This window comes from Apium graveolens, chromosome 3, assembly GCF_009905375.1.
Source record: "Apium graveolens cultivar Ventura chromosome 3, ASM990537v1, whole genome shotgun sequence".
In the NCBI taxonomy this organism is placed as follows: Eukaryota; Viridiplantae; Streptophyta; class Magnoliopsida; order Apiales; family Apiaceae; genus Apium; species Apium graveolens.
This window is the reverse complement of record NC_133649.1, coordinates 3630778-3702013: the sequence shown is the minus strand read 5'-3', so window position 1 is coordinate 3702013 and position 71236 is coordinate 3630778. Positions and strand designations below refer to the sequence as shown.

Sequence of the window (71236 nt, the reverse complement as noted above, 5' to 3'; positions counted from 1 at the left end):
CATTTTTTTAAATCTCTTTTCATAATTTATCCCTATGGATTCATAAAATTGCATTTGCGTCCATTCGGGGTCGTCCGGAAGTCAATCGGAGCTGAAACGAATGGAACTCGATTTCCGAATAATCCTCGTAAGGGGATAGTACATGAGGTATGGAGCAAAAATTGAGGCGGCCCATTTTTTGGATATCTTTTCATAAGTTGTCCATATGGATTTATGAAATTGCATTTGCGTCCATTCGGGGTCGTCCGGAAGTAAATCGAAGTTGAAACGGATGGAACTCGGTTTCCGAATAATCCTCGTAGGGGGTAATACACAAGGTATGGAACAAAAATTGAGGCGTCCCGTTTTTTGGACTTCTTTTCATAATTTGTCCTTATGGATTTATGAAATGGCATTCGCGTCCATTCGGGGTCGTCCGACAGTGAATCGGAGCTGAAACGGATGAAACTCAGTTTCCGAATAATCCTCGTAGTGGGTAATACACGAGGTATGGAGCAAAAATTAAGGCACCCCATTTTTTGGAACTCTTTTCATATTTTTTTCCTAGGAATTTATGAAATTGCATTCGCGTCCATTCGGGGTCGTCGTGAAGTCAATCGGAGCTGAAACGAATGGAACTCGGTTTTCGAATAATTCTCGTAGGGGGTAGTACACGAGGTATGGAGCAAAAATTGAGGTGGCCCGTTTCTTGGATCTCTTTTCATAATTTGTCCCTATGGATTTATGAAATTGCATTCGCGTCCATTCGGTGCGTCTGGAAGTGAATCGGAGCTGAAACAGATGGAACTCTTTTTCCGAATAATCCTCGTAGAGGGTAATACACGAGGTATGGAGCAAAAATTGAGGTGGCCCATTTTTTGGATCTCTTTTCATAATTTGTCCCTATGGATTTATGAAATTGCATTCGCGTCCATTTAGGGCGTCTGGAAGTGAATCGGAGCTGAAACGGATGGAACTCAGTTTCCGAATAATCCTCGTAGGGGGTAGTATATGAGGTATGGAGCAAAAATTGAGGCGGCCCGTTTTTTGGATATCTTTTCATAATTTGTCCCTATGAATTTATGAAATTGCATTCGCGTCCATTCGGGGTCGTCCGGAAGTCAATCGAGGCTGAAACGAATGGAACTCTGTTTCCGAATAATCCTCGTAGGGGGTACACGAGGTATGGAGCAGAAATTGAGGCGGACCATTTTTTTGATCTCTTTTCATTATTTGTCCTTATGGATTTATGAAATTGCATTCTCGTCCATTCGGGGTCGTCTGGAAGTCAATCGGAGCTGAAACGAATGGAACTCGATTTCCGAATAATCCTCGTACATGAGGTGTGGAGGAAAAATTGAGGCAGCCCCTTTTTGGATATCTTTTTATAAGTTGTCCATATGGATTTATGAAATTGCATTTGCGTCCATTCAGGGTCTTCTGGAAGTGAATCGGAGCTGAAACGGATGGAACTCGGTTTCCGAATAATCCTGGTAGGGGGTAATACACGAGGTATGGAGCAAAAATTGAGGCCGCCCGTTTCATAGATTTCTTTTCATAATTTGTCCCTATGGATTTATGCAATTGCATTCGCGTCCATTCGGGGTCGTCCGGAAGTGAATCAGAGCTGAAACGGATGGAACTCGGCTTCCGAATAATCCTCGTAGGGGGTAATACACGAGGTATGGAGCAAAAATTGAGGCGGCCCATTTTTTGGATTTCTTTTCATAATTTATCCCTAAGGATTTATGAAATTGCATTCGCGTCCATTAGGGGTCGTCCGGAAGTGAATCGGAGCTGAAATGGATGGAACTCTGTTTCCGAATAATCCTCGTAGGGGGTAATACACGAGGTATGGAGCAAAAATTGAGGTAGCCCATTTTTTGGATCTCTCTCCATAATTTGTCCCTATGGATTTATGAAATTGCATTCGCGTCCATTCGGGGCGTCCGGAAGTGAATCGGAGCTGAAATGGATGGAACTCGGTTTCCGAATAATCCTCGTAGGGGGTAGTGCACGAGGTTTGGAGCAAAAATTGAGGCGGCCCATTTTTTGGATTTCTTTTAATAATTTGTCCCTATGTATTTATGAAATTGCATTCGCGTCAATTTGTAGTCGTCCGGAAGTGAATCGGAGCTGAAACAAATGGAACTTGGTTTCCGAAAAATCCTCATAGGGGGTAGTACACAAGGTATGAAGCAAAAATTGAGGCGGCCCATTTTTTGGATATCTATTCATAATTTATCCCTATGGATTTATGAAATTGCATTCACGTCCATTCGGGGTCGTCCGAAAGTCAATCGGGGCTGAAACGAATGGAACTCTGTTTCCGAATAATCCTCGTAGGGGTACACGAGGTATAGAGCAGAAATTGAGGCGGACTATTTTTTGGATCTCTTTTCATTATTTGTCCCTATGGATTTATGAAATTGCATTCGCGTCCATTCGGGGTCATCCGGAAGTGAATCGGAGCTGAAACGAATGGAACTCGATTTCCGAATAATCCTCGTACACGAGTTATGGAGGAAAAATTGAGGCGGCCCGTTTTTTGGATATCTTTTCATAAGTTGTCCATATGGATCTATGAAATTGCTTTGTGTCCATTCAGGGTGTTCCGGAAGTGAATCGGAGCTGAAACGGATGGAACTCGGTTTCCGAATAATCCTCGTAGGGGGTAATACACGAGGTATGGAGTAAAAATTGAGGCCACCCATTTTTTAGATTTCTTTTCATAATTTGTCCCTATGGATTTATGAAATTGCATTCCCGTCCATACGGGTTCGTCCGGAAGTGAATCGGAGCTGAAACGGATGGAACTCGGTTTCCGAATAATCCTCGTAGGGGGTAATACACGAAGTATGGAGCAAAAATTGAGGCAGCCCGTTTTTTGGATTTATTTTCATAATTTGTCCCTATGGATTTATGAAATTGCATTCGCGTCCATTCGGGGTCATCCGGAAGTGAATCGGAGCTGAAATTGATGGAACTCGGTTTCCGAATAATCCTCGTAGGGGGTAATACACGAGGTATGGAGCAAAAATTGAGGTTGGCCGTTTTTTGGATCTATTTTCAAAATTTGTCCCTATGGATTTATGAAATTACATTCACGTCCATTCGGGGCGTCCGGAAGTGAATCGGAGCTGAAACGGATGGAACTCGGTTTTGAATATTCCTCGTATGGGGTAATACACGAGGTATGGAGCAAAAATTGAGGCGGCCCATTTTTTGGATATCTTTTCATAATTTATCTCTATGGATTTATGAAATTGCATTCGCGTCCATTCAGGGTCGTCCGGAAGTGAATCGGAGCTAAAACGGATGGAACTCGGTTTCCGAATAATCCTCGTAGGGGGTAGTACATGAGGTTTGGAGCAAAAATTGAGGAGGCCCATTTTTTGGATTTCTTTTCATAATTTGTCCCTATGGATTTATGAAATTGCATTCGCGTCCATCCGTAGTCGTCCGGAAGTGAATCAGAGCTGAAACAAATGGAACTTGGTTACAGAATAATTCTCGTAGGGGGTAGTACATGAGGTATTAAGCAAAAATTGAGGCGCCCCATTTTTTGGATATCTATTCATAATTTATCCTTATGGATTTATGAAATTGCATTCGCGTCCATTCGGGGTCGTCCGGAAGTCAATCGGAGCTGAAACAAATGGAATTCGGTTTCCGAATAATCCTCGTAGGGGGTAGTACACGAGGTATGAAGCAAAAATTGAGGCGGCCCATTTTTTGGATATCTATTCATAATTTATCCTTATGGATTTATGAAATTGCATTCGCGTCAATTTGTAGTCGTCCGGAAGTGAATCGGAGCTGAAACAAATGGAACTTGGTTTCCGAAAAATCCTCGTTGGGGGTAGTACACGAGGTATGAAGCAAAAATTGAGGCGGCCCATTTTTTGGATATCTATTCATAATTTATCCCTATGGATTTATGAAATTGCATTCGCGTCCATTCGGGGTCGTCCGGAAGTCAATCGGGGCTGAAACGAATGGAACTCTGTTTCCGAATAATCCTCGTAGGGGGTACACGAGGTATGGAGCAGAAATTGAGGCGGACCAATTTTTAAATCTCTTTTCATTATTTGTCCCTATGGATTTATGAAATTGCATTCGCGTCCATTCGGGGTCGTCCGGAAGTCAATCGGAGCTGAAACGAATGGAACTCGATTTCCGAATAATCCTCGTACACGAGGTATGGAGGAAAAATTGAGGCGGCCCATTTTTTGGATATCTTTTCATAATTTGTCCATATGGATTTATGAAATTGCATTTGCGTCCATTCCGGGTTTTCCGGAAGTGAATCGGAGCTGAAACATATGGAACTCGGTTTCCGAATAATCCTCGTAGGGGGTAATACACGAGGTATGGAGCAAAAATTGAGGCCGCCTGTTTTTTGGATTTCTTTTCATAATTTGTCCCTATGGATTTATGAAATTGCTTTCGCGTCCATTCGGGGTAGTCCGGAAGTGAATCGGAGCTGAAACGGATGGAACTCGGTTTCCGAATAATCCTCATAGGGGGTAATACACGAAGTATGGAGCAAAAATTGAGGCGGCCCGTTTTTTGGATTTCTTTTCATAATTTGTCCCTATGGATTTATGAAATTGCATTCGCGTCCATTCGGGGTCGTCCGGAAGTGAATCGGAGCTGAAATGGATGGAACTCGTTTTCCGAATAATCCTCGTAGGGGGTAATACACGAGGTATGGAGGAAAAATTGAGGTGACCCGTTTTTTGGATTTATTTTCATAATTTGTCCCTATGGATTTATGAAATTGCATTCACGTCCATTCGGGGCGTCCGGAAGTGAATCGGATCTGAAACGGATGGAACTCGGTTTCGAATATTCCTCGTATGGGGTAATACACGAGGTATGGAGCAAAAATTGAGGCTGCCCATTTTTTGGATATCTTTTCATAATTTGTCCCTATGGATTTATGAAATTGCATTCGCGTCCATTCGGGGTCGTCCGGAAGTGAATCGGAGCTGAAACGGATGGAACTCGGTTTCCGAATAATCCTCGTAGGGGGTAGTACATGAGGTTTGGAGCAAAAATTGAGGCGGCCCATTTTTTGGATTTCTTCTCATAATTTGTCCCTATGGATTTATGAAATTGCTTTCGCGTCCATTCGTAGTCGTCCAGAAGTGAATCGGAGCTGAAACAAATGGAACTTGGTTTCCGAATAATCCTCGTAGGGGGTAGTACACGAGGTATTAAGCAAAAATTGAGGCGGCCCATTTTTTGGATATCTATTCATAATTTATCCTTATGGATTTATGAAATTGTATTCTCGTCCATTCGGGGTCGTCCAGAAGTCAATCGGAGCTGAAACAAATGGAACTCGGTTTCCGAATAATCCTCGTAGGGGGTTGTACACGAGGTATGGAGCGTAAATTGAGGCGGCCCATTTTTTGGATCTCTTTTCATAATTTTTTCCTATGGATTTATGAAATTGCATTCGCGTCCATTCGGTGTCGTCCGGAAGTCAATCGAAGCTGAAACGAATGGAACTCGGTTTCCGAATAATCCTCGTATGGGGTAGTACACGAGGTATGGAGCAAAAATTGAGGCGGTCCATTTTTTGGATCTCTTTTCATAATTTTTTCCTATGGATTTATGAAATTGCATTCGCGTCCATTCGGGGTCGTCTGGAAGTCAATCGGAGCTGAAACGAATGGAACTCGATTTCCGAATAATCCTCGTAGAGGGTAGTACACGAGGTATGAAGCAAAAATTGAGGTGGCCCGTTTTTTGGATATCTTGTCATAATTTGTCCCAATGAATTTATGAAATTGCAATCGCGTCCATTCGGGGTCGTCCGGATGTGAATCGGAGCTGAAACGAATGGAACTCGATTTCCGAATAATCCTCGTAGGGGGTAGTAAACGAGGTTTGGAATAATCCTCGTAGGGGGTCGTCCGGAAGTGGCCCACTTTTTGGATTTCTTTTCATAATTTGTATTTCTATTTTTCTTCTTATTTAGTGCATCTTCAATCTTAATTTCTTTGACAGGAGTCTTGGTGCTTTGATTGTCCATGAGATTTTCTTCAGTCTTAAAAGATTGAGTTGAGTTTGCACTTTTCCTTTCACCATCCTCATCTGTAATTTCTTGCTTGATAATCAACTCTTCTTCACTGAAGTTTACTTCACAAGCCTTGAACACAGGTGACCCAACCTTTTTCAGCATTGCTGGAACATTTTCATTCTCTGTTGTTTTTCTTTTGTCACTTATGTTTTTCTTTTTGCTGTTCAAGGCATCATAATCAGGACCAATAGCAATGTTTGCACAAAGTTTGTTTTTCTCATGGTACTGACCAACCAATACAGATGCATTCCTAAAGGACTTCAACTTCACTTCATTCTTTTCCAGCTTCTCCCTTATCACTTCTTCAATTTCATTTGCACATTTGAGCTTGTTCTTTAGATATGCATTTTCTTGTTTTAAAGCTTCAAGCTCCACCAACAACAATTCAGTTTCTTGTTTTTCACTTTCAAGCTTCTCATTCAACTTTATTAATCTGCTAACTTCTTCATTAGCAGCAACCATGCTTGTGTGGATGTGAAACATTTCTGTGCTCATCTTCTCAACAGTTTCCTTATATTGATTCACAGTTAAATCAATTATGGTAAGAGTTGGTACCTGTTATTTAGATGAGGATGATTCTCCTTGCTCCAAGTCCATGAGTGCATAATTACCAAATTCTTCATCTTCATCATTCTTAGAGTCATCCCAACTTTTACCCTCTGCAATATAAGCTTTACTTTGTTGTTTCTTTAAAAAAGCTTTATACTTTGCTTCAAGTTCAAGATAAGCTTTGTCTTTATTTGCCTTCTTTGGTTTCCTGCATTCTGTATCAAAGTCGCCTAGTTCATCACAATTGAAGCATCTTATATTTGATCTGTCAACAGACCCAGTTTTGTAGCCATTCTTGCTATTAGAATTGTACTTCCCTCTTTCTTTTGAGCTGCTGTCTTTGTTGAAAGACTATCCTTTACTCTTGAAGTATCTTGGCTTCTTTACTCAAATATTAGAGAATTTTCTAGCCAAGTAGGCCATTGACTGATCAAGCTCATCCAATTCTTCAAGAGTGTAGAACTCATCTTTTTCCAATTCCAGAATGACTTGTTCCTGTGAATCATTTGTTCTTTGCTCACTCGTTGAGGCAACTAAAATTTGAGATCTTGGTTCATCATTAGATGTTTGTCTTTCATTTACAATTAAAGCACTTGAGCCATCTACAACATATCCTAGGCCAAATCTCAATGATTTTCTCTGAATCATTTCAAGTTCATATGTTTTAAGAATTCCATATAGAACTTCCAGTGTTATCCTACTCAAGTCTCTCCCTTCCTTGATTGCTGAGATTTTCTGTTCCAAATGATCGGGGAGAGTAAGCAAGAACTTTGGATTCACTTCTTCAGCTTCATAGTATTTGTCATGGAACCCTCATACTGTGAAATCAGTATCCTTCTTTGATTTGATCTAACTTCCTCAGTTCCCTCACAGAGTATCTCAATTTTTTTCCATATTTGCTTGGCAGTGTCACAGTTGACAATGTTGTTGTACATCACATTGTCAAGTGACTCAATCAATATCAATTGCAAGCCACTGTCCAGAGAGACTTTCTCTTTTTTAAACTCTGTATACTCAGAAGGATCTTTTGGAGCATAATGAGCCGGGATAACCATGTCTCCATCTGTAGATTCCTCAACTCTAACCATAGGAATGAAGGGTCCATTCTTGAGGGTCTGAATATAGAGTGGATTGGCCATCCTGATAAACAGCATCATTTTCTTTTTCCAAAGAGTGTAGTTAGCTTTGTCAAAGGTAGGAATTTTGATGCTACTGATTTTCTGTGTATTTATTCTTCCAAGATCTTGAATCTGTTTTCTTTCAGATTTTGCTCTGATACCACTTGTCAGGAAATAAATAACACACAGATGGGGGGGTGAATGTATTTTACTGTTTTTGGGCTTTTCTTGAATGTTTATGGTTGAACAAAGTAAATTAAATCTTGTAGTAAAATGTGTTCATGCAGAAATTAAGCTTGCAGAAAATAAAGAACACAAATCTTCAAAACTCACTTAATTTTATATTAAAATTAAGACTGTTTTACTATAAAATTTCTAGGCTCTTTGTTGATAAAGAGCTTAGCTTCTTTATTGAAAGTGTTACAATATTTCTATCTAATTGTTACAACTGACTAAAGGACCAGTGTTAACTTTATAAATTAGTTAACTGCTGGTTTACACTGTGTGCAATAAGACATGCTATTAGGTTTTCTAAACTGTCACTTGTCATTTCTATTTATAGAAAAGTAGATCTTCCATTTCTGGCTTAGCATATCTTTAGCATCCTGTGATAATTTTAATCTTCCTCTGTCAGTTAATCTTCACCATTGATCTTGCACATACTTCAAGCTGCTTTTTATAGACTTGTCAATCCAGCTGTTTGGATTGTTTGTTGATTGTTTATCTTGAATATTGAACTGGTATGTGATTTTGTACTTTGAGAATTTTACTCGATATCTCCAGTTAGACATGTGGAGATCTTGACATCTCGATAAGTATGATGACTTCTCGAGATCTCTAATGCACCAATGAATCTAACTGATAGAGGTCTTTGAGTTCTCGAATGAAACTTTAGCTTGTCGAGATCTCTCAGTATCATGTCTTCACTTTGTCTTGTCGACAACTTAGAGTTCTCTAGTGAATTTTGACTTATCGATAACTCTGAGTTCTCTAGTGGACTTTGACTTATCGATAACTCAGAGTTCTTTAATGAAGAGTTCTCTAATGAATGTAGACTTGTCGGTAACTCTGAGTTCTCTAGTGAAGAAATGACTTGTCGATATCTCCAACCTTCATGTATTCTTGACTTGTCGATATCTCTCTGAGTAGCTTTCCTGACTTCTCTATAAGCCATTCTGGAGTTCTCGAATGACTTCTCAATAACAGTAAATATGTGACTTGTAGAGATCTAAACTTAGAGTATTTTTCCTAAAATAGATTTATTCAACTCCAAGCTTCTTCATAATTCTTCTGAGGCATGATCTTATTGATCTTCTTCCAGATAGAATTCTTAGGCTTGATACTTTTATATAAAAAGGCTCCAGTCTGCTCCTTTAACATTTTTACAGACTTTAAATGTTACAAATACAAAATACAAATTAAGATAACAATGCAACTTACTTATGGGTATTGGGTTCCCACTGTTGATGAATTATGATGGGTTGACAATCCCATCCCCAACCTTGACTTAAGGACCACTGCAGGTTCTAGTCCTTTAGTAAGAGGATCAGCTATATTATTCTGAGTTCCTATGAACTCTATAGCTATGATCCTATCAGTCACTAAACCCCTTATAGACTTGAGTCTAACTTGGATGTGTCTCTTAGTTTTAGCATTATGCTTTTTACTGCTAATCTTGTCGATAGTTGTTCGACTATCACAGTGAATAGCAATAGCAGGAAGCGGTCTGCTTACTACAGGTATTGCAGACATAAGTCCATGTAACCATTCAGCCTCCGTCCCTGTGGCATCAAGTGCACACAACTCAGCCTCAAAAGTAGACCGAGTAACAATAGTCTGTCTGCTTGACTTCCAGGATATTGCTCCACCAACCAAGGTGAACACGTATCCAGTCACTCCATTGGAACCAGACTTCTTAGCTATCCAACTTGCATCACTATACCCTTCAAGCACACCAGGAAATCTCCTGTAGTGTAAACTAAGGTACATTGTGCCTTTTAGATATCTAAGTACTCTATCAAGAGCATCCCAATGAGTTCTGTTTGGACAGCTTGTATATCTAGCCAATTTAGACACAGAATATGAAATATCTGGTCTAGTACAGTTAGCAAGATACTGCAAGCTCCCAATAATCTGAGAATACCTTAACTGAGACACAGGCACTCCTGAAATATTCTTGACAAGGACAACTTTCGAATCATAAGGTGTACTAGCGATTCTACACTGTGAATAACCATATTTCTCAAGTATAGATTTCTCTATATAATGAGATTGAGTCAAGGTTATTCCTTCAGTGGACTGAACCAGTTTGATTCCAAGAATCACACTTGCCTCACCCATATCCTTCATTTCAAAATGCCTTTTCAAGAATTCTTTAGTCTCGTTAATAATCTCAATATTGGTTCCAAACAATAAAATGTCATCCACATATAGGCACAAAATAACACACTCATTACCTTTAACTTTAGTGTAGACACACTTATCACTTTCATTAATCTTATAACTGAAAGGCAATATAGTTTCATCAAACTTTTTATGCCAATCTCTGGGAGCTTGTTTCAAGCCATAGATGGACTTGATCAACTTACATACTTTCCTTTCATTGCCTGATGCAACAAATCCATCAGGCTGATCCATATAAATCTCTTCCTCAAGTTCACCATGAAGAAAAGCCGTCTTTACATCCATTTGATGGATGATAAGACCATGGACCGAAGCCAATGCTATAAGCATTCGGATTGTTACCATTCTTGCAACCGGAGAGTATGTATCAAAATAATCAATTCCTTCCTTTTGCTTAAAACCCTTAGCTACCAGTCTAGCTTTGTACTTATCTATTGAGCCGTCAGGGTTCAACTTCCTTTTAAAGACCCATTTGCACCCAATAGTAGAACACCCAGGAGGGAGATCAACCAACTCCCATGTTCCATTAGAAACAATAGAGTCAATTTCACTCTTGACAGCGCCCTTCCAGTGCCTTGACTCAGAAGAATCCATAGCTTGCCGGAAAGTTAAAGGTTCGTCCTCGATATTGTAAGTGATGAAATCACCTCCAAAATCCTTGACTACCTTTGCACGCTTACTTCTCCTTGGTTCCTCTAGTTCCTTAGGACTAGAGCTACTACTAGGTTCCGCCCCCACATTTGTCATCTTTTCCACATGATCAGGAATAGAACTTGATGTGTGAGTAGGATCTTCCTTAGAAGTCGTTCCAGGTATTCCAGTCTTCATAGGGTAGACATCCTCAAAGAATGTCGCATCTCGAAATTCAACTATCGTGTTTGCCACTATACCATCTATGTCAGATTTTAATACTAAAAATCTCATAGCTGTAGTGGTTTCAAGATAGCCCAGAAAGATACAGTCAACAGTCTTTGGACCTAGTTTCTTTCTCTTGTGTTCAGGAACTAGCACCTTAGCAAGGCACCCCCACACACGAAGATACTTAAGACTAGTCATCCTGCCTTTCCATAACTCCAAGGGTGTTTTATCCATGTGTTTCAGAGGGACTCTATTCAAAATATGGCAAGCCGTATTTAGAGCCTCTCCCCACATGTATTTAGGCAACCCAGAGTTAATAAGCATACTATTAATCATATCTTTAAATGTTCTGTTCTTTCGCTCAGCAACCCCATTAGACTCTGGTGTGTATGGTGGAGTAACTTCATGAACTATACCATTGTTTGCACAAAATTCATTAAAAGCATTACTCGTATACTCACCACCTCTATCAGATCTCAACCTTTTAAGTAACTTACTAGTTTGTTTTTCTACTTCAGTTTTATATATAATGAATTTACTAAGTGCTTCATCCTTATGTCTAAGTAAATAAACATAACAGTATCTACTACTATCATCTATAAAAGTAATGAAGTATCTAAACTGGTCCTTGGTCAACACACCACTAAATTCACAAATATCAGTGTGTACTAAATCTAACAAGTCTGAATCCCTAACAATGTTATGAAAAGGTTTCCTTATCTGTTTAGCAGACACACATACTTGACATTTAGAATTCTTTTCTATGGTATATTTTGGAATCAACTCTAAGTTCATCATGTTCTTAAGAGCACAAAAGTTTAAATGACCTAGTCTAGCATGCCATATATTTGAGGATTCAATACAGTTAACAGTAGGAATAACATTATTATTTAAATTTCCCAAAACGGGATCCGTATTAATAACAAATAAACCATTTGACAAGTAACCCTTGCCAAAGAATGTACCAGTGTGAATAAGAACTACTTTATTACACTTGAACGAAATTTCAAAACCACTAGAAACTAAACAGCTTCCACTTATTATATTTCTACGCATGTTGGGAACATGATGCACTCTCGTCAGAGATAGAATACGTCCTGAAGGGAACTTCAGATCCACGTTTCCAACTCCATGTACTTGAGCAACACTAGCATTCCCCATCTTCACAGTCAGGCTATGACTCTGTTGATAAGATACAAATAAACTAATATCAGCACAAATATGTACATTAGCTCCAGTATCTATCAACCATTCATTTGACAGATAGGTAGAAAATATCACAGGGTTGTAGGATACATACCGGTCAACGTCGGTTTCAGAATCCGTAGCCTCACCAACAACCATGTTCACTACAGGCCCACTTGCGGTTCCAAGCACAACATTTGCTTGCGCTACCTCGGTTTTCTTCGCTTTCTTCGTAGGGCAGTCCTTACTCCAGTGCCCAACCTGCCCACAAGACCAGCATGGTTTGTTTGCCTTGGGTTTCTTGGCCTTGTCCTTGTCACTCTTAGGTTTATTACTATTAGCTTTCTTAGCAAAAGCCTTCCTCTTTTGTCCTACAGTTGCTATGTTTACCTTTGAGGTACCGTGTTCAGTTGGCATCACATGTCCCTGTTTGGACTTGTGTTGTTCTTGCACCGAGATGTCCAGCATAAGGTTGGTCCAGGTGATCTCTCATTTCTGTCTTTTCAGGGAGAGAGAGAACTCTTCCCAAGACTTCGGGAGTTTTTCAATCACACTCATCACCTTGAACTTCTCCGGGAGATTCATTCCAGACTCCTTCAAAGCATGCACTATCATCTCGAATTCATGCACCTGCTCAGTCATAGACTTATTGTCCACCAGCTTGAACTCGAGGAACCTTGCCACAGAATACTTTTCTAGACCTTGTGAGTCAGTATTATGTGTCTGGTCCAGCTTCTCCCATAAGAGTTTTGCAGAGTAGGCATCAGAAGAATAGACATCAAACAAAGTGTTTGTTAGTGCCGCCAGAATGGCCGCCCTAGCCACTCCATCCTTCTCAGCCCACTTCGCAAAAGCCTTAACTGTGTCAGCCTTCTCTTGATCCACTACTGGTTTCTCATATTCCACAACCGGCCACAGACCCTTTATAGTCAACCACAACTTCATCCTTTTCTGCCAGCGAGAAAAGCCAATGCCACCGTTGAATTTCTCCGGTAAACCGGTTAGTTCAACAGCCTGTGGGAAACTATAGGTGGTCCAATCAATGGCCCCAGCAGTTGCACCCGAACTGCTACCACCACCAACGATAACCTCACTTTCGTTAACCATTATGCTAAATTCTATATAACTAATATTCTCTTCAAGAATGTTGGAAATCTCACTAACAAATATAGCAACATAGAAGCAAGTGTATAAAGAATTTAGCAAGTTTAGGCCAAGACCACAGTTAACAAAACAAAATATGCAGGTAAACAAAATCAGTAACTGAAATAACGAAGAGAGAAAGAAAGATGTACCCGAAACCATAGCTTTTAACAGTGACTGAAATAAAGGTTCACAGATACAAAATGCCAAGAAAATGATCACAGCTGAGTCACCAGGCCTTGCTCGAAGTCCTGGCTGCTCTTGAAGAGAATATTGCCCCTACCTGCTGCGTTTGGGATGCGCACAATATCTCCACCAGGATAAAACAGCTCGGAGTTTATGTTAACAGCAGCAACAAAAGCTCCACTTCGACCAGCACCTCAGTCACCAGAAAATATCAGCACTTCAGGACTTGTGGAAGAGAAATGCAGAGAGGTTGAAGAGAAGAGAAGAGAATGTAGTGTATATCTTATTCATTCAGTTTAGCCTCTATTTATAGGAGAGGAAAAATGAAACTGTCAACACACTTAATGTCTGAATTAAACTGCTACATTAATGAAAAAAAAAACAAAACTGATCAGATTTTGAATTCATTAATGAAAAAATCAAAACTGATCAGCTTTTGAATTTAAATTATTTGTAACAGCTTTTCACATTAACACCCACATTATTATCAGAACTTAAGTTAAGTTCTGATGTGATTCATCAGTACTTAAGTTCTGATTCTGATATCAGAACAAGTTCTGATTTTATTCATCAGTTCTTAAGTTCTGATTCTAATATCAGAATTTGTTACAGATCAGATTATTTGCAGGTTCAATATATTTAGACTACTTAACCTATTTCAGAACCCAGCCCAATAATCCGGTCACCGATAAATAAATTCGAATTAAAATAATTCTCAAATAAATAAAATCCTCGTCCAGGTCGCCTCGCGTACGCCGATCTCATTTCATATGGATTTCATTAAGAAAATTCTTAAAACCATACATGAAAATTTAAGTTCAAATATCATTGAACAATTTTCAATCATTAGATTTTAGGATTAACATCAAGAACATAATTAAATTAAGCTCTAAAATCCTAATTTTCTAACAGAAATCACTGATGAACAACTTGACTCAATGTTCCCGCAGGATGGATATACAATCTTAGATACTCCGGCTTCTTATGTGCCTATCAGAACACCTGCTAGGAAACTACTTGCTACCCCCACTCCCATGGGAACTCCGCTTTATGCAATCCCTGAAGAAAATAGGGGTCAGCAATTCGATGTTCCAAAAGAATTGCCAGGTGGTTTGCCATCCATGAAGCCCGAAGATTACCAGTACTTCGGAGCTTTGCTGAATGAGGAAGATGAAGAAGAAATGTCTCCTGATGAGCACACAATGCGAAAAATCATGAAACTGTTGCTTAAGGTGAAGAATGGAACACCAACTCAGCGTAAAATGGCTTTGAGACAGCTCACTGATAAGGCTCGGGAGTTTGGTGCCGCCCAATTGTTTAGTCAAATCCTCCCTCTTCTCATGCAACCCACCTTAGAAGATCAGGAGAGACATCTTTTGGTGAAGGTCATTAACAGAGTATTATATAAACTGGATGAGTTGGTACGTCCTTATGTACACAAAATCCTTGTGGTAATTGAGCCTTTATTAATTGATGAGGATTATTATGCCCGTTTAGAGGGATGAGAAATTATATCCAATCTCAGCAAAGCAGCTGGTCTGGCTACAATGATTTCTGCAATGCGTCCTGATATTGATAACATTGATGAGTATGTGAGGAACACCACTGCAAGAGCCTTCAGTGTTGTTGCTTCTACACTTGGGATACCTGCCATTTTGCCATTCTTAAAAGCTGTATGTCAAAGTAAGAAGTCATGGCAAGCTCGTCACAGGTATTAAGATTGTTCAGCAAATTGCTATACTGATAGGCTGTGCAGTTCTTCCTCACTTGCCCTTTCTTGTAGAAACTATTGAACATGGTCTAAATGATGAGAGTCAGAAGATCAGAACTATCACTGCTCTATCTTTAGCAGCTCTTGCAGAGGCCTCTGCTCCTTATGGTATTGAGAGCTTTGACTCAGTTTTGAAGCCCTTATGGAAGGGTATTAGGTCACACCGTGGGAAAGTCTTGGCTGCTTTTTTGAAGGCGATTGGTTTCATTATACCACTAATGGATGCGGTATATGCAAGTTACTATACAAAAGAAGTCATGATAATTTTAATAAGTGAGTTTCAGACACCCGATGAAGAAATGAAGAAGATTGTGTTAAAAGTGGTCAAGCAGTGTGTGAGCACTGAAGGTGTAGAGGCTGACTACATTCGAAGTGAAATATTGCCTGAATTTTTCCGCAATTTTTGGGTTCGAAGGATGGCTTTGGATCGTAGAAATTATAAACAGCTTGTAGAGACTACTGTCGAAGTGGGAAACAAAGTTGGAGTTGCTGATATTGTTGGAAGAATAATGGAGGACCTTAAAGATGATAGTGAACTGTATAGGGGAATGGTTATGGAGACGATTGAGAAGGTCGTATCTGATTTGGGTGCATCTGATATTGATGCTCGCTTGGAAGAGCTTTTGATTGATGGTATACTTTATGCATTCCAAGCGCAGACCAGCGGTGATGCTAATGTGATCCTTAATGGGTTCAGTGCAGTTGTAAATTCTTTAGGGAAGAGGGTGAAGCCTTACCTTCCCCAGATATGTGGTACAATTAAGTGGCTTCTGAACAACAAGAATGCAAAGGTTAGACAGCAGGCAGCAGATCTCATTTCCCGGGTTGCAGTGGTCATGAAACAGTGCCAAGAAGAGCAACTTATGGGACATCTTGCGGCTGTTTTATGAGTATTTGGGAGAAGAATATCCTGAAGTCTTGGGATCAATACTGGGAGCACTTAAAGCAATTGTGAATGTTATTGGTATGTCTAAAATGACTCCTCCAATCAAAGATTTGCTTCCTCGGTTGACCCCAATTTTGAAGAATCGGCATGAGAAGGTTCAGGAGAACTGTATTGATCTTGTTGGTCGAATTGCTGATCGTGGAGCTGAGTTTATTCCTGCAAGGGAGTGGATGAGGATATGCTTTGAGCTTCTTGAGATGCTTAAAGCCCACAAAAAGGGAATTCGTCGGGCTACAGTGAACACTTTTGGGTACATCGCAAAAGTTATTGGACCACAAGACGTTCTGGCAACCTTGTTGAACAATCTCAAGGTTCAGGAGCGCCAGAATCGCGTGTGCACAACTTTGGCAATTGCTATAGTTGCAGAAACTTGTTCTCCTTTTACAGTTTTACCTGCCTTGATGAATGAATATCGTGTTCCTGAGCTAAATGTGCAGAATGGTGTTCTGAAATCCCTTTCCTTTATTTTCGAGTATATTGGTGAAATGGGTAAAGATTACATATATGTTGTGACTCCATTACTTGTAGACGCTCTGATGGACAGGGATCTGGTTCACAGGCAGACCGCTGCATCAGCCGTCAAGCACATGGCTTTGGGTGTGGCTGGTCTGGGATCTGAGGATGCTTTGGTTCATTTGATGAACTACGTCTGGCCCAACATATTTGAGACTTCACCGCATGTTGTAAATGCTGTCATGGAAGCCATAGAAGGGATGAGGGTTGCATTAGGCGCAGCTATTGTACTTAACTACTGTGTTCAGGGGTTGTTTCATCCAGCAAGAAAGGTTAGAGAAATATACTGGAAGTTATACAACTCACTCTACATTGGCGCTCAAGATGCAATCGTGGCTGCTTATCCTACACTTGATGATGAGGATCGGAACATGTGTAGCCGGCCTGAATTGACTATGTTTGTGTAATTCCAGAAATGACTGTGCTTCTAGTTTTTCCTTTGGTCTTTGGGAACCTTTTTTTTCTTGTTGACAGGGAAACTTATTACGTCATCGAACTTATGTTATTAGTTGATGAATGGTTTTACTTTTATTAGCCAACAACAGGTTTTGGGCCTATTTATATCCCTGTAAGAATATTATTATTATTATTTCGAGACCATTAACTATATAACAATCAATAATAATTTCATACATTCGTCTTGCATCATTGGTGATGTAGGTTAACAAATTATGAATTTCCTCTGCTGGAATTAATTGCCGCTGCTTCTTCTCTACATATTGCTGCAGATATTATCAATATCTGGGGGAAGAATGATGTTATATTTACGGATGTTTTGTCTTATTTATACAGTGATTATGTTAGTTCTCTCCGTAAATGTTGTCAGTCTTGAAGAACTGGTCTTACCAAACAAATAACCAAACCAGTGATACTTGTAAGAGAGCATCTCCAAATAAGTAAAATTATTAGGTAAATTGGATAGGTATAATAAATATGTAAAAATTTACATAAGGGAAGCGTGTGTACTCCAAGGGATTATCTATAATCATATTATATATAATTATACATAAAAGGTTTATGGGTTCAACAAATCTAGCAAATCAAATAAATTTATCTATATTTTTTACTAATGAGAAGAATGGTTGGAGTGCATCAATTTTTACCTATTATATAAAAGTGTGTAGAGCATAGTAAATTTATAATATCCCGGAGGAGATCGCTCTCAGGTACTATTGTTTAGTTGTCATTGATAATATCTTCTTAAATTGGTAAAGCACTATATTTCGCTTTCACCTTTTATGTGCACACAAGACAATCAAAGCCAAATGTTTAGAAAAAGTTTAGGTAAATATATCACTAATTAAAGGGAGAAACTAGCAACAGCACCAGGAAACGGAGATCTTACTTTTTTTAGACTCCCGTCGTAAAACTCTTCAAATTGATTATTAAATCTTAAAAATTTAAAAGATACCCAAATGGTAATATGTCCTACTAAGAGCATATCCAGGGGTGCAACTTGTTAACTAAATAATTAATATGTGATTCAAGTGCTGCAGATCACTTATGCTCTACAGTACGAAGCACCGTACTGAAGTAAACAATCAGTAAATCCTCCAGTTGATAAACCGGAATCAAGAGCTACTTTCCCAGCTACATCAATACCAAGTTTCTCAATGGCAGCCTCCAATCATGTCCAGCTCTAGAAATACAAACCAATTATGTAGAAAAATCAAACGAAAGACCTGCTAGATCGTAGCTGCGGGAAAGTCAATATAATGATGAAAAAAGAATCATCACCTACATACATATTTAGGAATTTCAGCACCGGGGTCTGACTATAGGCGAGCAAGACTTGCACCTAGAGCCCCCGACATTCAAGGACCCCAAAAATTTCTAACTTTTTCAAGTAAATATATATGAATTTTCATGATATATGTATATTAGGGTCCCATAAACTGATTTCGATTAGGGCCCCTCGAATCTAAGGGCCGGTCTGACACTGATCTCCACAACAGATTTATTGGGCATAGGAGTTCCAACTTTATTTTATCACCTTACCATCAACAATGACTTTGCCTAAAGAGACAGAGACAACTTAAAGCCAGAAAGTAACCTCGTGTCTAAGAAGTGAAAAGCATACACAAATTTAAGACACAAAAGTGTAATTTCATCACGAGTCCATACAAAAGTTTATAGTTGATCTGTGAGTAGTTGAGCCTTTAGAAAATTTCCGCACCAAGTCAACAAAAAAATAAGTCACAAAAGCCTATAATATGTTTAAAATCCAGCATTATAGGGATTAAAGAGGGGAGCGTTTCCTCTTGCAACATTTAAAAACTTGTGTAGCATCCAACTTAAGTGTTTTTATATATGTACTGGTCAATGTGCCCTACGCTTAGGCATCATTAAAATATAATAAACTTTGAAAGTAGAATTAATAGTTATACAAAATTAGTTAATAGTTTAAAAAATATTAAACTTTTGTAGTATCACAAGATACATAGTTAAGGGATGCAAAATGTATATAGTTATATTATGAGGTGCGAAGTGCAATAAGCTAAAACCAAGGGGATGTAAAGTACAAATTACTCAAAACATATCTTAGATTGTGCTTACATTTCTCATGGATGCAGCAATATCAGTTATATACATGTTTAGTAACATATGATATAATAGGTTCTCCATATATTAGCTTAACGCATCAGAAGACCTTCAATGTACATATTAACCTAAATGAAGAAACAGCAATTTCTTCACAAAAGAAAAGTATAGCTAATTATAGGATCAGTTGCGATTATAACTTCCATCACATGACTTCAGTGCACGCTATCTTTAGTAATTGAAACCTTGTGCTCTTTCCGAATCAAAAGGCTTTCAAGAGCTGCTTTATACACTTCTTAAACTGTTCATCTGTACAACCAGCTCGAGATACAATCTGCAGCTTTGAACAAAGAACCAACACCTCGAAAGGTTCTAAGTTTCTAAACATCTTAGGATCTCGATCATAATCCTGAACATGTAAAGTTTGGAAACAGACATAAAGGTCAGAACAATGATGTGCACAAAGTAATACATTTGTACATATTCTATATTACAAGGTTATAATACTTGCCCTGCATGGGTTTTTGGTTTATATCTTTAATTTAAAATTTATAAAAAATATTTAGGCATTATACTTGCGTTAATAGGGTTAATATGTTATTAGTTAATCAACATCATTACCTTCAAAAACTACGATTAGAGCTTTGTTTTATTTTTTTGTAATATTAATGAATCGGAAACAGTAATACATCCAGTCCATTGAAGATAATGACAGACGAAAGCAGTGAAAAGAAAAGGTTTGACCGGAGGTTGACACATGAACAAAGATTGGAAGGAGGAGAACTAGGAGGGAAAACTGTCCAGGAAATTAAGATAAAGTTGCAATTTGACCCCTTAAGCAGCATTTAGGTCAAATTTGGTCAACTTTAAGGTTAATTATGGTAAATTTTTATTGAAGTTTAGAACAAATGCTAAACTCTGCTGGACTGAAATTATACTTTACCATTTTTGAATATCAACTGACCTTTTCCGTTACAATTACAATAGGCTCAGAACCGAACTTCACTAGAAGTTCTTGGAGTCTCAGCATGATCTTCTCAACATCCTACATAGATATGCAACAAAGAGAATCTGCTTTACAAATTAGATTGCATTAAATTAAGTTACAAAAAAATAACTAGGAGTATAGATATACAAAAAATGATATAAATTCTCTTGTTTCTGATCAGGCTGAACTCGATATCAGAACTCTGAATCATCTTTTGTTCATTGCAATAAAATTCAAGCACCCAGATTAAAATAATACAAATTTCAGTCTTCGTTTTGATGATAAAGAAAGTCAAAATATACAACTCGGACCTAGTATATGAAATTGAATTAAGTTTAAGGTAATTGCGATAGAGTTTGGTGATGTACCTCGCTTCGAAATACATGATGGTCGTTAAAATCCATTCTATCAACACATCTTGGTCTTAACTGCCATAGAATAATTTATATCCATACATCAAATCAAATTAAAGAATACATAACTGCTCTTATCTATATTTTCAATCACATATGCAATAAAATAGTACCTGCTCAATACTCCGGGCAAATGAATCAGCACAACCAATAGCAGATAAGCAGAAAATAGTCCGGTTATGTATAGCCGCCAAAGGTAATTCACAAGAAACTTTTCCCACGGAAAATAAGTGTGAGGGAGTCATTTTAGCATAGTATATTGGAGCAGCTTTATTGTTTTCACGAATTGTTAATTCGAGGACTTCAATTTCCTGCTCTAACATCTGCAAGTATACATGATACTAATATAAGGTTCATTGTCTCCTTTAGTGTTATCTGCTAATGCACATATACAATTGACTGTTATAAGCCAAGGCACGTTCATTTAATATAATTTTAGGCAAATCTCATCAATTGACAAAAGCAGCAAAACATACCAAGTCTGCATGATGAACTACAACAATATTAGCTCGCGTCAGCGCAGTCAACGGCTCCCGTAAAGGACCAAGGGGAAGTAACTTACGGTTACCCCATGGCATCATCCCATTTACCATTACAATATCCACATCACGGCCCAAATGTAGATGCTGCTTAAAAGTATATACAAGTCCATAAGTACGAATGTATGAATTATGATTTGAATCATTTCCACAACTTGTGGGTGAATTATTATAGTGAAAATAATGTTCAAAGGCATAGATAGCAGTTAAAATCATGTTATATGAATGTGCATTACATGAATCAATTATATGAATATTGATTAAAAACATATCTGGTAGATTATCATGCTACAAGAATCTAAATATGGAAGAACTAGAGAGGAGACGAAATATGATGGAAGCATAGGGCTTGCAAAGAATTTGAACCTGCATTCCATCGTCAAGAATCACAACCCCTATGGTGCTTGAATTGGGAACACTTGGTACGATGTGTTGAGAAGAGAGTCTGTGGTGTGTGTAAGAATAATTTTGAAGAAAAGAGGTAGCAATAGCTGCCCGATTCGCACCTACACCTATCCTTGCAGAGGTAGCATGAAAATGTCTTTGAAGCATTTTAGCTTCATCGGCGCAACCATAACCCTGGAAAACATAGAAATACGAAACAAATCATGGAAAGGCACAGGGGGGTGGTGAATGAAAAGGGGGGGAAAGGAGGGTAAGGAAGAAGAAAAGGAAAAGAACCCTAGTGAGAATGAGAGGGGAAATTCCGGAATGAAGAAAGCAATGAGCTATGAACTCGACCATTGGAGTCTTTCCATTACCTCCCCAACTTAGATTCCCAACACTAATAACCGGGACAGGCAACCTTGGGAGTCAATAGGATATACATAGTATTCATTAAACAAAGATAAGTAGGTGATATAAGAAACATTACATTGTTAATATTAAGGACTATAAATGATAATTAAGTACCTGTGAGTGGGGAGCAGACGAAAGCGGTAGAGGTGGTGGCGGAGGGAGAGGATGATTTTGTAGAGAAAGGAAGTTAAGGAGAGGAGGGGGATGAGAGAGAGTTGAATTGTGGAGAGTTCTGAAAGTCCTCCTCCTCCTTCTACTCTACTGCTCCATATCAATGGCGTGTATGCTATCTCATTCACCATCTTTCGCACTCTCCCCATTTTACAATCCCCCAATTTTCAGTTGCTCCTTTTCACATTTAAATTTGGGTCTTTCTCCCTAGGAAAATCGGGTCTTTTTAGCCCACAGTGTTTAGTACATTTTCATCCATATTTATTATATTATTAGAAGATAAATTAAAATATATTATTCAACTTATAAAATTTCACGCTTATTATAATATCATTTGATGCACATTAAAAATTAAGTAAATATTTATTTAAGTAAACTAAGTAAATTATTACCTTTTCTTAAAATAAAGTAATACAACCCATTTGTATGCCCCAATTTCTTGCATTATTAATTTTGAATCAAAAATAAAAATATAATATAATTTATTTATCCAAAAATTGTATAACAAAGATGAATATTACTATAGCTAAAAACAACAATTGAAAAGTTAACGAACTCCCATGCTATCTAATTTGATCTTACACGGAACCATAAAATTATAATTAATGAAATATACAGCCCAGCAAATAAATTCATCAATTTAATTAGTAGGGTCAAGTAAAATGAATACATATAAGATAATAGGATATATAATACAGTACGGTCGATAAAGATAAACAAAATAAATACTTTCTATACACTTAAAATATTCTTATTCGATACTACAATACAAAAATCACATAAACAATAATAATTTGAAATTCATGATTCATACCAAAATTACTACAATCCGGTGATAACAATCTAAATTTTCAGAATATTGTTACTATAACCGGTGACCCGATCCTATATTTTTATCCTTATTTCCCCAAATCATAACATAAATCATATATTTAAGCTATTATCTAGACACCAAGTGCAATAGTATATATTACTTTAAAATATATCATCACGCGACTCAAATTTTGATAATCAACATACATACATAATACACAATTTTGAAAAATGTTAGATAGATCGATCGAAAACTTATATTAATTATAATCAAATATATTTTTAGCTCTTTTAACCATCTAAACAATATTTACTTGAAAAACATAAAATACAAAAATTGTGAAGAACGAATATTTTTCTAAAAAAATAATAGAGTTCTTATAACACTGTTCACAAGGATCATGGCGTTTTTTTGACTACGACCAGGTTAATGACACGTGGTAATATTAAACTGGAAAAACTTGAATTCTTTGAAAATAAATATTAATAATTTTAAAATTATAAAATATATGTTAAAATTATTATATAAGTATTTAATGAAATTTGGTTAACAATGAAAAAAATTACAGTTTTTCATAAAATAATTTCACACTTCACATTACATAAAATTAAAATAATATATATGTGTGTGATGAATAAGTATATACATCTAAATGCCTTGGGTTAAAGCGGGAGAATTTTTCATTTTAGAGGAAAATAAAGCTCGGGATAGAGTTTTTTTAGAGGAAAATTACATGGAGTGAATATAAATAATGGGGATTCAATCAACAAATCTAGGCGTGCTAAAATATACTCCCTCCGTCCCGACCAATTGTTTACATTTGGTTTGGGCACGGAGGTTAAGAAATATGTATAAAATAATGAAAAAGAGAAAGAAAAGTGAGTGAAGTAGTGGGACTCATTGATTTTTAATGTATAAAAAGGAGATAGTGGAGTAAAAGTAGTGTGAAAAGGGGAAAAAAGTAGGGAAGTGGTGGGACCCATTTACTATTTTTGGTAAGTTTTAAAATATAAAGAATTGGATGGGACATCCTAAAAGGAAAGTGTAAATAATTGGTTGGGACTGAGGGAGTACCTAATTGTTGATTTGCAGATTTCTGATGATGACCTAATTCAAGATGTACGTAGACAATACAGATTATGGGACTTAGTTGTTGTAAGTGATAGAGGTTTGGTATAATTCTATTTGACTGGGTAAACAAGTTTATCTCCAAAACAAACTCTATCTTGATAAACCTATTTGAATTATTCTAATCTTATCATTTCTAAAGTTTATCTTTTACAAAATAAATAGATTATCCAATCTTATCTCTTATTTGTTTTGAAAATCAAACTCGTTAGATTTGTGTGTATAAATACACATCTTGTTTTTCAGATTCAACAAAAGAGTGCTTATTCCACGTTCTATCTTTATTCTCTGAAAAACTCTTCTTATATCCAATCTTATCTCTTCTTTATTTTGAAAATCAAAACCGTTAGATTTGTGTATATAAATACACATCTTATTTTCCAGATTCAACAAAAGAGTGCTTATTCCACGTTCTATCTTTATTCTCTGAAAAACTCTTCTTATTTTATTCTCTTGAATATTCTATCAAAGAAGAAGACACATCTCATGTTTCAGATTACACCTAATGATTCCATGTTTTAACTTTATAATCTGAAACACCATTCTTGTTTTATATCTCTTGAATATCCAGTCAAACAAGAAGCCTAATTTGAGTTGTAATCAATCTGTTTTTACTTGTACTCGTGTATTTATATCAACTGTGTGCCGGGTTGTGGCAATCTTGATTCCAAAGTATAGCAAGGTAGCTAGAAGGCTAAGGAATAGCAGTGGGCTAGGTAGCAAGGTAGCTTGGGAAAGGGTTTCTTTCAGGTGCTATATTTGTAATCAAGAAAAGACTGTAAGTTCTTTTATTAAAGTTGATATAATACATTCTCTATGCTAGTTGGCATGGGGACTTGGATGTAGGCCATAGACTAGGTAGGGGCCGAACCAAGTGAAAACTTCTGGTGTTTTTTACTTTTCAGTTTTCAGCATTCTGCATTTTAATTTCTGTTATTTACATTCTGCAGTTAATTGAGACTGTCTCATTCATTGTCTCATTTGTAAAGGGACTGTCCCATTTGCATAAGAGACTGTCTCATTTGCTTTGACAGTTAGAATATAATATTATCTATCGAGCCATCGAATTTCATTTGGTATCAGAGCAGGTGCATTTAATTCTCTTTTTAGTATTTATTTTGCTAGCGATCCATGGCTCAACCAGATAGGTATTCAAATAATTATCCACCACTGCTTCATGGTGCTGAAAACTATAATGACTGGAAGTTTCGGATGAAGATCTTTCTCCAGCGTGATGCATTCGAATGGGATGCTGTAGAAAATGGTTTTACAATTCCCATGAAAGAAGGGAAGCCAAAATCTCTCAAGGATCTTTCTCCTGAAGAAGTGAATGCAATGAACTCCAATGCTAAAGCTATGAATTCACTTCTCAATGGCATGGTAGCTACAGAATTAAGAAAAGTATCAGCATGTACTACTGCCAAACAGATCTGGGATACGATCAAAGTCAACCACGAAGGCACGTCTAAGGTACGTGAAGTAAAATTAAGTATGCTCATGAGTGACTATGAAGGTTTCAGGTTGGAAAGAGATGAAAGCGTGCGAGATGCTCAAGGGAGGTTTCTAACATTGATGAACTCTATCTCACTTCTGGAAAGGATCATTCCTCAATCTGAGATCAATAGGAAAATCCTCAGAGCAATGCCAAAGAAGTTTGCTCCAAAGGTTACCATTCTGCAGGATTCAACACTACTTTCGACTATGGACACTCTAACACTGTTCAGTGAATTGGAAGAATTCGAAAATCAGCTACGCAGATATGATGAAGAAGATGAAGCTCCTCGGAAGAAAACTCTTGCACTTAATGCAGATGCAGACGAGTCTCCTGATGATTCTGATGAAGAGATTGTTCTTCTAACAAAGAAGTTTCATAAATTTCTTGCCAAACGGAATGCTTCCAAACGACCTATGAAGTCACAGTTTCCAAAAAAAGACTTCAAATCTAATCCGAGCAAGGAGAGTAAAACAAATCAAAGCAAGGACACTTGTTTTGAGTGTGGGAAGAAAGGGCACTTTAAAAAAGACTGCTACAAGTTGAAGAACAAAAAGAAGGCATTAATTACTTGGAGTGATGATGAATCTGACGTGGAGATCGATTCAGACGATGAAGTTGCTCAACTTTGCTTTGCAGGACTCGAGGACGACTCCAGTGACAATGATGAGGTACATAATATTAAGTATAATTCAAATATATCTTCATCTATTTTAAACTTGCAGGTCCAAGTTAAGAAGTTAAAAGAAAAGAATGCTTATTTAAAGCAAGAATTAAGTGAAGTTCTTAGTGAAATAGATGATCCCATGAAGGAAGAAGCCTTAGTTGCTGAGAACAAATCCTTGCTTGAAAGAGTTTCAAAACTTACTGAAGAAAATCAATATCTCAAAAATGAAATTGAGATGAAAGATGTATGTCTTGAAGCTTTGAAGAAAGAGTCAATCTATGTTGATCCAGAAACCGTTAAAGAAGACAGTGCTCCTGATCCCTTGGTTCCTGAATTAAAGCAGAAGGTTAAACAGCTTGAAAAGGATTTAGCTAAATATTTCCATGGAGAAGGAACTTTGAATGCTCTTCTTGGAGAACAAAAATCTTCTCTTGATAAAGGAGGTTTAGGATGTGAATCAATCAAGAAACGTGCATTTCAAGGAGGGTATAAGCGAGCTCTCATGAAGTATAAGATGCCTTATGAGAAATGTCGAGATTGTGGCAAAGTTGGCCACCCTACATCTGAATCTAGATTATGTGGTAATAAGGGCCACTCCTCTAACTCATCTTATAAATCGTCTGCTAGATATAAATCTGCTAATACTTCTGTTAATATCGTTCAGATGTGGATTAAGAAATCAGATAGACATTTATATAAAATTTGTGATACTAACCAACCAGGACCCAAGGTTAAGTGGATACCTAAGAGATAAAACAATTCTTGCAGGTTTGTTTGAAGGTCCATGTTCCGCGAAATAAATGGATCATCGACGGTGGTTGTTCACGTCACATGACAGGTGATAAATCCAAGTTTCTATCTCTAGTTGCCAAGGAAGGTGGCTTAGTTACTCTTGGAGATTCAAACACCGTCAGAATTATTGGAAAAGACACCATTGGTAATGACAGGTTTGCTATTTCTAATGTTCGTTTAGTTGATGGTTTGAAATATAATCTTATTAGTGTAAGTCAACTTACTGATGCTGGTCATAAGGTTAAGTTTGATAAGGATGTATGTTATATTGGTACTAAGACTAACGAGTTTGCTTTAGTTGCCAAAAGAAAAGGAAACATTTTCGTGTTAGATTTTGATGAACAGCAAGAGGAAATTTGTCTTGATATTGTTCAAGATCAGTAGAATCTTTAGCATCGACGTCTAGGCCATGTTCACATGGATCTTCTTCGGAAGATATCTTCTTATGATCTGGTTCGAGGTCTACCAAAGCTGAAGTACAAGAAAATAGAACCTTGTTCAGCTTGCCAACTTGGAAAACAGGTGAAAACTTCCTTTACTGCTAAGAATAAAGTATCAACTTCTGTTCCTTTGCAGCTTCTTCATCTAGATCTTTTTGGTCCAGAAAGGTATGTAAGTTTGGGAGGTAAGAATTATGCTTTTGTTATAGTTGATGATTATTCTCGCTTTACTTGGGTATTATTTTTACGAACTAAGGATGAAGCTTTTGTTGAGTTTAAGGATCTTATTACTAACCTTGAGAGTAAGTATTCATTTAAGCTCAAGACTATTCATAGTGACCATGGAGGTAAATTCGAGAAGGATTTCATAACCTTCTGCAAATCAAGAGGAATCACTCATGAATTCTCAGCTCCTCGAACTCCTCAGCAGAACGGAGTAGTAGAACGCAAGAACAGGACTTTACAGGAAACTGCCAGAACTCTACTGCATGAGAGTAAGCTTCCAAGAAAATTTTGGGCTGAAGCGGTACACACTTCCTGTTATGTTTTAAATATAGTACTTATTCGTCCTATTTTGCTTAAAACTCCGTATGAATTGCTTAAGAAAAGGACTCCTAACATTAGTTATTTTCGAGTATTTGGTTCCAAGTGTTTTATTTTAGATACTCAAAATAATCGAGGCAAGTTCGATGCGAAATCTACGGAAGGAATCTTCTTGGGATATTCTACAACAAGCAAAGCTTATCGTGTTTATAATTCTGTCAAGAACAAAGTAGAAGAATCCATCAATATTGCGTTCAATGAATCCTCAAGGAATATATCTCAAATTGATGAAGACACTGCGGATCTATCGTCTCATTCCCAAATGAGACAGTCTCATTCTGAAAAGAGTCAGTCTCATTCTGACAAATCAAGCAGTCAAGACTCTCCAGGTCCATCTCAGTCTTCTGATAATTCTTCAGGATCTACTCAAGCTTCAGATGAATCTTCTGGCTCTCCAAAGACTCCCGATAGTGTTTCAAATGTGAATTCCGTTACTCCTCCAGATAAATCTTCACAAGCGGAAATGAGGCAGTCTCTTTTGAATGAGACAACTCCTATTCATTTCCAAGCAGATAATTCTAATGAGGAAGAGATGAGCAATATTCATCTTTCTAAATCTTCTAGGACTGTGAAGAATCATCCACCAGATAATCTTCTCACTGATTTAGATCAAGGGATTTCTACTCGAAGCAGACTTCATAATCTATGTGCATTTGGTGCTTTTGTTGTTGAGTTCGAACCAAAAAACGCTCAAGAAGCAGTTGCAGACGAACACTGGTTTGTTGCCATACAGGAGGAATTGAACCAGTTCGAGCGTTGTGAAGTTTGGGAACTCGTCCCACCTCCTCAGGATGCCAAGATCATTGGTACTCGTTGGGTTTTCAAGAATAAGAAGGATGAAGATGGAAATATCATTCGAAATAAAGCTCGTTTGGTTGCTCAGGGATACAACCAACAGGAAGGAATCGATTACAACGAGACATATGCTCCGGTAGCTCGTTTAGAAGCTATTCGAATCTTAATGGCTTTTGCAGCTCACAAGAAGTTCAAGCTCTATCAGATGGACGTCAAAAGCGCATTTCTAAATGGCTATCTTAAGGAAGAAGTCTACGTGAAGCAGCCTCCAGGTTTTATTCATGAGAAGTACCCTAACTATGTTTACAAGCTCAAGAAATCTGTCTATGGATTGAGACAGTCCCCTCGTTGTTGGTACGAACGTCTCAATCAGTTTCTTGTGAACAATGATTTCATTCGTGGTACACTCGATCCAACTCTTTTTATTTTTCATAAACGTGATAACTTTCTTTTAGTTCAAGTTTATGTTGATGATATAGTATTTGGATCTTCTGACGAATCTTTGTGTAAGTGGTTTTCTGATTGCATGCATAAGGAATTCGATATGAGTTTGCTGAGTGAATTGCAGTACTTTCTAGGGTTGCAAATTAATCAGTCTAATACAGGAATTTTTATTCACCAAGGCAAGTACATAAAGGATTTACTCAAAAGGTTTGTACTTGATCATGTCACACCTAAATCAACTCCGATGGGTACTTCAGTTAAGCTTACAAAGGATGAACAAGGTACACCTGTAGATGTCACTAAATTTCGAGGTATGACTGGCTCATTATTATATTTAACTGCCTCACGACCTGACATTATGTATAGTGTATGCTTGTGTGCTCGTTTTCAATCTCAACCTAAAGAATCTCATTTGAATGTCGTTAAACATATTTTTAAATATTTGAAAGGTACGAGTGACTTGGGATTATTTTATCCAAGCTCCTCTTCCTTTGACTTAATCGGTTTTTCAGATGCTGACTATGCAGGGTCACAGGTTGATAGAAAAAGCACAAGTGGTGCTTGTGAATTTTTAGGAGATTGTTTAGTTGCATGGCATAGTAAAAAAGCAAACTTCAGTAGCTCTTTCTACAGCTGAAGGAGAGTACATTGTAGCTGGAAGTTGTTGTGCTCAAATTTTATGGATGCAACAAACATTGCAGGATTTTGGTATTTCTTACTCAAATGTTCCTATTTATTGTGATAATACTTCTGCAATTAATATCTCTAAAAATTCTGTCATGCATTCTCGTACTAAGCATATTGATGTTCGTCACCATTTTCTGCGAGATAATGTTTCTAAAGGTAATATTGAGCTTATCTATATTTCTACTGAGAAACAACGTGCAGATATTTTCACTAAACCTTTAGCTGAAGATAGATTTTGTTTGATGCGTCGAGAACTTGGTATGTGCTCCTTGTGTGATTAATTCTTTTATCCCTTTTATGATGTTGAGGGGGAGAAAGAGTTGTTATTCATTTGATTCTATACTTATTGTTATATCCGTTGCATAACGATATAATCTGCATATGCTATTTTCTTGTTACTAACATCTTGAACAGAGCTTAAAGTGTTTTTGATAGGGAGAGCAATTGTTCTCTTTGTCATCATCATAAAAGGGGGAGAATGTTGATTTGCAGATTTCTGATGATGACCTAATTCAAGATGTACGTAGAGAATACAGATTATGGGACTTAGTTGTTCTAAGTGATAGAGTTTGGTGTAATTCTATTTGACTGGGTAAACAAGTTTATCTCCAAAATAAACTCTATCTTGATAAACATATTTGAACTATTCTAATCTTATCCTTTCTAAGGTTTATCTTTTATAACCAACTAACGGGTTGCTTTACAAAGACTTATTCAAATATTTTCAAACAAATAGATTATCCAATCTTATCTCTTCTTTGTTTTGAAAATCAAACTCGTTAGATTTGTGTGTATAAATACACATCTTGTTTTTCAGATTCAACAAAAGAGTGCTTATACCACGTTCTATCTTTATTCTCTGAAAAACTCTTCTTATTCTATTCTCTTGAATATTCTATCAAGGAAGAAGACACATCTCATGTTTTCAGATTACACCTAATGATTCCATGTTTTATCTTTATAATCTGAAACACCATTCTTATTTTATATCTCTTGAATATCCAGTCAAACAAGAAGCCTAGTTTGAGTTGTAATCAATCTGTTTTTACTTGTAATCGTGTATTTATATCAAATTTGTGTCGGGTTGTGGCAATCTTGATTCCAAAGTATAGCAAGGTAGCTAGAAGGCTAAGGAATAACAGTGGGCTAGGTAGCAAGGTAGCTTGGGAAAGGGTTTCTTTCAGGCGCTATATTTGTAATCAAGAAAAGACCGTAAGTTCTTTTATTAAAGTTGATATAATACATTCTCTATGCTAGTTGGCATGGGGACTTGGATGTAGGTCATAGACTAGGTGTAGGGGCCGAACCAAATGAAAACTTCTGGTGTTTTTTAATTTTCAGTTTTCAGCATTCTGCATTTTAATTTCTGTTATTTACATTCTGCAGTTAATTGAGACTGTCTCATTCATTGTCTCATTTGTAAAGGGACTGTCCCATTTGCATAAGAGATTGTCCCATTTGCTTTGACAGTTAGAATATAATATTATCTATCGAGCCATCGAATTTCACTAATAAGTGTCAATGTTGGAGTTGTAATTTTTTTACATATCATCTATATTTTTAAAATTATAGCTGCCATTTTATTGCTAACACAATGCTCTCAGGGACGTAGAACCAACTGATATTATCAAACATTCTCCAAGAGAAGTGCTACAAAAGAAAATTGCTGATAAAAACAACTTTATGGTTGTTGAATTGTACTCGACTTTGTTTATTTTTGCAAAAAAATAAAAAATTGGCCTTACTTATTTCCAGTTACATTTGATAGCATATCGCGGAGAAATTTGACTGACTTTGTAACAGGGGAATTGATAGCCATGAAATTATACAAAACATTCTCAACTTGAGCAAGGGAAGGCCTTGCCTTAAATGTTGAAACCAATTTGAAATCTCCTTCCTCTACCCAAACACTCCATTCCTCACCACTTGTAAAGATCACCCCTTGTCTCCTACTTAATATCCCTTTTACTTCCAAACCGGTGAATGAATACACAACCTCAAATGAAGCCACAAATTCACCCAATGAAGCCACAAATTCACAAGTGGTGCTTGTGAATTTTTAGGAGATTGTTTAGTTGCATGGCATAGTAAAAAAGCAAACTTCAGTAGCTCTTTCTACAGCTGAAGGAGAGTACATTGTAGCTGAAAGTTGTTGTGCTCAAATTTTGTGGATGCAACAAACATTGCAGGATTTTGGTATTTCTTACTCAAATGTTCCTATTTATTGTGATAATACTTCTGCAATTAATATCTCTAAAAATTCTGTCATGCATTCTCGTACTAAGCATATTGATGTTCGTCACCATTTTTTACGAGATAATGTTTCTAAAGGTAATATTGAGCTTATCTATATTTCTACTGAGAAACAACGTGCAGATATTTTCACTAAGCCTTTAGCTGAAGATAGATTTTGTTTGATGCGTCGAGAACTTGGTATGTGCTCCTTGTGTGATTAATTCTTTTATCTCATTTATGATGTTGAGGGGGAGAAAGAGTTGTTATTCATTTGATTATATACTTATTGTTATATCTGTTGCATAACGATATAATGTGCATATGCTATTTTCTTGTTACTAACATCTTGAACAGAGCTTAAAGTGTTTTTGATAGGGAGAGCAATTGTTCTCTTTGTCATCATCATAAAAGGGGGAGAATGTTGATTTGCAGATTTCTGATGATGACCTAATTCAAGATGTACGTAGAGAATACAGATTATGGGACTTAGTTGTTGTAAGTGATAGAGTTTGGTGTAATTCTATTTGACTGGGTAAACAAGTTCATCTCCAAAATAAACTCTATCTTGATAAACCTATTTGAACTATTCTAATCTTATCATTTCTAAGGTTTATCTTTTATAACCAACTAACGGGTTGCTTTACAAAGACTTATTCAAATATTTTCAAACAAATAGATTATCCAATCTTATCTCTTCTTTGTTTTGAAAATCAAACTCGTTAGATTTGTGTGTATAAATACACATCTTGTTTTTCAGATTCAACAAAAGAGTGCTTATTCCACGTTCTATCTTTATTCTCTGAAAAACTCTTCTTATTCTATTCTCTTGAATATTCTATCAAGGAAGAAGACACATCTCATGTTTTCAGATTACACCTAATGATTTCATGTTTTATCTTTATAATCTGAAACACCATTCTTGTTTTATATCTCTTGAATATCCAGTCAAACAAGAAGCCTAGTTTGAGTTGTAATCAATCTGTTTTTACTTGTAATCGTGTATTTATATCAACTTTGTGTCGGGTTGTGGCAATCTTGATTCCAAAGTATAGCAAGGTAGCTAGAAGGTTAAGGAATAGCAGTGGGCTAGGTAGCAAGGTAGCTTGGGAAAGGGTTTCTTTCAGGCGCTATATTTGTAATCAAGAAAAGACCGTAAGTTCTTTTATTAAAGTTGATATAATACATTCTCTATGCTAGTTGGCATGGGGACTTGGATGTAGGTCATAGACTAGGTGTAGGGGCCGAACCAAATGAAAACTTCTGGTGTTTTCAGTTTTCAGTTTTCAGCATTCTGCATTTTAATTTCTGTTATTTACATTCTGCAGTTAATTGGACTGTCTCATTTATTGTCTCATTTGTAAAGGGGTTGTCCCATTTGCATAAGAGACTGTCACATTTGTTTTGACAGTTAGAATATAATATTATCTATCCAGTTATCGAATTTCACTAATAAATGTCAATATTGGAGTTGTAATTTTTTTACATATCATCTATATTTTTAAAATTATAGCTGCCATTTTATTGCTAACACAATGCTCTCAGAGACGTAGAACCAACTGATATTATCAAACATTCTCCAAGAGAAGTGCTACAAAAGAAAATTGCTGATAAAAACAACTTTATGGTTGTTGAATTGTACTTGACTTTGTTTATTTTTGCAAAAAAATAAAAAATTGGCCTTACTTATTTCCAGTTACATTTGATAGCATATCGCGGAGAAATTTGACTGACTTTGTAACAGGGGAATTGATAGCCATGAAATTATACAAAACATTCTCAACTTGAGCAAGGGAAGGCCTTGCCTTAAATGTTGAAACCAGTTTGAAATCTCCTTCCTCTACCCAAACACTCCATTCCTCACCACTTGTAAAGATCACCCCTTGTCTCCTACTTAATATCCCTTTTACTTCCAAACCGGTGAATGAATACACAACCTCAAATGAAGCCACAAATTCACCCAATGTAGCCTCTTCATCCAACCCCCATCTCGGATTCAAAATTGCGACTGGCCTAGGATAAAAACTCTCACTAACTGCTTTTATCACTGATATTTGTGAAGTTTCTGGCGCCACAAATACTGCAATGTCATTAGACCCCCCTACTTTTCTGTTATTCGCTGATAAAATATCCATGTGCTCCACCGTGTTTTTTGAGTATGATTCAAAGGACTTGATACCAGCTTCCTTGAGATTAAGATTAGGCCAAACAAATAAAACCTTGATAGCACCAGTGCCTTTTATTTTAACTGGCGTGTCTCCGAATATTTGGAGAGCCAGTTGGCAGAGGCGATCCGGAGATTCATCGTCCACTACTGGAATCTCAACCCGGAGTTTAGTTTGCTTCAGTTTCTTGAATTTTCCAGTCAGTTTTGCATTGTTTAGAGGCTTATCTAAGGCGGTACAAAGGGATGTTTTGGCTTGGAGAATGGCTTCTTCTTTAGATCTTGGTGGAGATAGTGAAGAGGAAACATGTAGTGGATAAATTTTAGATTTGTAAGAAATAGGTTTTGATGGAAAGGTAGAAAGATAAGATAGTTGTTGTTGATGATGATACTGATGTTTGAGGAATGGAAAAAATATGGAGGGAGATGTTAAATGGGATTGAATTGTGTGGCTAGAGGTTTTAATTGTTTGGAAATGCAGAGCATGGAAATCACAAGCCATTGTTGAGCAAATGAATCAAAGTGAGTCGAAAGAGAGCCAGATATACAGTGAAGATATAGATAAGAACACATGGAACGCTGACAGCCTCACGACATAACAAGCCTATTTGTTGATAATCCTGGAGATGGACAACAGATATATCTTTCAACTTAGCTTGTGGCCAAACGACCCGATGTTACAAACATTAATATCACAACTTCACGGAACCTGAATCCCGACCCCTTGTATCTTTTATCTTGTTTACTTCAGTTAGTGGCTTAGTGCACAATTGCATGGAACTAGAAAGATAAACAAACATCTTGACAAGACAACAGGAAAGACCCATACCATAGTCCATACTAGTGAACATACTTCCACAAATCAATTCCTTTGCGATAAGTTCCTCGAAAAATTCAAATTTTAGCAGAAACTACCGTCCCACATGACTTTTGATTTCCAGCAGTTTAGCCACAATAGTCGTATGGATTAAGAGACAAGGTAAAGTTAAGAGTTATTGAAAATTGACTGGTCTGTTGGTTTCAGAATTATTACAATAAAGATATGCATTTTGCACACGAGCCACATTCAAGTTTTCAAAACATCAGAATCTTCTAGACACCAGCACATTGGGTTAAACTAGCAAAAATACGGGTACAGCATCTAAGTCAAATGATAGTGAGTTATTTGAGGCTGACAAACTGGATAAACATCAGAAGCATCTAACTCGTGCAACTAGAGGGGGGCATCACAGGAATCTGTGAGGGTATCAAAAGAGGCAGGCCGCAGGTGGCATGAACAGCACATACGTCTAATGGAAACTCCAGGTTAACCGATAATCAGCACATGCAGCAGCAGGGTCTGAAGGGCGGGGGAGGCATGAAGGTAGGCTGGCTATGGATGTTTTTCAGCCAGTTCTCTACCTTATCTTTCTCACCCTTATCTACCATTTAAATTCATCAAAGACGGATGCTGTAAACCCAGAACACACATGAATTTCAAAATAAAACCATCCAAACACGATAATCATAACAGGCTTCCTTTTGATATAAAAATTTGGGATAGCCAGCCAAGCATTGAAAAAATTGGAATTATCCTGTGATGCATATGGTACACATGTTGTTAAGTACCCCGCTTTATGCATCTGCGCAGGCAATTTGACTGTAACTAATTGTTCAAGTGCTAATCTTGGACTCTGATGGCAGTTTATGAAATACGGTCTAATGATAATTCTTCACAGAATGAAGTAGGTTAAGTATTCTGATGTCTTTTTGCATTAATATTTACTACATTTTGACAAATACGCTGTGGAAACTGGGATGGTATACAAAAACTAGAACCTTAAAATATCTATGCTGTGTGTATGTGCCATGTGGTGTGTGTAAAAGGATTAAAAATGTTTATACCTTTTCAAATATGCGGCTTGCACTTGGTAGTTGGGTGCAAAGACAAGTATTATGTATTTAAAACTTTTTCTCATTTATGAAGTAAATTCAGTGAACTACTGACTGTAATTTTGAATAAGATTGGATTCAGAAGTACCATTATCTTTTTGTGTGGTCTATAGTAAAGGCTAAGAATCACCCTTCAGAGTGGGCTATTACAATAGAAACAAAAGATGTTTCTTCCCTCACTCTCTCAAACCAAGGCAATGGCAGCTCATGTAAACAGATTGTTGGAAGTTTTACCAGCCACTCCAAAGCTTTGTAAATCAGCAAAGCCCTGGAGGATGGTAACAACAATGAGCTGTTCCGCCAAAAAGTTGCAGCATACTCAAGAAGACGCCATTAAAACAACAAGAAGGATGTCAATAAGCTTTGCTTCTATAGCTTTTCTCGGAACTTCTGGTATTGGTAAATCTCTTGCAGAAGATAATGGCTTCTGGATCGATGGTCCTTTACCAATACCCTCTGTTAACAATAGTAAGCCTAGCTTTCTTAGCAATGTCATCAGTAAACCACAAGCAACTTCTACAGGAAACCATGTTTTTATTATGTATCAATCATCCTGTAAATTGAAGATTATTTTCTTAAAGAAATGTTTTTGATATCTATGCAGAGATTGGAAATGAGGAGACAGGGACTCGGTCATTCCTAAAAAATGGACTCTACATGGCAGATATTGGTATAAAAGGAAGGCAGTACAGGATATACAAGTATGCGTTTGATCTATTGGCCATGGGAGATTTGATAGGAAAAGATGCTTTCAGTTATGTTAGGAAGTATTTGCGCCTAAAATCTACCTTTATGTACTATGATTTTGACAAACTGATCTCGGCAGCTTCAGAAAATGACAAGAAACCTCTCACTGATTTGGCCAACAGATTGTTCGATAACTTTGAAAAGGTATGCAACATAACAATCGCCAATACTTTGACAAAGTTCAAGAACATTTTAATCAATACACATTATCAATTTTATTTTGTTGCACAGCTTGAGGGTGCCGTGAAGGAGCACAACCTTGAGCAGACAGAATCCTACTATCAAGACACCACCGGAATTCTTCAGGAAGTGATGACTAGGATGGCATAAACATGCACCCTCTTGTAAAGGGAGAGAGAGCCATATTTGACCTGGGAAATATGTCTAGTAAAATGCTAATATCAGTCCCGTTTCATGCATTATTATGTATCCATGTGCAAAAGCTATGTTAAACCCCTTGAACACTAGAAATGAAAAATTGATCTTAAACTACATTTATTCTCAAATACATTTTGAATGAAAAACATAAGCATTTTATCTTTCATTCGTACAAACCACAATTACGGACCTTGTATACAATAAAAGCGCCAAATCCTGTTAGGTAATGCTATTAATTCTAGGTTAATTCCTAAGCTCCATGTAGATAGGACATGCATTGTTCATGCTCATCCATAACTCAAGCGATGATGATCTGAAACTCGCATGTTTGTTTGGCGCCTAGGAATGCCAATCTCACAAGCATTGACTCTAGCAGCAAACCGTAGAGAACAAAGTGATTCAGCCACTGAGGACTGGTCAGGAGAAACATTGACAACCATCAAAGTCTTCGATTCCCCACCCAGGCAAGGCTGATTGAGCAGTAATTTGATTATAAACAATTTAACAAGCTAACATGAAAACAAATAGATAGAAAATAGTCTTTCATGGTGTAGGTATATTTTTTTTAAATGAAAATGATCTCTCATGGAATTTGGAAAGAATTAAAAACCAGAAGACATTCATACCTGTAAAAAACAACATTTACTACATAGTCCAATAGAAAACTATAGCCCGTCACTATCTTAATCCATATTCAATTCAAATTTCTTTCAAGAACACAGAAATTTTCAAGAATCTAAAAACTATCAAAATTTTATTTTCCTCTCCAGGAGAAAAATTATAATATTATGGCAACATAATTCTGATTTTTACGCTAGTTTAAAGCATTTACCTGGAGAAGGTAAGTAAGCTTTGAGTTTCTGAATGGTATGTGCTCCTCCTTCTTTGCAAGGGAAAATATCACATCACTTAAAGATGACAAACTCTTGTTGATAGCCTAATATGAGTTGTTAATTAGCGTTTCTGTCATGATGCATTGACAATTAAAAAATTAAGAGAAACTCATATGTATAACTGTCTACCTGTGTTTCTTTCAGCCGATCTCCAGTAGAGCCACTTCTAGAAAGACGCTCACTACCAGCGAGGTCAACAAGATTTAGGACACCTTGTACTTGTTGTGCCGTGCTCTGAAGGTAGTAAGAAAAATAGTTTACCACAACCGGACCAACGTACTAAACAATATATGATACATAGAAGAAAATATATACCTCATTGACGCCAGTTATCCGTAAAGTGAAGACAAAATGACTTCTAGATGATTGTTCATTCATTTGAGTTTTTCCGACAGACCTAGAGAAGATGAAATTTCACCCTTTTATATATTAAAGTATGCATTTCTCTAAGTTAATTAGGGTTGATATTGTACGAAGAATAGCATTATATAAAAGAAAATCAATGAGAGTTTATTTGTACGGAAGAGGGAGAGGGAAACTATATATTCTATGTTTTATATAATAGTAAAATGAGAGTGAAAAGTAGTACATACCTGCTCTGTGCTGCCCGATCTAAAAAAAATGAAACCTCTCCACTACTACGAACATCTATGATAGTCAAATCTGAGACGTGCGTATTTCCACTTGTATCATGCTTAATAATATACTGTTTTGACATATCAATGGATGATCGATTTGTTGACAACAAGTCACGTATAGTTTCGTTGTAGATTTCCAACATAGACACCTAGAGGTAGTTTTAAAATAAGTTGTGAATGCATAATAATCAACAATCAAATATTGAACAAGAACTAAGTTCTTTTTCCTCGCTGACCTGCATATCATATTTCCATCCTTGTTGCTCAAGTGACTGTTTGGTCTCAAATATCTGTCGTAACGATCGAGGAATAAGTCCTTCTTTATCTGATGAACTTCCTGACTTACCCATCATTGTATAGGTTTTACCGGAACCCGTTTGACCATAAGCAAATATACAAACCTGGTATATATAAAATCAAATAAATTAGTACGTAGTTCCACTTCCATGCAAAAAAAATGCACAATGAAGAGCACAATTGTAGAACTAAAATGTCAATAACTAGTCAGCTCCACTTATAAAAATGACTTTATAACAATGTTTCTTTAAAGGTCAGCTCTAAAGTCTCCTCTACATGCACTAGACAATTAACAAACGATCTCTCTGCATTCAAGTGACATGATTTAATAGTGTATAAAGATTATATCAAGTTATAATTGTTGGTTTTTAAGGTTTGTAGATAAGTAAACGGAAGGGTATAATAGGAGAAGACATGTGAGTGAAAACGTAATGTATAGATGTATGTTTGATATACCTTATTGCCTAAGAACCAAGTTCTTTATATAGTCTTACAAAATAAAAACTGAATTGAATGAAAGCATTATTGTCTTAACGTAATCAGCAAGAAATCAGTTGCTGATATTTATTCCTAGACTGATTGTTGCCACCAAATCAACCTTCAGTAAATATTGAAGCATAACTCCAACACTCCTCCTTGCTTCAATAGTTCTTTATTGTCATGTCCAATTCAACTTACAATAAAATTTTATCTTCCTCTAATAGTGCATTGCTTTTGTTTTTTGTGTTTCCTTGCAATAAAAATTCATGTATACTGATCACAAATTATAGTTGTTTTCATCATATATGTCAGGATCAAACTTTGAAAAATTTATGAAATCAGTACCACGTCTAGGAACGTAAACAAGGTTTATGGTTGTGGTTATGGTTATGGTATGGTTTATTGGGCATTGTTTTTGCATATGGTTATTGGTCATGGTATTTTTATCAAAAGGACAAGTCCCTTAGGAAGAGAGCTCTTGATACCGTGTTGGTTTTTTAAGGTTTGTAGATAAGCAAATGGAGGAGTATAGTAAGCGCAATGAGATAGCTCAAGTGGTTAAGGACTTATCTCTTGTCGTCCCGGTTCAATTCTCGCTCACCCCCGAGATTTGTTAGAACAGATACTTAATTTTTTTTGTACGGCATATAAGCTTAATTACTCAAAAACAATAGAGGGGTATTTGTTGGAACAAATACTTATTTGTAAGGCATATAAGCCTAATTATTCAATAATAATAGAAGGGTATTTGTTAGAACATATACTTATTTGTAAGGCATATGAGCCTAATTATTCAAAAACAATGGAGGGGTATAGTCAAAGAAGCCATGTGAGTGAAAAAATAATGCATTCATATATGTTTGATATATTTTGCTTAAGAACCAAGTTCCTTAAATAGGCTTGCAAAATAAAAAATTAAATATAAACATAAATGAAAACATTATTGTCTTAATATAATGAGCAAGAAATCATTTGCTAAAAATTATTCCTAGACTGATTGTTGCCACCAAATCATCCTTCAATATATATTAAAGCATAATTTCAACAACAATGCTTTCAGAGGACATAATTTAATAGTATACGGGGAACCTATAAAGTTTTAGAACTTCCATATAAGTGTATACATATTTTGTAATTAATTAGTACGGGTTTTCATAGCTAAAAAGAGGTGCTAGAAATTTCCACATGATATTTAGGACCTCGGAATGAGTCTCACTTGTATTTGGTTTAGGGATAGGCATGAATTCCTGATTAAGCCTAAGGATTTGACTCGAGTTATCACATATGGTATCAGAGAGTCGAATATCAAAAGCTATTACTTGGATCGAGTCATCCATCCATTAAGTTGTGTAGTTGGAAGTGTGGGGATTAAATTGTTGGTGGCATTATCCTACAACGGCAAAGGTCTGAATATAGGTATATGAAGTGAGCGAAGAATCTAAATAGGGGAATTTGCAACACCTCATTCCACATCGAATGAAGAAGCAATTTGTTTAAATATAAGTTTAACGACTATAATGTACGCAAATAAATCATGAGCATTGAGGGTATGTGGTGCTTATATTGGATCTGAATTTGAAATGGACTCAAATTTTTAATCTAGGTTTGGGATTTGACATAGGTTGTCACCCTTGATACTTACAAAAAGAAATGTTTAGCCGTATTTTAACGAAATTCTAGTACTTAATAAGGGAGATGGTAAGAAAATAATGATTTATAAATTATAAGAAAGGAGCAAAAAATCTAGAAACAATGAGGAAGTAACAATACAATAAGTGACGCGGAACGAAAAATTAGAATATTAGTTTGTGTGTGTTATATATTTTATTATGAAAATAAGATTTGATTGTAATTTATTAGATATTAATAATTATATTAGATAAGTAGATTATTAAGAATATTCTAGATTATAGAAGTAGAATAAAGGGATTTGTATCCTTCATTAGAAGATTTTTACTTGTGGCTAAGTTTAGAGATTTACTCCAATATAAAATGTAATCTTTTTTATTAAGGAGACTTTTGACTATTTATTGAATTGAGATTGTTTTCTCTCTGGGTATGGGTAGCCAATCTTCTTTGTTTGGATCACTTTAGGCGTAATTTTTTGCCATTAATCCACATAATTCTATATTTTAACATTTTTTACAGGTGTCCAGTATCAAGTCGTATCAAGAGTCATCATTCCTCCGGACCAGACTTTTTAGTGCCCGTATACTCACTCTCACAACCCTTTACCCTCGACAACATCCAACAGCCACCATACGCTATCCAGCATCAATCAGAAAGCTACAAAACAGTCCCAAGGCATCCCCAGAACTTTTTCCATAACTTACAAATCAGCTCTCAATTTTACACACCGGTTAATATGGGGAAAGTAAACAGCCATCTTGATGCGTATTTGGAGCAAAACAATCGGAGATTATGAAATTTGGATAATAAGTTTGAAGATTTGAGTTTACAAACACGAGATGTGTAAGCAACACTAAAAATAATTATGGATCAACTTGGTGTGCGGCATAATCCTCCACCTCCATATGTAAAATCTCCATCCGGAAGAGGTCTTCAATGTTTTAACATTGAAAAAGATAAGGTCGAAGAGGTTTTTAAAAAGTGAAGTTGTAAACCACAAAAAAAACATCATAAAGGTGGTATATTTTGATTTTTTAGGCATTGACAACATATTGAACCATATCAAAAAATCTTATTGTATGCGTGGTATTTTCGAAGATCTTCCTTGTGGAGTTGATATTTGATGTCTTCAAGTGCTACAACACATCACTTTGTTTGTTGTTCTCAAATTTTATAAAACTCGTGGAAGGGTCTTTTATAAAGGCAAAGAGAATGATGTGTAGCGAAAAAATTTGAATATAAGTTTGTGTGTTTTTCATATTATTAGTTAGAAAAAATATATTTGATTGTAATTCATTAGATATTAATTTTATCTAGATAAATAGATTATTAAAAACACTCTTGATCATAATAGTCGAATAAAAGGATTTGTTTCCTTTATAAGATTTTTACTTGGTGGCTTAGTTTAGAGATTTATATCTGTATAAAATGTACTATCTTATTATTAAGGAGTTAATGTGCAATTGGAACAATGGCTTTCTTTACTGAAAGTTAAAGGATTGTGTATGAGTCGTTCTAAGACCGAGTACTTGTGGGCTAATTTTAGTGGAGAAGATAATGAGGAGGATGTTGAAGTTTGTATTGCTGAAGATCGAGTTCCAAGGACTAGTCGTTTTAAATACCTTGGTTCTATTATTGACAACAGTGGGGATATTGCTGCAGATGTTACACATCGTAGTATTCAGACAGGATGGCTTAAATGGAAGGCTGAAACAAGAGTATTGTGTGATATAAATGTACCTTTGAAGTTGAAGGGTAAATTCTACAGAATCGCTGTACGCCCAGCATTGTTATATGGTTTTGAGTGTTGGCCATTAAGAAAAGCGCAAGAGCGTCGGTTAGAGATGACAGAAATGCTATGTTGCGTTGGATGTGTGGTCACACAATGGAGGATAGATACCTGAATAACACATATAAACGAGCATTAGGTGTTGCGTCTATTTCCAAGAAAATACATGAGAGTCGATTACGTTGGTATGGCCACATTCGGAGACGGCGTACATCAGCACCGGTTCGAGGGGTGGAAGGTATCTCAGTAAGGGGAAAAAGAAAAAGAGGTAGACCCCGTAGAACTTGGGCGGATCAACTGAGTTTAGATGGGGGCCTTAAATCTCACAAGTGACATGACATTAGTTAGGGTTGCTTGGAGACGACTTATTAGAGTGGTTGAGTTTTTGTCTGGTGGGTTAGAAGGGATACTGATGTAGAGTTTTTTTTGTCTTTTGTGCATATGTTCGACTCCGTGTAGGTAATGTTGGAAAAAATTAATATAAAAGAAAGACCTACATTTTTGTAGAGAACTTGTACTGCTTTTTCACTTATGTAAACTCAAAGTAAACTAGCCATTATATAGGCTTTACAAACATATTAAAATCAACCACTACTAAAACTAACCACTATACCACTATTAATGGGTAAATTACATGTCCATAATTTACTCCATAACTCCACTATCCCACTACTAAATAATTCTAAAATAATACTTTTCTCTAATAATTAATTTATTACTAAATATTTAAAACATCTAATAATTAATTTATTACTAAATATCTAAAACATCTAATAATTAAATACAATTAACTAAACAATATTTGAAGCATAAATCTAACACACCCCTTACTTCAAATATTCCTAAAAATACTATTTTGAAGCATTTCTCTTCAATTTTGTGACGCCCTTCTCAGCACCCACACATTTTGTTGATGCGCTTCTCATCAACGTCATTTTTTTTGCTGGAGCACTTCTCTCCTGGTGCACATAATCACCCACACTTCTAAAATAAAATTTATTTCAAAGCCACTTGTGCCATGATATCTTTCTCATTATTTTCACTACTCATGTTCCTCTTTGATTACTTTTTCCCATGCTTCTCTCTCACGTAAACTTTCATCTTGATACCTCATTAAATATAGTTGGAGAAATTTTGATATCATTGAATATGATAGATAAATACTTAATATGTATAAGTGTATGTATAAAAAAATCTCACAAAGCCCTGATCAACTGGCTCTGATATCATGTTGGAAAAAATTAATATAAAAGAAAGACCTACATTTTTGCAGAGAACTTGTACTGCTTTTTCACTTATATAAAACTCAAAGTAAACTAGCCATTATATAAACTTTACAAACATATTAAAAAAAACCACTACTAAAACTAACCACTACACCACTACTAATTAATGGGAAAATTACATGTCCATAATTTATCCCATAACTCCACTATCCCACTACAAAATAATTCTAAAATAATATTTTTCTCTAATAATTAATTTATTACCAAATATCTAAAACATCTAATAATTAAATACAATTAACTAAACAATATTTGAAGCGTAATCTAACAGTTAAGCCTCGTGTGCATGAATCCACGAGCGTAGGTATTGTATTGTTCACTTTATACTTTCTTTCTTTTTAATATTGTTGCTTAGTTTTTATACATATTGTTATATGTTACACATGTATGCATTTATCACTCACTATATTTGTCGTGCACTAAGCCGGGGGTCTTTACGGAAACAGCCTCCCTACTTTTCGGAGCAGGGGCACGGTCTGCGTTCATTTTACCCTCCTCAGACCCTTCTCTAAGCGGGATATACTAGGTATGTTTGGTTTATTATTAAGGAGACTTTTGGTTGATTATTGAATTGAGATTGTTTTCTCTCTTGTTAAGGGTTCAAAAAATCCTAGAGGTAGGTGATTCTATTTTGGTTGAATCATTTTAGGCGTGAAAAATGTAATCTCTTATTATTTAGGAGACTTTTGATTGACAATTGAATTGAGATTGTGTTCTCTTTTTATGGTTTGAGAAATCCTAGATGTAGGTGATTCTATTTTGGTAAAATCACTTTAGCGTAATTTTTTTATGGTTAATCCACATAATTCTATTTTTTTATTGTTTTTTATAGGTGTCAGGTGGTATCAAGAATCGTCATTCCTCTCATACAAATACCAATAGACCAGACTTTTCACTGCCTGTATACTCACTCTCAGAACCCTTTACCTAATCCTTTTATCAAACACCTTGCATACATTAAGAAAAAAACATACGCTATCCAACATCAATCAAAAAGCTACAAAATAGTCCCAAGGCAAAAAATCCCCCAAAACTTTTCTGAAGTTACAAATCAGCCCTAAATGTTACGCAATGGTTAATTTCGGAGAATTAAACAGTCTTGATACTTATTTGATGCTCCCTCAGTCCCTTCCAATTGTTTACATTTTTTAGTAAGTGTCTGGCACGCATTTTAAGGTGCGTAAAAAGTATAGTTATGTAACTTATTTTTACAATTTTCTTTTTTTGAATAAAAGTTGAATGTTTTAATTTTTATTCAAAAAAACAAAATTATAAAAAAAAATTACATAACTATACTTTATATGCACCTTAAAATGCGTGTCGGACACTCTCTAAAAAACGTAAACAATTGAAAGGGACGGAGGGAGTACTTATTTGGAGCAAAACAATCGGAGACTACAAAATTTGGATAATAAGTTTAAAGATCCGAGTTTGCAAATACAAGATGTGCAAGGAACATCACAATTAGTTATGGATCAACTTGGTGTGCGGCATAATCCTCCACCTCCACCTGTAACACCTCTATCCCCAAGTGTTGATCATGTTATGCGTACTCGTGTCAACATTGAAAAACAAGAAAATGAGAAGACGTCCATTCAATGTTTAACATTGAAAAAGATGAGGTTAAAAAGGTTTTTAAAAGTGAAGTTGTAAACCACAACAAAAACATCAAGGTGGAATATGTTGATTTTTTATATAACAAGTCATCGCTTTGTTTTTTGATTCTCAAATTTTATATAACTCATGGACGAGTGTTTTATGAAGGCAAAGAGAATGATACGGAACAAAAAATTAGAAAATTAGTTCGTATGTATTTTATATTATTAGTTAGAAAAATAGATTTGATTGTAATTTATCAGGTTTTAATTAATGATATTATTAATTAAGAATATTCTTGATTATAGTACTAGAATAAAGGGATTTTCTTCCTTTATTAGAAGATTTTAACTTGGTGCTGAAGTTTAGAGATTTACTCCTATATAAAATCTCTTTTATTATTAAGGAGAGTTTAGATTGATTATTGAATTGAGATTGTTTTCTCTTTTGTTATGGGTTGTGATCCTCGTAAACTTCTGCGACTGAGAAATCATAGACGTGGGTGATTCTTCTTTGGTTGGATCACTTTAGGCGTGAATTTTCTGCGGTTAATCCACATATTTCTATTTTTTATCATTTTTCATAGATGTCATGCATCAATAAGAAATGAGTATTTTTCAAGATTCAAACACACAGTACATTATGTAAAACATTCTTCTATGACCCATCTTAGCTACCAACTTTTTAGCATGTAATACTTAGCCCTAAATATGAAATCAAGCAAAAGCCACTATCCACTCTACCCACTTCTTCCGCCACATGCCTATAAGATAACCAACCATCAAAAGTAATAACTTAATATGTTGATGCTTAGTTAGTAATTCATCACATATTTCTTGTTATCATTTTCAAAGATAGTTACAAAATGATGGAAAAATATCAAGTATACTTCTTTGTTACCCATACTTCATCCATGCCATCTCGGATCTTCGTCTAACAACTATACACTTGACAGTTGACACTCAAGTTGTCTAATTTTTTTTAAAAAATAAAAGGATTGTGATGAATTCAGAAATAAAGTATTATTGAAGTAAACTAAACACTATATCACCTTATAGCCATCCAGAGCACTTTGTACAAGCTGGGATATCTCAACAAACACTTCATCTTGTGAGGCTTCAGGCGCGAACACTTTGTCAAATGTAAAAGAATGCTTTTGTCCTGTTCACAACGACGACAATATCCTATATGATTAACATAGTTCTAAATTCTAATAACAACTTACCACATTTAGTGTAATGAAATATATTTTATTATAAAGTACCATGTTGAATTAAGTCAATTCCGCGACCAAATGCTTCCGTTGTTGTAGGATAAGTAATAATGTTTTCTTCTGTTATAATGCCATCCTCGATCAACAAAGGTCGCACCCTACAAAAAACTCGGATGTTCCCTTTCAATTCCTGTCTTGCAGATAACACACTTTTGTCATGATATTTACCCATATGAAAAGTACAGTAATGAAAGAAAAAGCAAAATAATAGTTTTACCAATATAGTATTATGCAGCTTTTTACGAAGTTTTTCCCCATCCACAATTTTTATTTCAGCTGTGTCTAGACGACTTTGTAGCTCAGAAATTATAGTTTTTTGATCTTCAAATCCCATTCTAATTTCCAATGCTGACATATCGGACATCTGCAAAAGTATGCATATAGTAAAAATAAATTATTTCTAGCTAAATGGGCTTAACAAAACTATAATTTTTTCCACTACCAGAAAATCACTCTCAAGTTGTATCATTGTTTGAAATAAGGTATAGCTAAAACAAAAGGACAAGTGGCCCTATTTCAAAGAACCTGCAACTTTTTCTCAGCAACAGCGAGATGGTCTTCTAATTTTCTGAGCTGATCAGTTTGAGATGAACATTTGGCCTGTGCAAAACATTATTACTTTTAAAATTAAAATTAACAACAAAACCAAAGGAAAGTGACAAACACTAACCTCAAGTTCATTCGACTTTAGTGTCAATTTTTCCAACTCAGTAAATGATTTTTCAGCGCATTCTTTGTATCTCACATGTTCTATATTTACAGCCTCCAATTGCGATTGTTGTTGATCACGATCATTCCTAGTTTTCTGCAGATCTCCTCTCAAACACTCAATTTCGTTGATCAATGCTTCATTTTGTTTCATTGTCTCGTCTTGAGAAGCCTGCAAAAATAAATACAGAAACATGCATGTGCAGACATAAAGTTTTTGAAACTACTTCACTTCAAGATTTGGAAAATTTTAAGCAATGTCACTTATGATAACCACATCAATCCAGAAAGGCTGATAACCACGGTCCTGACCAATTTAGTTGTATGAATATCCTCTTGGAGTTAACATCTTGATCAGATGATGACTCATATGAGGATCACTCAAAATATGTACAATTAATTTTGAGCAGATTTGTATACATAAAGAGATGATTAGACAAGATCTCTAAGAAAGAATAAGTTATTCTAATGTTTGGGTGGGAGTTAATCAAGAGGGAAAGAAACTCACTATGGATGAAGTAAGCTGATCCTGCAAATTATTGTATTGGCTCCTTAAGTTGCTCAGTTTCTCCACTACAACAGATTTTTCTTTCTCTACCCGCTCAAGGGTTTCATTAGTGGTAGAAAGCTCTTTCTGGAGTTTACTGTTAAAATCTTGCAAACTGGTATTATACTCCTGCAGTCTCTTGTACATTTCGGTTAGCGAGATAATCTGTAGTGCACAAACGATACACAATGTCAATGCACCGTTCATTAATATTGCGTGATTACTACATAAAATTCATAAGCCCTTAATAGTTTCACCTTTTGAGTTACACTTGAGTTCTCTCTTTGAGCTCTTGCAAGCTCTTCTGATAAAGAACTTTGCAACCTCTCCGCTGAAGCTCTCTCCATTTTTTCTTTGTTCAGAGTTTCCAGTGCAGCCTAATTATAAGTATCAATATAGTACACTTGACATAAAACAATTAAGTGAACCCTTAAAGTAATCCAATCCAAGTATATGATTTTATTTGTTCTCAAGTCATACCAGCTTATCTGATTCTTCCTGAAAAACTTTTTCTTGTAAAGAAGTGCAATTCTTTCTTAACTCAATAATAATTGAATTGAATTCTTCCTCCTTTGAATTCATTAGCAACTCTGTGAAAATCAGGCACCGATCATTTCCAATAGATGCCAATCGGACAGGAGTATAAAAAATGGAAGGGAAAAAATGGTAATGTACCCATATCATTGCATTTCTTGTCCCCTAATTCCAACAATTTTTTAAAATTGTCCTGCTCAAAGAGAAAATTCCCTTCAAGTTGTTGGAACGATCTAATACAACGCCTAAGCTTCTTTATATACTCCATCATCTGATCACATTTTTCCTAAACAAAGTTTATTAAAAAGAGGTTAGATGAGGACAATTAACAAAACTTTGGTACAAGTGTTGAAGGGAGGCTGCCAATATAGGCTTAAAATGAATCTAAAATGTGAGTGTGAAAGATGAAGATGAGGATCCAAAAGGGAACACTAACCTTAAGATTGAACTTATTCTTGGTTTTCATTTTCTCATTGAGCAATGCGTCAACCTCTTGTTTTGTAAACTCACCGCCATAATCAGAGGCAGCTAGATCTTCTTGTGCTGCTGCTGCTGCTGCTGCTGCGCCATTTACAACACAAAAAACTTGTCTATTATTATTGTTTCTGATACCATTAGCGGGCCCCACCATGTTCGAACCACCGATGGAATGTCTTCTAGTTCTATTTACTACAAGTACACATCCTTGTTCATCCTCCAGATTAGGCTTTGTTGTGTTTGAAGTGGGTGGTCTTTTTGAAGCCATTTTTCAAGTGAAATTTGTACATAGAGAGAGAGAGAGAGTATTAGAATACGCTTTGGGGATGGTGGGCACGTGAATTGCAATGAAAGCTATGATATAGGCAGCCGTTGCTTTAATATGCAGGCAAGAAGAAATTGGATGATGATATCGTAAGTTAAACTGCATATGAAGTACAACACTCTGAGTATATGTCTAATAGCCCTATGAAACCAGAGCTGTATGTATTTGTTTGTCTGTATCCCAAGTACTCCCACCTGACCTCCATATGTAACTATGTAAACTAGTGTGTCTCCCTCACTTCTTATTTTACTTCTGGTGGGTGTGTACGATAACATATTTTTTTTAAAAAAAAAATATTATATTTAAATTTTTATAAAAATAAACTAAAAATAAATTCCGGAACTATATATCAAACATGTGAAAAAAATATTTAAAAAAATATTATCTAATTAGATTATTAACATAAGCAATGCTAATATCAATAACATTTTAATATTTTTTTTAGCAAGAAAAGAAAATATAAAAGATAATGAAATATAATAGTATACATTTGATAATATCTTGCATTCAAAGTGCTTTTGCAGCTTGTTGGCTCATTTCACGACCATTATTTGATTTCTATAGTTTTTCTATATTCCGTAATAAGCTTGACTATAATTAGCTCATAATTTCCTCTATATATAAAATATGAAATGGAAGAAAATAATTATTTAAGAGAGGGTAATAATTATTTAATAGAAGGTAAGTAGAAAATTTTCCTTTTCTTCCATGACCCCTCCATTAAATTTCTCTATTCTGGTCATTATTTTATTCATATTTATTTTTAGGATAAGTAATTGATAAGATGGGTCTATAATTATCATTGTTGAAATTTGAACACCAGTAGCTTTTGCATCGTGTCACTGCGAGCAAGTTGTTACATCTATTCTTATATTGGTGCCTTCCTAAGTTCCATTCTTACCACAGTTGCCTTCCTTTTAAGTTAAAACACAAATTAGTTATACAACAACACTCACTTAGATTTATTTATTCCACAACTTTATGCCAAACTTGTTGCTCAAACAATGCCAATTCCTCAATTACATGCAAAGAATATATTATACAGTAAAGTTTCATCATAATTATCATTCCATTGATTAATTATTCCGATTAAATAATATAATTGTTCAAGTGATGCCCAAGTGAATAAATGAAGATAGTCTACATTTCTCCTTTTCATATTATCATAAGCTTAGGCAATTATTTTTGTGGTAGGATAGCATGTGCTCTAATCTCATTATCTCTCCGTTCAAAGTTTCAATTCAGTCTGTCCAATGCTGACATCTCATCACCATTTGATCTTTGAATTCTCCGGATAATAAAAAAATTCTCAAATAAAAATACAACTGGAACTGTACAGCCCTCTTTTCAGTCTGTTTGCTACTCAAATCGAAAATCATATGGATTGACAATCCAAAGGGAAAGCGGACTGTAGCAAAAATGATACTTGACATACCGGTAAGATAGAAAGCCAATTGAAATGATGATTACACGGAATAATACATTAGAGTCTAGTCATGATTGGAACTATTAAGTAGCAGCGACAAGTTCTTCTGTTTTCTCTTTTTCCTTGACCACTCTCTTCCACTCCTCCGCACTGTCTATAATCTCCCCGGTCTTTATTAGGTAACGAACCCGCTTTCCATCCTCAAGGATTTTGTGACCTACTCGGCTTGCTACCTCCTTTTGTTTTGAGTAGAGCATCACATTTGAGCTGTGGACAGGTGCTTCTACCTGGAATAATAATAATAAATGGTAAAATATGACAGTCTAATACATCATGACCCCTGCTGACACAAAGATATGGCTGCTACTTGATGCACTTAATTGTGTAACAACTGCATGATATTGATACATGTACGAATAGGCGGAAAATAGAAAATCCTTAATGCTTAATGCCAAAATTAGTCGTAGTTAGACGAGTATTGAAGCATATTGAACAACCTTTAGTATCTGCCCTGGTTCACCTTCTTCCCTGCTCTTCATATGCTTGGTCTTCAAATTGATTTCTTTCACTACAATACTGCTGTTATGCTTGAATATCTTGGTAACCTCGCCAATTTTGCCCTTGTCACGTCCAGATATTACTTTTACAGTATCACCAAGCTTAACATGCATTTTTTGTAGAATTGGAAGGCTGTTGGGCTTGCACTTCTTCCGCTCCCATCGCTTTAGCTGAAAAGTGAAAAACAAAATATACCACTAACGTCAAATTATGCACCTTAAGAGTCATGTACTTGGCTCATGCCTCTTCCAACTGTTCTGCATAGCTTACGGCCATGATATTTGGTGTTTTAATGTAGACTTATATATCTGTCAGGAAAAAGTAAACAAACCAATTTACCTTCATTACAATCGGACATGGTTGTTCAACAAGTTTGACCTGCCATAACCACATGAAAACTTTGTCATGCCATTGAGCTAGCAATCATGAGTATGCAACAATGACAATGGAGTAACTTTGATCTTAGACAAAGGAAGGCTTTACATCAAGTATAGGCACTTGTCTAAGTAAATATTCTTAAACCGATCTATGTTTTCTCTTAATAATGGTATACTATCTATGTAATGTAGACACTATCACACACTCTCCACAGAGAGAGCTGGTGTTTTGTTATTAACGGATCTTGAACATGTCCAAGACCCAAATAGAATATTTCAAAGAGCTGAAATCGGAAGTGATAACTGAAACGAAGAACACAAGTCCTGCAGAGAAACAGAATCATCCTTACCAATTAACTCAAGCAAAGCAAATATATATATGAATTTGATGATATCTTCCCTAAAAAAAGTAGAAATCTCATGTTCCTAAATTTTTTTCTTAGAAAGATGGGGAAACAAAAAAAATGACTGAGAATTATCTTACCTCAAGGATAAGTTTGTAATAAGTTGACTTACATTTTCACAAACTAATGTCTACTACAATGTAACCCCCCAAAAATATAAATTACCACATATAACAAAAAAAGAATTAAATAGGATGATAAAATGTAAAGGGGGGGGGGGGAGAACAAATTCCATGATAAGCATACCTGGGGTGGGCAAAGGGGAGAAAAGCGAGTGCCTAAGAAGGAATTAGAGGAAAGAGAGAGAGTGGTGAAAGAAGAATGAAGGTTAGCAATTGTTGCTGCTGCTGCCATTTTTCGCTTTGTTTTCAATTCGATAAGAGAAACAATAAACCAAACCAGAATGACCGCTATCTTATCCTCCTCCCCCCTCTTTACATGTTAGGTTGTAGACCCCTCCCCCAACTCAACATTTCTCCTTCAAATCTTAAAAGGTTAAAATAAGTTCTTTATAAGTCATAAATATTTATAAATTATATAATTATTTGAATAATTTTATTTATATATTATATAATAATTTTTTATATAATTATCTTAATTAATATTTTAAAATAAAATTAATAAAAATTAAAAATTAAAATAAGTTAAGAAAAATTATGTAGTTATTAACATGAATTTATCTGTTGTGTGTATGCCCTTGAAAATAGTTTCTTTAAAAAACTGTTTAGATCTTGGCTAAAAAATGCAAAAATAAAAATAAAAATAATGTTATTATTGTATTTTATTACCCGTATAATGAAAAATAAAAGTAAAAATAATGTGTTTAAAATGAAAAAGATAATTTGTTAATTATTAGTAAATAAATGTTATTATTGTATTTTATTACCCGTATAATTTTCGAAAGAAGTGCAATTTTTTTATTTATTATATAAAAAAAATAACGGATTTTAGTATAAAAAGGTAATTGTTATTAGTAATTAGAATATATTTTTGCTAAATTAGAATATTTAGCAAAGGTAATTAGAATATTTTATTAAATAGAACTGTCATAATATCTATAGAAAAATGAATTTACTTAAAAAAGATAATATATTTTACTTTAAAAAACTAAATAATTTATACACTAATTAGGTAAGATAATTTGAAACGCGAAATAATTTTAGTTTTTGATAAAAGAACAAGAAGTTATTAGTTTTTGGTAAAAGAACAAGAAGTTATGTAGAAAAACCTCTTTGATAAACATTAACCTCCCACCAGTGCTAATAAGTATTAATGCTTTGTGTAACTCAACTATATGGAGGAAAGCCGGAAGTACAGAGAATGAGCGGTGATATGTACATTTTCCACCACAATACCGAACTAACTACTAGTTAACAGCCATCTTAGTATTTTCACAGCTTTGGAGAACAACTCCACAAAAGAAGAAACCAAAACCTTTATCAACTTCTTTCCTTTTCACTATCATAAGCTGTCCAACTTTTTCTTAGGCCTATTAACAACAATTTTTGTAAATAAACACTTAATCAGCAATCCAACCAAGCTCGCACTACTATACCGTGCTGCTACACGTTGAAAGAAAAAAATGCTCGCACTACTATACTATACCATGCTGCTGCAGGTTAAAGGAAAAAAAAGCTCCTGCTCCTGCTCCTTGGTGCAAACATCAAAAGCTACATTATTTGACAAATATTTCTTTTTTTAAGACCCAGATGTGTTCTGTCCACACGTAGCTAAACACAACTGCATCTTTTGTGCCCCTTCTATTTAAACCTTTTACTTCTCACTAACCACCATTTGTGGTGATGTTGTCTTTCAGCTTCTGGATGCTTATGCAGCTTTCCCTTGGTCTCCCGCAACTGAGCATTGTATTCTTTCTTCCAAGTATCAAATTTATGTTTCAGGGCTCGAAGCTCTTCATCAGGATTTGTTGAGGTTGAATGCCTGGAATTGACCTCAGTAATAGCTTGAGCCTCATCATCAAAGTTCTTTGACCGTTCCTCAAATTCTTTGACCAGATTACTAATTGCATTCTCCAAAACAGGGTTCCTGGATTTGTCCGGTGTGCTTCTACTAGGAGTCTGAGTTCCCAAAGATGTATCTTCTGAATCAGAACAGAGTGGTGATGGTGGTCCATCTCGCTTTCCAAGTTGATCAGAAGCGTTGTCAGAAACAAGACTCTTTTTCACTGCAGCAAGGCTCATCTGTAGTTGTCATATAGATCTCCATAAGAGAATGCCATAAACTAAATTATGCAAGGTGGAACTTTAACTAATTTACTCAAAATTTTAATTTTAACATTAGGTTAGCATAGTAGCAAAAATTATAAGCAATCAAAGTAGCTTTAAGCCCATAACATAAAAGTCGGCTAACTTCTCTAATCTCACGATTATTATGCGAAGGCAGCACACAACAACGCTCAAGGATCAAGTTCTGTTGCTATCGTGGCTTTTATAGAAATTCTATTTAGAAGCAAAGGTTCTTTGTAAATCGATGGCCAGAAAGTTGTTATGCTAATCAACATACAAGGCACCAGTATGCAGGATCTAGAGTACATTAAATAGCTAATCAATTAAAACATAGATGCCAAAATCTACCATGTAGAGATCACAAGTTAATAATAAACTGACTTTATTACTGGATCAACAATTTGTTGACCTCCACATCACTACATTTGAGCGTCACATTTACAATTTTTTTGCAGGAGCGTGTTGTAAAATTTGGCATACTGTTTATTCATTTGCACTATCACAAAACTTATCCATAGTAGAGCATTCAAACTCACTTGCAAAGATTTTGTCTGCTTTTGCCATATTTCCTCCATTGATTTTATCTTAGCTTCATATTCCAACCACCGGGCTTCATTTTGTTTTACTTTTTCCTTGAGTGCTGTGTTTTTCCGTTCCTTTTTTCGAAGGCCTTCTTCTGCTCTGAAAACCTGCTTTTGAAGCATTTCCACATCCGAAGGCTTACTCTGGTGTCGTGTGTCCTGCTTAAGCAACAAGGATAGGCGAAAATTCTTAAATCCTCAATGTAAAATCATCCCACATCAACAATAATAAGAGTATTTGGGGCCTTTATAAAAACAAGTTAATAAGCAAAGTATACAATATTACTAGCTCTTCTGATCTGACCCGTGCTAGGTTGTTGGGTCCCGTGTGCATTCAGTTGTGGGTTAGGATACTATAAATGGTATCAGAGTTCTTCCCGAACAGAAAGACCCGGGTTCCGCATATTTGTGTTTGCGGGCTCGACGAGATTGTCGACCCTATAAAGTGGGGTGTTTATAACATCTCATAAGAGTATTTGAGACCTTTATAATAACAAATCAATAACCAATGGGTTGTGGGTGTTTATAACATCTCATAAGAGTATTTGAGACCTTTATAATAACAAATCAATAACCAATGGGTTGTGGGTTTGGATATTATAATAATACCAATGTATTATTTGTAACCTGTTATTTTTGGAGTTTTCTTCTCAGACTTTAAGATTTTATTGTCTAAATATCCGGAGAAATCTCCAGATATTTTTCGTTTGATTATATAACTATTGGATGAAAGAAACCTCTCATTTATGGATATTGTATTTCGATACAAATCATTTAATATTTAAGGCACCGGTAGGACTTTCAATTTTCTCTTAAAAAGGATAATTACTAGGAGAGAGGGGGGTATATAAGTTATTTAATCAATTAAACCATAGATGCCAAAATCTACCATGTAAAGATAAGGAAAAAATAAAATTACTACACTAATGGTACAACAATTTGTTGACCATCACATTCACAATTTTTTGCATGAACGTGTGGGAATGTTCAGCATGCTATTTAATCATTTGGACATTCATAAAAAAATATCCATAGTAGAGCAATTAAACTCACTTGCAAGGACGTTGTCTGCTTTTGCCACATTTCCTCCATTGATTTCATCTTAGCTTCATATTCCAACCATTGGGCTTTGTATTGTTTTACTCTTTCCACCAGTGCTGTGTTTTCCTGTTGCTTTTTTCGAAGGCCTGCTTCTGCCGTTAAAACCCGCTTTTCAAGCACTTCCACAGATGAAGGCAAATTTTGGTTACTCTGGTGTGATGTGTCCTGCTAAAGCAGCAAAAGAAGGAGAATATTTGTTAAATCCGCAGTGTACACATGTAACAAAGAATTAAACTGTATATTTTTTCTCACTATATTTAAAGGACACATTTTGTCAAAAATGTTTATCTTGTAGAGAACTCAATAAATGCATACCTGATCTCACAATTTAATTAATGCACAGAGTACTACAACAAAAGTGCCCATATGTTTTACAGTTTCAATACATAAACAGAACATCACTTGCCCTGAAATATATTTTTTGAAAAAAAAAATTGGAAAAGAGAAAACTAATGACCCATCCAATCATAGATTTCTCTTAGAGGTTATAGTATCAATTCCTTTTGAGCTAATCTATCAGTTTCTTCCCTTTTTCATCAAACCCTTTTTAAAAATATAAATTTGTACTTTTTTACCAGACATTTCACTTACAGTTTTGTTAATTTATTATGTTGATATGTTTTTTAAGTTACATATATTTTTATTAATCCAAATTTACAGTTACCGTGTATATTTTGTTTCCTTTTTATGTTTACCTTGGCAATTGGATTTCGCCCCCTGATCAATATCCTTGTTCTACCAATGAGTGTGCCGTATATTCTTAATTCCAATATTGCAAGAACTTGGTAGTTTAGCATTTGCAAGAACTTGTTTTTGCTAATTGCACGCAAACTTTTAAAGACATTTTACAAACAAAAAACGATGGTGCAAAAACTTCTTAAGCATGAAAACAAGTTGATTTCATCGTAGAAAAAAAAATGCAACCAAATGATAGAGCCCAAAAGATGCAGAAAATAATTTCAATAATGTATCAAATGAAAGTACCTGTACTCTAGGAATCATCAAATCCTGTTTTCCTTCATAAATTGAATTATCATGATCCATTCTTTTCATGTTTTGCAAGCGATTCATATGCTTTCGGACCATCCAGCCGCGTATTACTGAAACGTACACAAAAACTATTAGTTTAACTATAACTATATTAATAACAATGTCATGATAAGACAACAGAGCTTACCAGACTGCACCCGAAGAGCAGCAATTGATTGATCATCCAGTCTTTTTGCAACCTGCTGCCTCAAATTTATCATAATACTGTACTCCCTTCTCACAATTTCACCACGAGCAACTGCAAGCACATCTAGGTTTCATGAATTCTCAAGTGCCTATTTGTTCTATTCTATATATTGGAAAGCAGTGAAAAAGTTCAAGTGTAAATATATAAGATATCACCAAAAACAAATGTCACTACCACTTGTAATCTATAGAACAACTATAATCACCAATCCTGAATCATTACCTGATCCCACTTGGGCCTACTAGGCATTGGTATACATCTAATTTTTTCTATTTTCTTTTGGTAAGCATTTCTATACGTACTAAATAGTCCCATGAGTACACAATACTAGTCATCTGTCTCAATTTACAAAAGACCTTGATTCTATACAAGTATTGCACTAAGAGTTGTGCCTTGTAAAACTGTTCAGTTCTAAATTTTAATGTAAAAAATATAATATAAAACATTAATATCAAGATTGAGAAGTACTAGCTTGATAGCCTAGTTATATAGCAGTCTAACTCACTGCCTAGCCACTTTTTAGAACATTGATTATACAAGCTGAGAAGCTGATTTGTAATTAACAATCTACAGCAACAGTCGTGATATGAATAGATAAACATTTAGCATATAATGGATTGCTTTATTTATTTTAATCATTAAACAGGTAACGGTATCTACCTTTAACAAAATTAGTCCAAACGGGAAATTCATTTCTTACATGATTGCAGTGTTTTCACCCCTCCCTTCAGTTCCATGAAGCAACGGCGAGCCTGATGACCACGAAAGCATTTCTGCACCTCAAGGGTGCTTTGCAAAACTTTTTTTCTTGTTTCCTCTAATGCACCAATCTGTTAGACCAGATAGAGCACATAACTGGTATCAATTAAATTTAAGGTATTGTCATGCATAATCTCAAATGTTACATAATGTATCTTAGAGCATCTTCAAGGGTAGAAAACCCTTAGCTAAACAATCTAGGTGGCACTTTTACTGAATATGTACAAATTCTAGCACTCCAACCTTCTATCCCATTGGCAAAAAAAATAGACAAGAAAATTCAAGAAATACACAATTGAATCTTCTGGTGTAGATTTAAGAAATATAAGGAAAATTCGATCTATAAAATAAGAATGAAAAAGAGCCACTCTAGATGTAATTATTATTTACTGATATAGGCACGCATTAGAATATGCCATATTGTCTTATCTTATTTTGTATTGTTCTCTGCTTCTGATGACATTAGCAAACTGCCAGAAGGTTTATAAAATTAAATATTACAGTAATATTTTAAACTTGAATCTGTCATGCGGGATGGTTGACAGCAAGACAATAGATAATTTGTTTTTTAGAAATGAGGTTGTTGTATAGAGCATAAAAACATTTAAAGCATCTTTCTTACGTGTAAAACTCACCTGTCCTACTCGGAAATATAACTTTGTATAACCAACTTGATACATTCCAGGTTGTACACCAAACTGCTGCAAAACGGAGGCTGATATACTTAGTGGATCCTGGGAGACACCAAACTCCGAAAGAAGGAAGCCATACCTTAAGTTTGTTCGAGTATTATAAGCATTCAATTACAGTTGCAAATTTAAGAGGTAAGAGTAATCCAACATATACCATGGAGGATTCATACTTCACCTTTCAGCAAATTCTTGATGTGTTATTCGAGTAGGATATCCCGATCTTGATATCCTGACTACCTCCACTACTCCACAGCATCGAAGTTGCTCTAGAACGAGACGCTTTTCATATATGCCGGGAAGCTGTTTAGAATTTGGTTTTATACAGCGTATAAAGTGTGGTGTGGAGTCCTCCAACTGTTGCATCAATTTAAATAATTGGCCCTACAAGAAACAATTATTGATTGGAGATTCCACACTCTACTTCTTGCAAAAGAAGTGCTCAAAAAGAATTTGTAACTACCAAATGAAAAATGTCAAATCATCTATACATTACTATTCCTATTCCTACTTTTTTCCTGATAATTGGCTTACTAGTCCTTTTAGCCTTAAATATTTCACAATAAAGGGCTTCAAAGTTTAAAACCAAAGCAAAAATGTCCGATAAACAGATTCAGTGGAAAGGTTTATGTCCAGGCAGAAATTTTCTTGAAATATCCATATTATTGTACACGATTTGAAGAAGACTAAAATTCAGGTAGAGGTGTGCATTAATTCATACATAGAAGTATATAAACTTCTTACTTTAAACTTTGTCCCAACGCTTCTTTTATGGAACTCCGATGCACCCAAGCCATGACTAAATGGTTTCCGAGCTTGGTTCTGCATGCTGGAGGCAAAAATTTGAGGCAGCTGGCTACTGCATGATGAAAGTAGCTGGATAGTATCAGGGTGCAATGGATCTCTATTCTTCTCCAAGAAGCCCGCAGTGTTATACAGAACCTGCAAAAAATATCAATTGCTTCTCAAACAAGATCAATATACACCTTTAAAGATCACATTGTGAAGTTTTGGTAGACACGAAAAATTATATACAAAGTTCTAATGTCATATTATTCTATAATGGATTTTTCCACATAATGTAAACCACATGTCAAGTCATATATTGAGTCTGATAATTTTCAAATGGACTATAACAATTCCAGGGGTCATGCTTATGTTTGTTTCATATATTAGTGCTGCATGGAGCATCGGAGATAAAATTGCAGTAAGAAGATAAAAGATAATACCAGTAAGTGTTATGATCTATTTAGTACTTGATAGTTGGCAAAAATTTATAATCAGCATGAATACAGCCTTAGCCTAAATGAGAAGGTGCAGATTGCATGATTTGGTATGCAACATGTTTATATTAAGTATATATATACTTTCAGAAAGTCGCAAAACCATTTAAGAAATATGCAAATAAAAGTATTTTATAGTTGTTTTAAAGATGTCCCCATATATACAAGCAAAAGAATTGCAAACTTTTCAGAATGAAAACACATACACACATTTAACAAAAAAAGAAAGAAACAGACAGACACACACACACACACACTGTAGTTGTCATGGCTGAAATTTAAGTGTACAGATAGTCTTACTTGTTAATTAAGCTTTTAAAATGAAAACTTGAGTTTCTTCAACAGAGGCATCATATATTCAACAGGTGTACACATGAACTAATTCCATCTTCTTCTTTAAGTCATGGAAGGTTTTATTCAAAGATGTATTAACAAAAAATAATATATAATGGATATATGACTTTCTGCTATTAGAGTACTTTAACTAACCTCTCCAGCATAGTGGCGAATACTGAAAGCTCCACCTCTTTCTTCTTTAAAGCAAGGATTATCACTCAAGTGCTGCTTTAGCTTATTCGCAAATGTCAAATCACTTCCTTTTGGAAAATTTGATTCTTCATCCAACAAAGATATTAATCCGATGGGTTTCTGCAAGTGCAAGATGTTAAACAGACGATCACAATCTAGTATATTCTCAAAAATATCTTCTTGTCAGAAAAAGCAGCTGAAGAGAATCCAGTCCACCGCATAAAATTTGATGGTACACAATTGTATCCCATAGAAAATATATCCCATATATAATAAGCATAAGAGGGATCTCATCCAGAGGGATCCATTCATAATAAGCAAAAGAAGGGCACACGAAGTTGGATTGGATAAAAACATAGATTTATCTCTGTGTGTGTGTGTGTGTGTTTCCTTTAGGTATAAAGGTATTCCATATAAAAATCTAAATAAATAATAAACTAATAGTAGTATAAAATATGTGTACCACACGGGGTATCAGCTAGTATGTATTGTGGGGAACTATTTGGCATGAGAAATCGTGGAGTTCTTTATTTTTAAAGTTATAACACAAAATAAATTATGCAGTAATAATTTTACCACTCAAATCATTTATGTAATAGCTACCTTCACATTAAGGAGCATAGTTTCAAGCAAAAAAACAAATAAAGGATAAATTTGTATCCTGCCGTGATACCAACACAAGCGTGCGGGTGATGGTGACTATTGTAAGCCATGACCTGACCTTAAAATTTCTTCATTGGTAAAACACATATATCACTATATATGATATATATAGCAACTGATTAGAAGGAAAGTTTGTATCCTGATCCAAAAAATTAGCAAAATAGCTACCTTCTCAAAGATAATCACATGAAGAATGAATTAGCCAAGATTAAGTTACCTTCTCAAATAGATCCAAGCATTCTTGGTTGTCTACAAATTCTACATTTGTCCAATCAATCCCGTCCAGCTCATACTCCTGAAGCAACACTGTGTAGTTAGAAATTTACAAACACTGCAATCACTCAGACTTTTAACAGTTAAAATATCTGCTTACAGTTTTAAGGGATGTCAATTCAGAACTAAAAGAAAACCTATAAGGGGAATCTCTCTTAAAACTGACATCAAATTTAAATGAGAAGTCACGTGATTTATAGAAATATGGTTTGTAACTTGGTAAGCAAGTATTACGTATGGACTTTCAGCACGAAAAGCCCCAAAAAATGTTGTAATTCGAACAAAATTCTTGAAGTACAATTTGATTTTTGAATTATTACCAGCGTTCTAGTGCCTCTTCTTTGAGGAAACGAATTTGCTCTCATTCCTCATGTCACCAGTCTCAGATCTAACCCATACAACCTAGATTACCATTTTTTAACTAAAAATTATTCAATTAAGATTACATTAGTGTACTTGAGCATTTTTGGATTATAGCATGGTTCTCGCAGAGGTTAGCACGGTCGAGTCCATGGATCTGGCTAGCCGGTTAGATGACTAATGGACAAGATTGAACTGATAAACTATAAATATGTGATGTGACATAATTCTAACATATACTACATCATTTTATAGCAGTTACATGGATCAGGGGACATGAAATATTGAAGGTAAAGCAAGAGACAGAGAGACGAGGAAGAAGGAAAGAAAGATATGGGAAAGATTGAATGGGTGGCTTTTGACGGCAGATTTAAAATTTTCCTCTCTCTTGTGCGGCTGACTTGTGAAGAACAAACGATAACTTATGAGGTATATTATATATTTAGGTCTTAACCTGGTAAAATTTTAAGGATTTGTTATTTAGGCCGAGTCAAGGACCTAGCCGTGTAGTACCTCAACTACCCTGTCCTATTTACTTGACATGAGAACGAGGCATGACATTATTTATTAAAAATTGAATATATTACTCAAATAAACATGACTCTGTAATAAGTACATAGAAAAATTGTGCGTAAACTTATAATATTGGATTCTTATCATCAATAGGCTTCCTCACATCAGGAGGCATCACATATTCCTCTTTATTTGTTTTTTTCCTACTTCTCTTTTAACATCAAAAGTTCATCTTGTATATGGTATTTCAGTTGGTCAAAGTTTCCAAGTTTCAATTAAAGGATAGGCCACTAAATAAGTGGCATGTCCAATCTCCAGAGTTAGCTCTAGTATTCCAGTTTTGTATTGCACTACTTTTAATATATACGTATAGCATATATAATAATATAACTATTCTAAGTTTAATAAATTTATAGGAGCTTATTGTAGAAACTTACTTAAACGGGTAAGTATTTGAAATAGTGGGCTATATTATTTTATTAACATATTTAAAGCAAAATACCTATAGCTCTTGTAAATAACTCTTGTAAGTTAAACAACAAAAGAAAAAAAATAATAGTGATAAAAATTAAAAGTACAAATAATAAAATAACAAATGTTAAAAGTAATTTGTGCATAGCAGGGGTATAAGCTAGTACACTCATATAGATAATAATATGAATGACAATAAACTTATTTAGTTTTGCCGTTATCTGCATCGTCAACTCATTAATATATTGAACTGGAGAGCATTTTTCATTTTACGTCAATGCAGTTCGTGAGCTATATTTATTGTCATCTGATTTTAGAAATGAATATAATCTGGAAGCTCACCTCCTGCTGAAGCTTAAATAGGTGACGATTGAAGTGCTGCTGCAATCTCTCATTTGCGTAGTTTATACAAAATTGTTCAAAGCCATTCTTCTGAAAAGTTTAAAATTATACAATTATATATATAGGAGTGGAATGCTATATAACATCAACAAGCAGATAGATCATCTACCTTAAATGACTCGAATCCATAGATATCTAAGATACTTATGGATCTCCCTGTTCGTTGTTTACCCTTTCCAAGTGACTTATTGATTTCCTCTACAAGCCAATCAAACAAGCTTGCATATACAAATTTAGCCAACGCATCTCTTGTATCAATTGCCTATACAAGATACATGAGAAGATTTTGCTTTACGAATGCCTTTAATAGAGTGTGACTGCAAGTGCCAGGCATGCGCTACAAGATAAAGGGTACAGTGTCCATTTAAGAACTTAAAGTACCTGCTGCAGTGTTAATTTTTTAGCAACAGTATCCTTCCCAGCTAGGATTTTATGGGTTGATAAAGCTGACATGAGGTCCTGTGAATTGCACCCTAGCAAGCTAGAAGCCCTTTTGCATGCTGCAACATCAGGGTAAACACTATAGTGATATCTTAAATGAACGGAAAAACCAGAACACTTGCAGAGATTAAATAACAAGTATGATACAAGTTATAACTATACATGTTTCGTATCATATTGTAGGATATGATTAAAAACACAATAACAAAATAGATAATTGTTGATTAACCGCAGAAACCCACTAGTCTAAGGTGATCCAACCGAAGACTCAAAACAGTAAAAAAAAACAATTCTCAATTTAATATCAAACAAAGTATTTTTAAATAATAATAATAGATTACATCTCCTTACATAGGAGTAAATTCCTAAACTAAACCACCAAGTAAAAAAATCTAAGAAAAAACAAATACTTTTCTTATTCTCCGACTATAATCCGACAAATTCTTAATACTCTATTTATATAATATAATTAATATTTTAATTAAATCAAATCTATTTTTAACTAGTAACATAAAATAAATACAAATTAATATTTTAATTATGTGTTCCATGTTACGTAATCTACCTCAAATATATCCTTGCTTTGTGATTTATTACACCTTCATTAATTTTATTAGACCAGGCAATGGATCATGTTCTGTACATTCATTCCGTGTACTTTCATGTTTTCGTGTCACATATCTTAAAACTGAACCCGACCCGGATTTATATTTGTGTACCATTCAGGTGGCACTAACCCAAAACTAATAATTTCGTGCACGAAAAGTACATGGAAGTACATGAATTATATATGAGAAAACCTTTGATTCTCAATTGTTAGAAACTGCATATTGTTTCATCTAATAATTCTCAAACTAATTTTGATTGTTTCATCTCAACGTTAATAGTTTGATTTTCTTGTTAGTGTACTTTAGTTGATAACCAAAACACACAATTATTTATCTACAGTTCTGAGTATTAAGGTATAGTATACTCGAATTCACGAGTTCAGTCTTTCCATGCAAGTACTACACTCTTTTTTCTTTTTCGTTTGCTAAGCAAGTACTATACTATACATAGGGGTGAGCAGAAAACCGCACAAACCGCAAAAACCGCCCGCACCGCACCAATCCGCACCGCAAAATGCGGTTTTTAATTTTCGTGTTGCGGTTTGAATTTTTAATAAACCGCGCGGTGTGGTGTGGGTTGTGGTTTTAAATTTCTGAAATGCGGTTCAAACCGCACCGCACTGCAATATTTAATATACATATATATATATATTACTTATATTTCATGATTCCATTTATTAAGTCTGATTTCATTTAACATACTAGGAGTACTTGCTTAGTGATCATCTTATTTCTCTGCAAGACCAATTGTTGCGTGGTGATCATTTTATTTGTGTTTCTTCAAAAATAATGAGACACATGGTACAAAACCACCTATTTAATAGTGAACTCATTTAATTGCCAGTGTGGAATTTCTAATTTGTATTATTGAAGAATATTGGCGACTTTGTTATATTATTCGGAAATTTAACTAATCTAAGTTTTGTATTTATTTAAAATTTTCGAACTTGTAATGTATAAACCGCAGTGAACCGCACCACACCGCACCGCATTTTTGTGGTGTGGTTTATGCGGTTTTTGAGAGTACGCGATGCGGTTGCGGTTTGAAAATTTGATCAAACCGCATGTGCGGTTTGGTTTGCGGTTTGAGGAAAAAACCGCACCGCCCGCACCGCGCTCACCCCTAACTATACATGTTCGACTTGTTCTGATTTTGTTAAAAAATTACAAATCTAAACATTTATATCTTTCAATACTTCATTAAATATTTTCATTTGAGATGCAATGCACGCTGTATTTCTTAAACAAGAATTATGTATATACTCCCTATGTCCCGTTCAGTTATATATAATTTCTTTTCTAAGACGTCCCTCTCAATTGTATACATTCCAAAATAGTAAAGTTTTATAATATAAAATTTAACTACATCCATACATTTAATAACCTGTGTTACTGTAATAAAATTTATACATTAATATTAATTAGTCCCACCACTTACTCACTTTTCTTACTTTTTCTCACTAATAACCTCAATGCCACACCCAATATGTATATTATTCAATAGGACATTGTTTTTGATAGAATATTTAATAGTAGAGTATTTTAAACAAAAGTGTTCTTATTGCTTCGAATAGGACACCCGTGAAAACATCACAACACGCAGATATAAACCTAATTCCTGGATTTAACTCACTCTCGTATAATAATATTACATAAGTCAAGTCATTATATTTGTATATAAAATTATGATATTTTTTTAGGGGGGGCATAAACCAAACTTGTTTACAATTTTTTATAAAAGAATTTAAATTAATAGGTGCAGTTCATATTTTTAGGGGGGCATGGCCTTTGCATGTTCCTTGGAAGCTTCGCCAGTGTACTTATATGTAGTGCCTAGCACCTTGAAAACATGGCAATTAATCTTTCAATCAGGATTTAGTAATACTGCGTGACAAAATGGTAGAATTTCAAAACTTGTCAAAGAAACATATCATAGTGCTAGTACCATGACATAACCAAGCATAAAGAAACTACCTTCATCAGCCAAAACCTCCACGTAATTTTCACTGTCAAGTTGAAATGATATGTTTCCCATCCATAACACTGCAGCTAGCATTTCAAAGGCATGTCCTTGATCGTCTTCAGACATATGAATTGTATTTAAGGCTTCCTGATGATATTTTAAACCAGAAAAATGTATATGTATGATTTGCCAATTTGGAGTACCTATTAAAAGATGAAAAGAACAAGTAATAGCCGACAATAATAAGTCTGGCAATTTTTAATTTAATTACCATAAGTTGTGCAAATTTTTTAGCATCATCAACATTTGGAATTGCCAGGCAACTGCTCTGATTAAGATATTTGTACTCGCTTGCAGCTTTTAGGTTTAACTTCTCTGTTAGGATATACAAAATAAATAAAAAAGTCATTTCAGTGGTCATGACACTAATTTCTAACTTTTATTCCTTTTTTTCTAAAAGAGGTTACAATATCAATTAACAGAATGCAAAATAAATCTTTTAAGCGGAAGCGTGGTGGAAGTTGTAACTGGTAACATTCCTCGTACATGCAAAGCACAGAAATCTCTTCATATGCGGGTAGATTTTAGTTGCCTAATAACTTCGGCAAATAACAACAAACTGAAAACAGCATGCTAACTTTTACATGCTGTCTCAAAAATAAAATAAAAAGTAAACACTGAAATCTTGATTAAATGCATCGAGGGAGCACAAATGAGAATATAGTAAATACACACACAATATAAAGAAATAAATAAGCCGAGTCTTGTAGGGATTTCATCAAATCCAGTTGCACAGGGATATTAAGTACAGACTGGCTAACACTTTCAGGCATAGCATGGTAAGCCGAACTTTTCTTTATTGTTCCTTTTGTGTAAAAACTGCAATAGAAATTTCATAGTGGTGGTTCGTTTTAAGAATCCTTCCCGTCCATTCGAAAGTATAAAAATTACACTGCAATGATATAATGAAAAAATAAATTTACAGGTTATATAGACAGGATTTTACTCCCTCCGCCTCACAATAGTAGTCCTTACCACAATAGTAGTCCCTTATGAGAGAATTTTTGTTTCCCATGATACATGTCCATTTTCAACTTCCAATCCTAAATTACCCTTTTTAAAAATTGTTTAAACAATTAATGAAGAGTGAGCAAGAGTCAATAGTCAATAGTCATATTGTTATGAAAAATTAATGCATTTATGATGGGTATAAGTGGGAATTTATCATCAAATTAAAAAAAATCTTAATAAGCATGAAACTTCGAAAAGAGACTACTATTATGAGACGGGGGGAGTATTTAGATGTTATGTACAAAATACGACCTGTCCAGTGAATTTAAATTAACAAGACGTCACAAGTACCATCCAGGTGCTAGGCTCCTCCGGTGCCACAAGCACCTATCTAATGTAATAGTACTGGAATTATTAATATAAAACAACCTCTAACAACAGATGAAGCCCCTGCACAAAGCTCATAGAAGATATGATATGATCTCTCCCCATGTGCCAGCTGAACTACTCTCGACTGCACAAAAGATGCTTAAAACATATATTTATGTTTATAGAGATATATAAATAAAGAGTGGAAAGTATTATATTAATCTATAAAGAAAGTGAGATGACTTGCCTTTTCAAGAAGAACTATCTCCGTTAGCATAGGCATTGATATTTAAGTGCACATATAAGCATCGCAAGAAATACCCAAGTCAGATTTTTGTAACAAAGAGTGACCAGTGGAGATGTTGAACTTTGTGATGGCAATTCTGAAAAATTAACTTACAAGTCTGAATTTTAGCACCACATATCTTCCCCGCAGCACCAAAATGAATTTCTATTAGTTTCCCCTGGATTGAGTCATAGTAGATTAAGATGTCTAGACGAGATCATATATATGGATGTCTTCGTGAATCTAGGTAATTTATCTCAACAAAAGAGGAAAGAATGGTCGAAGGACACTCACAAATCTACTGGAATTGTCATTTCTAGAAGTTTTTGCATTACCAAATGCTTCCAATATGTTGCTTGTTTGAAGAATTTCACGCTCTATACCACCACTACCACCACCAAGAGCTCCCAAGTATTGCATAGCAATTTTTGCCGTTTCAGTTTTCCCAGCTCCACTTTCACCGCTAAAGGATAAATAGATAACATATGTCTTTTTTATCATTGACACGGTAACATAGAATTACTATAATTTCAGATGGAGAAGTGAACATATATTTAAAAAAAAAAAAAAAAACTCAAGAGCAACACTAAGTGGAAAGAGGGAGCTTCATTCATGAACCACCTACCTTATTATTAAAGATTGATTAATTTCATCTGCAAGTGCCACCAGAAAAAAAACAGTAAGAGTAAATATAAGATGCAATGAACCCATTCTCAAAGTAATCGCAGCTTCCTTTGACTAACCTCTCATCATTTCATTATAGGAAGCATCAGCTATGGCATAAACATGAGGGTTCTCCAGAACCTTCTGCCTGTAAGCTACGACATAATCTTGACCATAAAATTTGACCTTCTTAAAGGGATTGATTGCAATTAGAACAGGTCCAGCCTTACTCTACATTAAGAATATGAAAGCATTATTACATCACAGAACTAGAATCAGATAATTTATCAGAAGAAGAAAAATCTTACTTGTACGTACATAAATTGTATCACGAGTAAATCTGTATTGAAGGTTATGAAGAACTGATGGCTCATTCAGATAACTGAGCTGTATAAGATCATCTACACCCTCAAGGATGTCAGGATTTGCAGGTAACAGTTCTTTTGTACCTACTGTCACCACCTACATGTATGAAGAACACAATACTTTAATTGCGTCAGGTATATAACAAGCTATAAAGATGGCTCAAATGAACTCACACTTCCACTCCCAAGCAGCACGGAAGCTGTTTCTTCTGAAGTTGATTGTATCTGTCCTAATTCCCATTGCCCATCTTGCAGTAGACACCAAACTCGGAGTTTCTAAAAACATAATAGTTTCAAATTCAAGTGCATGAAGATATAGTCTCAAAACAAAGTATTGATAGTATATCTAACTTAATGAACCTCTAATATAGTTACATGAAGAGAAGGCACAATTTGAATTAAGAGTCCTCAGGTCAAGTCTAATATAATTAGAATATGTCGTATCACATTTACTGATTTAAGAATTGAAGAATTTAAAAAGTTAAAATGTATCAGTAGCAAGAATAGTGAAATGATATATACCTTTTTGATGAAATAACCGAGATTGTCATTTAAGTCTGACTCTCTAAACCTAGGCAAAGGAGAGGGGCGTGCAGCAGTGGGGAGGTGGTTGTTACTATCCTTGGGTTGGACACTCTGCTGAAAATCGACATGTTCCAAAGACAGGGAAGCATAAGGAGATTCGTCGGGACAAGCTTCCTTGGGTTTCTTGCCACCAAAAGTAGCATCTCTTGATCCTTTTTTAACCTCTGCCTTTTTATTAACACTACTAGTACTAGTATTAATAGTAGTAGTAGTAGTAAAATTCGTAGAATCTGATAAATTATCAAATTTATTACGAGGAGGAGGGCGAGAAGGGGGGCGAGCCCTAGATGTTGGGCGTGACGGAAGTGCTGGTGGCTTGTCCTTAGCCTTCTCAATCTCCTCCCTTTCCTTGAGGGACTCTAACATTTCCTCAAGCCTACTACGTTGATGATCGTTATCATCATGATCACGAGATGACGATGACGACATTTTTTAATTACCCCCTTTTAACTAATGTTTAGGCCATGAACATGAAGGCAAAATTTAAGCCAAATGCCCTCAAAACTCAACCCTAATTTCTCATCACAAATGCACCACCACTACAGATTTTGACCTATTGATCATCAATCAAATCCTGCAACAGTAACCATCTCAGGCATATATATCCTGTATACACATAGGCCGAATATTTGGAAAGCCGAAGCTAATGGCAGTTACAAATTACAGGTGATCTTATCTGTAATAAAATAGAAACGTAGAAATCCTATTTCTCCATGTGTTAAATATATACTAATATTCATTTAACTGAGAGAGACATACAGCGCCAGGTACAAATCAAGCATCAACACCCAAAAATCTACAAACCAGACAAAAGAAAGAACTCAAGGAATCCACAATTATATTTTTTAAATATATTCGTGCTTCTAATAATTAACTGTTGTTATTAATAAAATATTGTTTTTAAATAATATAAATATTATTAGCCATTTTAATATCCTAACTTCTTTATAAACGTTCTTCGTATATTTAATTTTATATTTATTTTAATATTCCCATAATAAAAATATTTGGCACTTAGATAATTAAGGGTGGTGGCCCTAAATGTCACTCCAACACAAATTATGGTTTAAAATATCACTTCTTGAAATTAAG

The 71236-nt window shown here is 35.2% G+C and overlaps 7 protein-coding genes across 9 annotated transcripts; 2 read left to right on the top strand and 5 right to left on the bottom strand.

Moving 5' to 3' along the window:
* The first annotated feature begins 8588 nt into the window (after window positions 1-8588).
* Window positions 8589-17305, top strand: LOC141713750 (uncharacterized). The gene is given in 4 exon segments (XM_074517324.1): window positions 8589-8607; window positions 14428-15223; window positions 15225-16169; window positions 16171-17305. Coding segments are annotated over 4 exon segments (2742 nt in total). The 3' UTR covers window positions 17153-17305.
* Window positions 17306-19254: 1949 nt separating this feature from the next.
* LOC141711497 (putative tetraacyldisaccharide 4'-kinase, mitochondrial) lies at window positions 19255-22409 on the bottom strand. Of its 3 annotated transcripts, none has more exons than XM_074513961.1 (8): window positions 22139-22407; window positions 21908-22010; window positions 21593-21805; window positions 21164-21313; window positions 20801-21010; window positions 20643-20702; window positions 20251-20331; window positions 19255-19695 (listed from the first exon to the last, which is right to left on the bottom strand). In XM_074513961.1, the coding sequence occupies exons 1-8, from the start codon at window positions 22342-22344 to the stop codon at window positions 19549-19551; spliced, it is 1170 nt and encodes a 389-aa protein (XP_074370062.1). In that variant the 5' UTR covers window positions 22345-22407; the 3' UTR covers window positions 19255-19548. The 3 variants fall into 3 exon arrangements, 2 of the variants coding, with proteins under 2 accessions (XP_074370062.1, XP_074370061.1); XM_074513960.1 differs by having other exon boundaries at window positions 21908-22031; window positions 22139-22406; XR_012571372.1 differs by having other exon boundaries at window positions 19558-19695; window positions 20251-20357; window positions 21908-22031; window positions 22139-22409.
* Window positions 22410-33783: 11374 nt separating this feature from the next.
* On the bottom strand, window positions 33784-35192 carry LOC141711495 (uncharacterized). Its single transcript, XM_074513958.1, has one exon. The coding sequence runs from the start codon at window positions 34953-34955 to the stop codon at window positions 33972-33974; it is 984 nt and encodes a 327-aa protein (XP_074370059.1). The 5' UTR covers window positions 34956-35192; the 3' UTR covers window positions 33784-33971.
* Window positions 35193-36507: 1315 nt separating this feature from the next.
* On the top strand, window positions 36508-37624 carry LOC141711496 (photosynthetic NDH subunit of lumenal location 3, chloroplastic). The gene is made up of 3 exons (XM_074513959.1): window positions 36508-36853; window positions 36990-37276; window positions 37364-37624. Exons 1-3 carry the CDS (start codon window positions 36550-36552, stop codon window positions 37460-37462), a joined length of 690 nt encoding a protein of 229 aa, XP_074370060.1. The 5' UTR covers window positions 36508-36549; the 3' UTR covers window positions 37463-37624.
* LOC141711494 (kinesin-like protein KIN-14N) lies at window positions 37604-50192 on the bottom strand. Its single transcript, XM_074513957.1, has 16 exons — window positions 49617-50192; window positions 49322-49466; window positions 49127-49236; window positions 48904-49023; window positions 48608-48811; window positions 48062-48271; window positions 47917-47991; window positions 47609-47755; window positions 47383-47521; window positions 47170-47279; window positions 39278-39442; window positions 38997-39190; window positions 38719-38800; window positions 38533-38637; window positions 38343-38447; window positions 37604-37980 (listed from the first exon to the last, which is right to left on the bottom strand). Exons 1-16 carry the CDS (start codon window positions 49923-49925, stop codon window positions 37798-37800), a joined length of 2403 nt encoding a protein of 800 aa, XP_074370058.1. The 5' UTR covers window positions 49926-50192; the 3' UTR covers window positions 37604-37797.
* Window positions 50193-51277: 1085 nt separating this feature from the next.
* On the bottom strand, window positions 51278-53204 carry LOC141711493 (large ribosomal subunit protein uL24c). Its single transcript, XM_074513956.1, has 4 exons — window positions 52994-53204; window positions 52306-52344; window positions 51906-52136; window positions 51278-51695 (listed from the first exon to the last, which is right to left on the bottom strand). Exons 1-4 carry the CDS (start codon window positions 53099-53101, stop codon window positions 51492-51494), a joined length of 582 nt encoding a protein of 193 aa, XP_074370057.1. The 5' UTR covers window positions 53102-53204; the 3' UTR covers window positions 51278-51491.
* An 855-nt stretch (window positions 53205-54059) lies between these two features.
* On the bottom strand, window positions 54060-70931 carry LOC141711492 (myosin-2-like). Its single transcript, XM_074513955.1, has 25 exons — window positions 70082-70931; window positions 69734-69835; window positions 69513-69656; window positions 69275-69425; window positions 69157-69184; window positions 68826-68994; window positions 68646-68709; window positions 68493-68506; window positions 68306-68390; window positions 67137-67240; window positions 66877-67012; window positions 64235-64353; window positions 63963-64115; window positions 63794-63883; window positions 62052-62129; window positions 61133-61291; window positions 60105-60302; window positions 59539-59744; window positions 59307-59442; window positions 58613-58742; window positions 57853-57963; window positions 57660-57775; window positions 56628-56843; window positions 55530-55733; window positions 54060-54948 (listed from the first exon to the last, which is right to left on the bottom strand). The coding sequence occupies exons 1-25, from the start codon at window positions 70571-70573 to the stop codon at window positions 54508-54510; spliced, it is 3846 nt and encodes a 1281-aa protein (XP_074370056.1). The 5' UTR covers window positions 70574-70931; the 3' UTR covers window positions 54060-54507.
* Window positions 70932-71236: the final 305 nt, after the last annotated feature.

What these genes read in the sequence shown, in the direction of transcription:
- LOC141711497 (XM_074513960.1), bottom strand. Translation starts at nt 22,344, where the DNA reads ATGGGGAGAGTGCGAAAGATGGTGAATGAGATAGCATACACGCCATTG. An exon ending in CGTCTGCTCCCCACTCACAG is followed by an intron (nt 22,032 to 22,138) that starts GTACTTAATTAT and finishes TTGACTCCCAAG; the next exon opens with GTTGCCTGTCCCGGTTATTA. An exon ending in TTGCCCGGAGTATTGAGCAG is followed by an intron (nt 20,703 to 20,800) that starts GTACTATTTTAT and finishes ATTCTATGGCAG; the next exon opens with TTAAGACCAAGATGTGTTGA.
- LOC141711495 (XM_074513958.1), bottom strand. Translation starts at nt 34,955, where the DNA reads ATGGCTTGTGATTTCCATGCTCTGCATTTCCAAACAATTAAAACCTCT.
- LOC141711496 (XM_074513959.1), top strand. Translation starts at nt 36,550, where the DNA reads ATGTTTCTTCCCTCACTCTCTCAAACCAAGGCAATGGCAGCTCATGTA. An exon ending in AATACCCTCTGTTAACAATA is followed by an intron (nt 36,854 to 36,989) that starts GTAAGCCTAGCT and finishes ATATCTATGCAG; the next exon opens with AGATTGGAAATGAGGAGACA. An exon ending in TGTTCGATAACTTTGAAAAG is followed by an intron (nt 37,277 to 37,363) that starts GTATGCAACATA and finishes TTTGTTGCACAG; the next exon opens with CTTGAGGGTGCCGTGAAGGA.
- LOC141711494 (XM_074513957.1), bottom strand. Translation starts at nt 49,925, where the DNA reads ATGGCTTCAAAAAGACCACCCACTTCAAACACAACAAAGCCTAATCTG. An exon ending in AATTGACTTAATTCAACATG is followed by an intron (nt 47,280 to 47,382) that starts GTACTTTATAAT and finishes CGTTGTGAACAG; the next exon opens with GACAAAAGCATTCTTTTACA. An exon ending in AGCTTACTTACCTTCTCCAG is followed by an intron (nt 37,981 to 38,342) that starts GTAAATGCTTTA and finishes CTGCTCAATCAG; the next exon opens with CCTTGCCTGGGTGGGGAATC.
- LOC141711493 (XM_074513956.1), bottom strand. Translation starts at nt 53,101, where the DNA reads ATGGCAGCAGCAGCAACAATTGCTAACCTTCATTCTTCTTTCACCACT. An exon ending in CATGTCCGATTGTAATGAAG is followed by an intron (nt 52,137 to 52,305) that starts GTAAATTGGTTT and finishes TTCACTTTTCAG; the next exon opens with CTAAAGCGATGGGAGCGGAA. An exon ending in AACCAGGGCAGATACTAAAG is followed by an intron (nt 51,696 to 51,905) that starts GTTGTTCAATAT and finishes TTATTATTCCAG; the next exon opens with GTAGAAGCACCTGTCCACAG.
- LOC141711492 (XM_074513955.1), bottom strand. Translation starts at nt 70,573, where the DNA reads ATGTCGTCATCGTCATCTCGTGATCATGATGATAACGATCATCAACGT. An exon ending in AATCAATCTTTAATAATAAG is followed by an intron (nt 68,995 to 69,156) that starts GTAGGTGGTTCA and finishes TTTATCCTTTAG; the next exon opens with CGGTGAAAGTGGAGCTGGGA. An exon ending in GGCTTCATCTGTTGTTAGAG is followed by an intron (nt 67,241 to 68,305) that starts GTTGTTTTATAT and finishes ATATCCTAACAG; the next exon opens with AGAAGTTAAACCTAAAAGCT.